This window comes from Poecile atricapillus, chromosome 37 (assembly GCF_030490865.1).
Source record: "Poecile atricapillus isolate bPoeAtr1 chromosome 37, bPoeAtr1.hap1, whole genome shotgun sequence".
NCBI classification, from domain to species: domain Eukaryota; kingdom Metazoa; phylum Chordata; class Aves; order Passeriformes; family Paridae; genus Poecile; species Poecile atricapillus.
The window spans coordinates 750,193-822,281 of record NC_081285.1 but is presented as its reverse complement, the minus strand read 5'-3'; positions in this window follow the sequence as shown (position 1 = coordinate 822,281).

Here is a 72,089-nt window from a genome sequence, read left to right as displayed (position 1 = left end):
TAGCTGCTCCCAGGGATCGCTGTCCTCTGGAGACTTTGTATCCCAGGTACACCACTTGTGTCTGTACCAGCTGTGCTTTCTGTCGAGAGACTCGATATCCACTTAAACCCAGGAAATTCAGCAAGGAAATAGTCCATTCAATGCATTCTTCCTCTGTCGCTGTTGCTATTAGGAGGTCGTCTACGTACTGCAGAAGGGTGCCATCTCCCAGCGGCCTTTCCCACTGTTCTAGTTCCTTGGCTAACTGATTCCCAAAAACCGTAGGGGAATTGCACCACCCTTGGGGCAACACTGTCCAGGTGAGTTGGGTCTTTCTTCCACTATCTACAGATTCCCACTCAAAGGCAAAAATCTTTTGACTCTCGAGAGCTAAGGGGAGGCAAAAGAACGCGTCTTTTAAATCTAATACGGTGAACCAGGCCAAATTCTCCTTCAGTCTGGTCAAAAGCGTGTATGGGTTAGCAACTACCGGATGCAATGCCTTAGTTATTTCATTTACTGCTCTCAAATCCTGGACTAACCTATAGGTTCCATTAGGTTTCTTGACTGGCAGGATTGGTGTATTAAAATCTGATTCGCATTCTACCAATAACCCCAGTTCCATAAACCTTCTGATTGTGGGCTCAATCCCTTTCCTATCTTCTATCCTCAAAGGGTATTGTTTCTTTCTCACCGGTTTTGTCCCAGCTTTAAGTTCAACGACAATCGGTGCTGCTTGTTTTGATTTTCCAGGTATATCAGTAGCCCACACCAATGGGTACGTCTTGCTCAGGATTTGCTCGAAATTGTGGCTTTCAGGTTTAGGCTCTACACAACTGATCGTTAGGCTTAAAGCTGTAATCAGTTGTTCTTCATTTACTTGAAACTCCAATTGATCTTTGTTAAACTTTATTACAGCCTCAAGTTCTCCAATAAGTCTCTCCCTAGTAGGGGTTTTGGTGAATTTGGTAAATACAGGAACTGATGAATTCCCATTTGCTTCCTAATTTTGTATTTAATGGGTTTCAAAAAGTAAGCCTTTTCTGGTTGGCCTGTTGCTCCCACAACTTGTACAAATTCATCACTTTTAGGTACAAATTCTTGATTTAAAACCGAAAAGGTTGCTCCCGTATCAATCAAAAAGTCTAATTCCTTTTTACCCTCCCCTAGCTCTATCTTAACCAGTGGGTCTGCTAGGGTACGGCCCACCGGTCCCCTTCATTCACTATCCTGAGGCGTGGTAGTAGTGGTGGCCATTAGCCTTTCCCTTAGCTGGGGGCATTCTCGCTTCCAGTGTCCCGTCTGCAGGCAGTACGCACATTGATTCGGCCCTACCCCGTTTGAATGGGGCTGGAGCCTCCTTCCCCTTCCTGCTGGGTTGTCTCTACCTCTTCCCCTGGTTCCAGGTTCCGAGTAGCCTGTCTTCTGAGCTGCCACTGCTACAGCCACTACTCAAGCTATCCTCCTGTCCTCCTTTTTCTTCTCCTCAACTTCTCTATTATTGTATACTTTCCACGCCTCATTCAGCAGTGTCTCTAGGTTTTTATTTGCCGGGTGCTCGAGCTTTTGTAATTTCTTCCTGATGTCTGGGTTACTCTGTCCCATCATTAACCCTAACAAATGCTGTTTCCCTTCCTCTGTTGCTGGGTCCAGGGGTGTGTATTGTCTCATTGCTGCCCTAAGCCTATCCAGAAATTCTGACGGGGTCTCATCCTTTCCCTGCCTGACATCATACAGCATCGACCAATTGACAGCCTTAGGGATCGCATTACGCAAGCCCATCGCTATCAATTTTCTATACTGCACTAGCCGTTGATAGTGTTCCGCGTTGCCCGGGTCCCACTCTGGTTTACTGCTGGGAAAATTATCTTCTAGTCTCCCCGATAATAGTTGGGCATGTCGCCTCCCCGTTTCCAATACGAGTTCCCTTTCCGTATCTGTCAACTCTGACAACATCACTTCTATATCCTCCCAATCAATATCTAAGTTCTTTGCCATTAGTTCAAACCTCTTTGCTACTCCCTCTGGATTCCTCCTGAAGTTCCTTGCCTCATCCCTCCAATTGTTCAAATCACTCGTCGAGAATGGCACCTTTACTCTAGTCTTTTCCCCTACCATTGGCATAACTTGTCGGAGAGGAGCTATCGTGCGATTCCCTTTCTCCCCTTGCTTTGCTTCCCCCCGTGCCACAGATCTGGTGTAATACGAGTGACTGGTCCCCTCCCCGGGATCTTCTTCCTGTGCCTCAATGCCTTCCCTATTCTTTCTCTTCTCTTTCTTCTTTCCCCCTTCCTGCTCTTCATTTTCCTCTCCTATCTCTATCACACAATCCATCCGATTCTCATCCTGCGTCTGTCGCCTCTTTTGTATCTGCCAGCTCTTATCCTGTCCCGGGCTGCGGTTCCTCTCATCCTCTGCTCCCCCTCCACTTCTCTTATCCTCTATCTGAATTACTATGTTCAGTTTCTGTGAGTTACTCTCTGCCTCCCTTTCGCATGTCTCATTATCATTCTTCTCGCTGTATCTCAATTTAGGGACTTCGCCTCCCGGTGAATTGCTTTTATCCCCAGTCCTTGGTGTACTGGTTTCCATTCTACAGACGCCTCCTTTTCTGGAGGTGTTGCTATCTCCATATGGACTGAGCTCGGGTATGCTACGTGTCTCCCTTCGGCTCTCTGCTTCTGACCCACTGCCTTCCTCCCCCTCAACTTCCAGTCTGGGTGGGCTGTCAGCATCCATGTAGCTCCCTGACCCCTGTGGACTATCTAGTCCCTGAGGGCTGTTTTTCCTCTCGTCAATCCCTGATTTTAATGGGCTGCCCTCCTTCCAACTGTTGTCTAGCCTCTGGGGGCTGTGCCCAAACTTAGATTTCCACCATCGTTCTAGTTCCTTTAATGGGGTAGGATCCCCTTGTTCCTCTTTTGGCCTGGGGAGGGGCCCTTCTCGTCCTGGGGCAAATGGATGGTATTCCCACAGGCTTATTTCGCTCTCCTTTCCACTGTCCCTTCTTGTTAACTTAAGACATTGTTGCCCAATGCTACATGCATCGCAGCAACGTTCTTTGGGCTTTGAACCTTTCTTATCTTTTTCCAGGGCTAGTACTAGAGGATCCTGAGGGGCTACATTAATTCCGCACTCTTTTTGCCACTCAGGTTTATTCCTCAAGGTGAAAAACATGTCTGCGTACATCACCTCATCCCACTTATTGAGCCGGCGGAGGAAGAGCATTAGTTGTAAAATGGTATTATAATTAATTGTTCCCTCGGGCGGCCATTTCTCATTATCATCTAACTTATACAATGGCCACCACTGCGTACAATATTTGAGAAGTGTCTTTTTACTTATGTTTCCCCCCGGAATCCCTCCCAGGTCCTTCCAATGCTTTAGGATGCACCCTAAGGGGGTTTTCATATTTACGTCCTTACTCTGTTGACCTCCCATGACTATCCCCTGTATCTGCGTTTTCTGTTAACCGAAACAGTCCCTCTCTCGCAACCACGATATGCTGATATATTTTAACACTTCATGCACACAATCTCAATCGCTTCGTCTGTTTCCGACCTGGCTTCTCGCGAAGAACAGGAAATGCGGAGCAGGACTCCCTCTCGCTTCGCAGCTACGCTGCGTCTCACTCACCCTCACATACAACACACACTTATAAAATAAAATTGTTTTACCAGGTTTGGTCACAAAAAAAGTCGCCCACAAACTGTGAGGTACCGGCTTCCCAAATTCAAGGCACGTAGACAGCACAATGCGCGTTTCAATCTATTACATAAAGAGTAACAAGATGTCTCCTATAAAACTTTGCAACAAACACATAAAACGAACACACAAAACACATACAAACACCAATGGTACCAAAACCTATGATGTCCGAGATATCGAACACAAATGGTACCAATTAGGGACAAACACCAATGGTACCAAAACCTATGATGTCCGAGATATCGAACACAAATGGTACCAATTAGGGATTTTTACCAGGGCGTCCCCTGGTTTACCCTTCGGTGGTCACGTCTGACCCCCGTGTCCCAATAAAGCGCTTTAAACCAAAACCAATAAACAATTAAAAATACCTCTTAATTGGAGCAGGAGATGCAGGGAATCCTTCCTCTGCCGAAGAGCGCTGGTCCGGGAGGGGAGTCTCTTCTGACAAAAATCCGTCAGGGGCCCCAGAGGGTCCCGGCCCCGGACCGGCTCTTCGGAGGGAACCCCTCAAAGTCTGGGTCTCCTGTTTGGTCCCATCTGGGTCGCCAGAACTGATGCCAAATTTTGCCCCAAAAGGCGATAAAATAACTGTCTAAGAGACTCAGTTTAAGTCAGATAGACAGGAGGTATTTTATTAGCAACGTGCACGTTGGGGAAATCTCTAAAGGGAGTTTTCCAAAGTCTTACAGCAAAAGCGTGCCTTTTATACAGTTTTAGGTTTGGGATTACATCATATCCATGCATATTCATATGGGGCGTGCCGTAGGCGGAGCGTGGGCGGAAACTTCTGTTTTGAGGATCTTTTCGGGGGTCGTTCCGGTCGGCCTTCATCGTGGGCGAGGGTCTCCGAGGAGTCTTCCTCCTTAAACTTTTGAACTTCTTTCCAAATTTGGTCCTTTCCCGGTGTAGTTGGCCGAGTTCCTAAGCTCCTAGGGCCAACTTGTCATATTGACATTAGGCATGCTTTAGCTTCGGCTTGAATTACGCTTTGTCCGGTGATTTTTCATCCTTATCTTCCCCTCCTGTCGTTGTGTTTATTGCTTCCAGGTGTTCCCTTCATATTCTATGTTTTAACCCATTATTTCTCGAAGGCTATCTATTTTATGGCTTCAACCCTACAAAATTTCCGAAAAATCCCACAAAACCTCCTTAAATTTCCACACAATCTAAGAAAAATATCTCAAATTTTTTCAAGTCTTGTCAAAATCACTCAAAATTCCAGAAACATCCCACAAAATATCCACAAATTTCCACACAACCTACAAAAAATCCCTCACCAAATTCTTTAAGTCTCCTCAACATCCCATAACATTGCAAAAAAATCCTAGAAAATTACAGAAAAATCCCACAGAATGCCTTAAATCTTCTCTAAACCCCACTAAATTCCAGAACCTTCCCACAAAATCTCCAAATTTGCACAAAATCTCTGAAAAATCCCTCAACCTTCTTCAAGTCTCCTTAAAATCTCTGCAAATACCAGAAAATTCCACAACATTCCACAAAAAATCCCACAAAATTCCAGAAACACCTCATAAAATTCTTTATAAATTTTCTCAAAATTCCACAAAATTCAAGCAAAGCATCATGAAATTGTGAAAAAACCCCTCAAAATTCCCAACCTTCTCAAAACGCCACCAAATTTCGGAAACATCCCACAAAATCTCATCTGATTTCCACACAATCTAAGAAAAATCCCTCAAAATTCTTCAAGTCTCCTCAATATTCCACAAAATTCCACAAAAATCAAAAAAATTCCAGGAAAAATCCCGCAAAATTCCCTAAATCTTCTCAAAACACTGGCAAATTCTAGAAACATCCCACAAAATCCCACAAATTTCCACACAACCAAAAAAAAATCCCTCAAAATTCTTCACGTCTCCTCAACATTTTACAATATTGTAAAAAAATCCCTCAAAATTCCAGAAAAATCCCACAAAATTATTAACATTTTCTCAAAATGCCACAAAATTCCAGAAAAATCCCACAGAATGATTGAGAGACCACCAGCTATTCACTACTCTTCACAGAAGTAAAGGTGAACACCATTTATTTCTATCTTTAGCACACCTTTTATAGGGTTCTACAGGGTCCGTGGGCTAAGCAAGTTACCATTGGCTAATACACACAGTTTACATTTTTTCTCCTGTACACAAGGATATTGTTTTGCTTTACTCTCTCTTCTGCAGGAAGGTTTCAAGGACTTTAGCCTTTAATATCACGACTTACTTCAAAGACTGGTTTGTGCAGACAGGCCTTTACTAATATATAAAATGTATCAACAATTCCTCTTTCTCCTTTTGCACAAACCAGGCTTTAGATGTGACTCATTCTATACTCTTATGAAGACAAGATAACATACAACTTAGACTGTCATCCCAATTAACATTACAAGTAAAGTCTGTCCCCCTTCTAGCACAAGAGACCTCAACCATCCAGCGATGCCCCAGCTGGCGAACCAACTTCCAATGGGATCACTATCTTCTTTCAGGGCATGTGACCCATCCTGTAGCTGTTGTAGCTGCTTACAGATGGAAACTGAATGATCAGTAAGATTCAGACAGCACATGCCTTCAAACTCCTCTCAACCATGTCATTGTGCTAAGAGCACAAAGTCAATTGCAGCTCAATTTTGTAATACTGCATGACGTACACTACTCACATTGTCTGAAAGTTCACTTAACATTGTGGATGTTAAGTTCAATTCTTTCTTGGTCTAACAAGAGAGCCTTTTGAGAGTTGCTAAGCTTTAATTCATTCAGGCTTCACTTTGACTGTTTGCTGGTTTTTATTTTATCAGCTACATTCAGTAATTGATGTAAGCTTGAATGGAACAACATAAGTTTCCCAAGATAACAGGGTCCTCTATGTAGATTAGCAGGAATCCCATTCCATGCTCTGTCTCCACAGATTAGGAATATGGAACTAGGTAATCGCTTTGGTAATTGTCCTGTGAGATTGCACCACGAATAAAGGCTTTACAAATGGTAGTAACGAGATCAACTGTAGGGCTGACTGCATCCCAGTGCTGCATTACTTTGTTGGAATGACTTTTTCTTGGGTGTTCAAACATTATCCATCCACCTGAGCTATTGGTGGAACCTAACAAATCTAATTCTTCTGGGGGCTCTATGGTAACATTGAGAACTTTGATAATTTTTGCTTGCCAACAGGCTTCAGGTTGTCTTAATGTGAAGCCAACAGTGCAATTGCACTCTTGCATCAAATTGTCAATTGATTCAGTCAAGTCTCATTACTAACTAAACCTTTAAATGCTTGAGGATCCCTTCAGGGACTCCTGCGAGACAGGTGCGAAAAGGATCTCTAGGTGTGACTAGGCTTAAACACATTGACCTTTGGCCAGTTCAATGTGCCAGAGTGACCCATATGTTCTGACGCTTTTGGATGTTGGTTAGCAGACAGTTGGTCAGGACTATACACAGCACAATTACTATAAGCAGTTGGTTCCATGTCAATGACACCATACTTGCAAACTCACAGCTAAAACTTTAACGTTAGATGAACTTTCAAAGATGTTTACACTAGCTTTTGAAGGGGGAAATGTTTATACTTTATACTAATATAACAATTACTACACAGGCTAAACTCTTTATCTTAAACTACTATCTAACTACTTTTAACCCAGGTGCTCTGGTATATATGTAGTCGAAGCGTAAAAGCAATTTGCTGAAAGGGTAAACACACAACTACAATTTGCTTTATATACAGTTAGATGGAGTCTCTACACTTTTCTTGGATCTTCTACAGAATTTCTCTCACAAACAGACTATGATTTAACACGATTCAGTCTTGGAACGTTCACTGGTCTCATGATGTCAGCTGGAAGCTGATCGGTGACTGAGGGCTTCGAAGTTCAGGTTTTTCTTCAGATCCTTCTAAATCTTAAAACAAAGGATAACTGAAAAATTTGTAAAGACACAACATCATAATAACAACATAAAATTTCTGTTGGCAACTGTCTGTGTAGTGTTCAGACACAACTGTGTCCTGACAGGTCCACTTCTGATCCCTGTCTGGAGTACCAAGGCTGTGTGATGACATCTCTGTTCACTGGATCTCATGTGTTCAGAAACACACAGTCTGGTCAGATGAACAGGTGACTTTTTGAATCTGCCAACAAAACACAGACACTTCTTCCCTTGAAGGTAATGAATTACACTAATCAAATGCTTTTAGGGCATCAATTTCCCCCTTTTTTTTTTTTTTTTTAAATGGAAATGAGATGTACTTCTGTTATAAACATCAACATCAACACAAAACCATATACACAATGAATAGGAACCTATAACAGTTAAAAATCAATCAAATTATAAACATTACTGATAACATATGTAATATAAAAATACCACTAACTACTAAAACACTGCACCAGCATCCCATAGTTAGCAAACAAACAGAAACAAAAAATCATCAGTGAAGGATTGGCTAACCACCTCCGGAAATGATTCTCCAAGCCCACTTCAAAATTGATCCAGCTGTCATATTAATAGGGTCAAATTGCTGAGTCAAAAAGTGACTCAAATAGTGATTTGGTACAGAAAACATCTGGATCTGTTGGCAAACATTCCGTCCAGGTAAAGTCAAGGCTTGGCAAGGGCCTTAGGCTTTAAATGGGAAAGATGCCTCTTAACTCATTTCTAAAACAAGGTTCTCAATAGTAGCAGCTATGAGATGCTTACAGCATAGCAAACTGTTAAAATGCATTTGTACAAAGTAAATGATCAGAAGCCTTAGGTACCAGACCAATTAAACCATGCAGCAGTTGGTTTAATCTGAAGCCTCTCCCATGGCAGCTGATCCTCAGCAATGGTACATCTTCTTAAAATTCTGGAAACACTGAAAAATAAGAAACCTATAAAAAACAAAATTGCAGAGATTGCAACAAACAATAGAACTCCCAATGAAGTCAAGGGTGTCACAGACTGCATTCACTTCTATCCACAAGCAGGTGTTCATCAGTGTTCTATCACAGCTGTTTCAGTTGCGGCTATCTTCTTCTCTCTAGGAAAATAACTATACTTTGCAGTTTAGACAAGTGTCTCCAATAAAACATAGAACAATTTAAATTAAACAATATTTAAACCTAATAAAATTAATTATGACAAAAGGAAATAACAAAACTTAACCTTAAAAGAATATCTAAGTTATAAAACTTAAAAACATTCAAGCTTAAACATAATAAAACTTAACTATCCTTAATTCTATTAACACATAATCTATATTAAATAAAAACATGCCTTAATCCTATTCTGTTACTACAAAAAGCAGCTAAAATTTTAATAGATACCTTTTAAACACCATATAACAATAACATGTATTCACTATAAAGATTATAAAAATGTAACAAATTCATCACAATTCTATGTCATCTAGCTTTGAGAATAACTCACAATAACTGCAAATGTTACTAAAAATACTTATTCATCATAGGAATTTACCTAGTATATGCCTAAATTGGTTAGGATTTTAAAGTGCAGTTTTTCTAGAGAAAAACCACCACAACACAGGATTTGGCAAGTTGCCATTCAGCTTTTGTAGCACTTTCCAGGAACATCAAGTCCAATTTTTAAACTAAAATCCAAAATCCAAATTGGTATATATGCACTTAATTGTGTTTTATATAACAAAAGGACTCACATTGAAATTACCTTATTAAAATGATGGAAAAAACAAGTAAATAGATAATATATGCTCTAACTTAACTTTGTCTTGTACAGTAAAGTTCTCTTAACTAATTATTTTTTAAACCACAAATCTCTTCTGTAGATAACATTAATTGGAAGGTTTTCCTAGTAGCTGTAAACCATACCAGATTTTAACCTTAGGTTTTAAAGCTAATTATTGCAGGGTGACTTCTGTTAATATTCAACTGCATTAACTCATAATTACTTAAAACACAAAATTAACTCTAAAAGGGTATATAAAAACATTTAAAAAAAACAATGAATCCTGACTTTTCAACAAACTGGGTACTATCCCGGTGCCTTTTCTTAGAGAGGGAGTGGGGGGGTGGACTGCCCGCCCTGCTGCTGCTCTCTGCTGCTGTTATCTTTCTTCACATTCTCCACATACTCTCACAGAGAGGAAAAACGGAGAGAAAGGAAAAAAAGAAAACCTCACAAAGTTAACTTTAACAAATGCAGTTATTTCTCTCAATTTCTCTCTTGTTGTTTGCAGATAGGGAAAAAAGGGCATGATTTTACAAAAGCAGGCAATGTTACACAAAAAGTCTCTTAGGGCCAGGTGGTAACAACGGTGACCATTGCAACTTATCAACTTTTAATTACAGTGATGAATTTTGAACTAGATACTATATAGTTTGCGATTTTTTGGCTATTTTGTCTCTCTTTGAAGCTGTCTGAGCCACCTGTTTCTACTCAGCTGTTTCTGTAATTGTTCAGAGTGGCCTTGGAACTTTTCTTGCGCTGCTTCTACCCCTAGGGTGCCTTTGTTCCCTGCACACACCTCAGTGCTCAACCATGTCCCCCTGGTTCGGGTGGAAACCAATCTAAATTTGGCTTCTTTTCTTCCAGGGTAGTAAAGCTGGAACTTAAGTAAGATTGTGGTGTTAAAAGTGACTCCAAAAGTGAAGCAAATAGTTCTGGATGTATCACATCCTGCCATGGCTGAACAGATTCTGTTCATTGTTTCAGCGTTTGCTGTGAAATTTCTTTCTCATTATTTTCTTCTCTCTGACTCTCCCTCCCTCTCTCCAAGGGCAGCATAGATAGGAGCACTTGCCCAGCAGTGGGAGGTAAAGGCATCTGCTGCTGTGACGCAGGTAGAATTACGGGGCTCACAGCCTCAGCATATCTCGCTTTTCTGTTTTTTTAGGTATTAATTGCAATCTGCCAAGTTTGACCGAGAGACACAGTGTCCTTGCTCTTTTCTGTGATTGCTGTTTCCCATATCAGAGCTGTTATATCAGTCCATTCCTTCACTGCAAAGAGCAGAGGGGACACTGCCAAATGCCCGTGACAATATAATGAGCATATCCAGGTCTTTTTCCTGGGCTGCTTCACCTCGTTTAGCGAGAATACAAAGAAGCAGTTTTTTCACCGCCACAAATTCCACTTCCATGGTAGCAGCAAATGGTGGGGGGGAAGGTCGCAACCCCTCTACAGCACCCCCGCCCCTCGGACTCCCCCAGAAACTCGCCCCCCTTTATCCGCAGGTCGCCTATCCGGTACCGATCCAAGGCAGCGTCTGTCTCCGCTCAGATTCGCTCCACCAACCTCGGTCCAAGGCTCCGTCCCACCGTGTGTGGATCCACCGAAGCTGCCTGCCCGCAGGGTATCCCTGTTCAGGCACCAAATATTGAGAGACCGCCAGCTATTCACCACCCTTCACAGAAGTAAACGTGAATGCCGTTTATTTCTGTCTTTAGCACACCTTTTATAGGGTTCTACAGGGTCCGTGGGCTAAGCAAGTTACCATTGGCTAATACACACAGGTTTACATTTTTTCTCCTGTACACAAGGATATTGTTTTGCTTTACTCTCTCTTCTGCAGGAAGGTTTCAAGGACTTCAGCCTTTAATATCACAACTTATTTCAAAGACTGGTTTGTGCAAACAGGCCCTTACTAATATATAAAATAGATCAACACACAAGGAGCTGAAATAGAGAATTTAATAAGACTTCTCTTAAAATGTTGGTAGGGTCCCTTAACTTTGATGACATTAATTTTCTTTTTGGCCACCATTCCATATTGCATGCCAAATATTTTATTGCTAGAAACTATATTCCAAGGCTGTAGGGGTGTGTTCATAACACAGATACCATATGATATCTTCAGTCATATCATCTGATAGTGCCCCTAAAATACAGCTACTCACACAAGCCTGTGGGGCACTGCATTTGTAAATTTGTATTTCTAATGGAAGTGTCCTTACATTCATTTAGTACGAATGCGTGCAGACCCTCAGTGCTATAAAGTCATTTGGATCCACTAACCCAAGAACACTAGGTAGAGATATTTTCCAGCACAGAATCCTGCTAGGATGCACAAATGTAGACCCTTCTCAGCCTTCCCCAATGACTTTGAGCTAATGGAAATAAGATTATAGGACAGGATGTAAAATTTGGTGGCAGACAGCAAACACGGCTGTTTCTTTTTCTCTGGCAGACTGTTCAGGAGGAAGTTTACTTGTAGTAATACTTTTTGGACACAAAAAATAAAAGTAAAATTTAGAAAGGAAGTTCCTCTGAGAACAGATGAACTCAGAATGTGGTTTAAAATGGCAGACAAACACAAGATGCAGAGCAGGTATTTTTCTTTCACCTTTCTCACATTAATTGCAACAGGGGAAAAAGCTCCTACATCCTTGTTCTGTATGAGACTCTTTTTCTCTTTTACAAACTGTGGAGGAGCGCACCTAGGAATGAGTTGGGGAGGAAAAAGGACTGAACTGTTCTTTACTTTTGCCTCTGGAGAATCAAAGTTGTGGCCTGAAACCTACCTGAGCCAAGGGTATTTTCAGTTTGTAGAAGCTTAGTCTACTATGAATTTCTGTCTCTTGGCTGGATACTCAGCATCTCTAAGTGCAGAATCCTCCCTGGCACCGTATATCCTTGCCTTGTCCCTGCCACCACCACTAAACTATTTTCCTTTCATTGTAAAGTGAGTGAGATTTTACTCGGCTGCAATTCTGCAGTGTTAGGGAATGAAGGATTTTTCCTTCTTCATTTTTTTATGATGAATTTCTTATTTATTCTATTCACACCTTCTGAGTGAGCCTTTTGTAAGGGCTTCTGTATTTCACAGAGGCTACACCTATGTGGGTCTGAAGACTTTGATACAATTCGAATCACTTGAAAATTGAACCTGTATGATTTGTGTGGTAGGCAGCCATTCTCCCTGTTCCAACCTTCATAAAATAGTTTATCCACGTTGAAAAAAAACCAAAAAACCTCTTGGAGATAGTTGAGACAGTGCATCATGGTGATTACAGGGATGGATAAGAAGACCATCAACTTCCTCATACCATCCAACTTGAGACTAATACTCAGGTCTGCAGCTATAATTTTAATCCACAGTAATCTACAGACAATCCTTTATTATCTGAAAAAGCTAACACCGTAAAGTTGGAAGCAAGCTGAATTTGGAAGAGTTAGGTTTCTTCAAAGCTCTTGTTTCCAGCAGGATTGGAGAGCCTTTACCTTTTGTAACAGTAAGGTTTTAAATTTGTAATCCTGACCTTGCAACTAGAAATTGGTGGCTCCGTTGTTGCACTTGCAGCAGCCACATGACATCAAAGGAAAAGTGCATTGTTCTAACTTGTGTGGAAGCAGTGGCTGCAAATACCATCAGGAAGTGCTGGAATGGCAGGACATTGGATGGATGCTCTTAGCCCACAGAGCTGGAAATATCTGTTCTAGCCACATGGTAAGTCCATTTATGTAATTCCAAATCTGTTCCTCACTATCTGTGCTCCTCTATTCTGTAATCAGCTTGGTGAGGAGGTAGATGAAACTGTTGGGGGAAAAAAACCACTTAAATTTAAAGCAGAGTAACTGTTCCATTCTAAATGGTGAAGATAAACCTGTGAGGCTACCAAAGAAATCTTTTTTTGGCTTCCAGTAAGAACTTCAAATGGATAACAAATCGATGCTGTATAATCTGCTTTTAATGGATTTCTTTTGGAATGTGTACTTCTTCCTGAATGACAGAACTGCAATATTTTCACACTTGCAATTTCAGCCTCAAATGGCCACAGGAAATGCAGCAGCTTCTGTTTTCTGTTGCTTCTGTTTGTTAATGCTTCAAGGTGTTGCTCTGGATTTGTCCACAGCTGTCATGACCTTAGAAAGAGAATGTTCTAAAAATAGGAGTAAAAAAGCCAGAGAGCTCCTCCTTGCAGCAGACACGGGCAACATTGGATCCTAATTGTTTTTGCAAAGCATCCTAATGGGGAGAGGCAGATCTCAAGAATGGAAACTTGAGAAGGTGTGTGGCTGCTTTGTACCTTAGGCTGGATTCAGGAAGGGCGGTGTTCCAGAGAGCAAAGTCAAGAGTTTGAATCAAGGAAGTGTGAGCTGCCCAGAAAGTCAGGGCCCACACTGCTCATGTGTATCAGGGGAAGGTGAGAATCAGGCCCATCTGCTGATAGAAATGCAAGTTCCAGCTTTAGCAGCCAAAGGATGTGCAAATAAATGGCTTCTATGTATTGGAGAGCATGAAGCATTAAGTTAGTGTTTCATCCAGTTGTTTGAAGGCAATGTGGGATTCCAGAGCTTAGTGTTTGAATTGCAACTTGAATTTCCTTCTTTGCTGTTATTTAGACTGCTGTGAAGTAGTAATGAGAAGAAAAAGTGAAAGAAAATGTTGTTTGATGGCGACTGTGGTAGGGCTTTCTTGACAGATTTGAAATGGCTTGAATTGATGAAAATCTCCAGGTGAGGGGAAGGTTGTATCCATTCCTCTCTTTTTAAAGCCAATTTTCCAAGAGGGATCTAAAATTGCATTTGAGGGTTGGGGTGTGGTTTTTTTCCCTCCTTTCATGTGCAACCTAACAACTCCAATTTCACAGGCCTATTTAACATTTGATCCATCAAAATCAGTCCTTTGCTTTGTATTTTGGGAACTTGTTCATCTTGGGGAATTTGTCATCTTCTCAGGGCATTGAAGGTCAATCAAATGCTGCAGGTGTCATTCTTCCTTTACTATGGTCTATGTCCTGGGGTTTGACTCTTAAGCAGAGCTATTTTTTGATTTTGCAGCCTAGCAGTTCTACTGTGGGGCTGTGTGCAGGTGAATTCACTTGAGAACGATGGGTAAATCAGCTCCTGGGAAGATGTGCACTGCCTGGCCCCGATGCTTCAGCATGCTTGAGGTCAGGTTGGCTGTCTCTGACTGTCTAATAATAATGCATCATAATAGAATTAAGTATTCATTTTAATTGCTGATCAATAAGACTTTCTTTAAGCTAAATCTACGTGCTAGTTTCTAAACCACTCCAGTCTGTTTCATCAATGACCTTCCTGATTTTAGCTTAAGCTTTCTAGTTTCTGCTGTTGTTATTTTCTCCCCTGTCCCTGTGAGAGGAAGGGATGGTGGCTGGAGGTTTGGCAGTCAGCGAGGGCCTGGCCACCACTCCAGTTCTGTACACTCAGCCTTGGAGGTGTGATCAGGAATCTGCTGTTAGTTCCCAGGTTTGTATTGCAAAGACTGACCATGCTGCCAGCAGTGTGTTTTAGGAGTGAATTTTCATTTGTTTGGTCAAACTGAAAAGCAGCCTTAATTTTAAAGTGGAATACTTTGTGGATGAGGCTGTGAAGAATATGGTGTTTATACTCACATCCTACTGGCAGTACTCACAACTCCTAACTGATTTGGTAATAAAGACCTAGTTTTTCTTCACTAAACCTGCCCTAGCAAAATTCATAAGCTGGTGATAGCTATCTCTGGAATGGAAAATCTTTATTGAGTTTCTTGACAATTGAATAGACTTTGGCAAGCTTTGTTGTTTTGTTTCTGTTGATCCAGAGACACTTGGGGCTTCTTTTGCTTCCTAAGGGATTAAACTAGCAAGCACTTAGAATCAGATATTGGGAAGATGGGTGCAGGAGACTTTGTCATTTACTATGGAAAAACATAATAATGATGAATATTTCAGATGGAAATGATAGTATTTCACATACTATGTGAAATGCTTTTATGTGATTTTTTACATTTCTCTTTTCTTTTTTAATCCTGGATAAATTAAATGAGGCTTTTGGGGAACGCATGAGCTGGAATTTCTATTGAGTTTGATAACCTCTGATTCTGCTCTCGTTTCTCTACCTGCTGGAACTTGTAGCAAACTAGCTATGTCCAAGTTTAATTCTGTAATAATTATCTTTCAAATCGAGCCTTTCTCACTTGGTGTTGATGCATTTGGGAGAGGGAGCGGGGAATGGAGAAAAAAGAGCTCCTTTCATGAATACAATTGAAATTTCATATTGCTGATTTCACCCTTTCCAAGATTCAAGTGAGCATTGGATCAGGGTGGAACTGAAGGGATGATTCATGATTCAGGCATAAAAGCTACATTTCATTCCACATATTAGGAGTTTTCTGTTGCCCACAAGAAAGTTCAGGAAAAAAAGAAAAAAAGAGAAATGGGTTTCAAATTTCCTGTGCTATTTTCAGTTGACTCCTTGTCCTGGGGTGACTTTATGATACTGGTATCCCCAATCGTCTGGTTTATGTTATATATTAAGTTCTGTACCTTTAAGACTGGCTCTGAGAGCAAGAGAGGGAGAAAAAGAAGCCGCAGTTTGTGTTAAAAAAAACATCACTCCCACACATCTCGCTCCTGGACTGTGTTGTCTGCAGCACAGACAGACAGCGGGACAGAGCTTCTCCCTGGCTTTTAGTTAGTTTTAGCTAGCTGAGGCAGAAGAATTCCCCGGACCTTTGTTTTTTTTCCTTTTTCTTAGATCTGTGCAAGCCTGCTCTGGACTGAACACCCAGCCAAACCCCGGGAGCTCACGCCTGTGGCCCACCGGGGCCTGGGCCTCGGCACTTTCCAGCGCTGGAGAGACTGATAAGAAACTGAGCGAGCCGAGCTACACCACATAAAAAAAACTTTTCTTCCTAAATTTGCCATCCCATCGAACAGCAAGAGGTTTTATTATTTAATATTATTCAATTTTCTGTTAAATAAACAGCTTTTTCCACTTCTCTCCAAAGAAATTTTTTTCCCTTTCCTGGACCGGTTGGTGGGGAGGGGCATTTCCCTGGGGAAATCCCCATTCAGAGTTTTCCTCCCTAATTTACCCTAAACTAAGACATATACAGCTTTTGGCGCCCAGTGCGGGGCGAGAGAAAGTGGAAAAACCTGTACTAATTGTTAGTTGTATTTTTGGTTGTATTTATTCTGTGTTAAGATAAAGCAGTCAGTAGCCATGTTGTTTGGATACATAATATCTCTCGGGGTGGAAGCCTTCATGTCGATCTGGTCCCTAGAATTTTTTGAAGTTTTAATACTTGTCTTTTCCCTCTTTCACAATAGAGGGGCATGGATTAGAATGGTTATTGTGCTGGGCTTGGTGATAATTATTTGTAGGAAGTTTATAGAACTACTGAAGTTTCTGTCAGGTATGTTTGGCTTATGGTTTCTTCGCCCGACCCTGCCTCCCAGTCCCAGTAGCACATTTTGGGAGTTTATTGGTAATTGTACCCAGTTTGTTAGAGGAAAAGCAGGGGATGAGGCTTTTCAGCCTTTTCTTTCCTTTTTCTCCTTTGAATCTGTTATGTCCCTCTTTGAAAATATCCAGTTTCCCCTGAGTGTTAAGGATACCACTTTCCTGGTAGTTCAGCTGTTAAGCTTCCTCTGTACGGCCTGTAACTTCTCTAGAGTGAGGGCTGAGATATCCAGAGGAGCCAATGAAACCCCTGTCTCAGAAGTAAGCTCAGGTGTGAAAAATCCTGAGTGGAGTAGAGAATGGGAGAGAATTGGCCGAACTCTGGAGGAATTTTCTGATTCCCCAGCCTGGGAATTTTCACGTGAACCAATTCAGAACCCAGATGAAGTAAAGAAATATCTGGAAGAGAATTGCTGTGATGATTCTAAGAAGAAAAATTTCATTGCAATAAGCTGGGCCCTAGTGTATGCTTATCGCACGGTGCTAGATACTGTAGGGCAGGCAGATAAATCAGCAGCTACCCCAGTCACTCAGGCTGCAGCCAAGTCAGCAGCCAAACCAGACAGTGAGCCTAAGCCAGCAGCCAAACCAGACAGTGAGCCTAAGCCAGCAGCCAAACCAGACAGGTCGCAGAGGCCACTGAAGGAGAAGGTGGATCAAGCCAACTTGCTGAACTCAAAGCTGTTCAACTGGCCCTGTACATTGCTGAAAGAGAGATGTGGCCAAAACTCTATCTCTACACTGATTCATGGATAGTAGCCAATGCTCTGTGAGGATGGCTGGAAAGGTGGAAAAGAGCCAACTGGCAACGCAGAGGAAAGCCAATCTGGGCTGCTGATGAGTGGAAAGACATCGCCACCAGAGTAGAAAAACTGTCTGTGAGGGTCCGTCATGTAGATGCCCATGTCCCCAAGAGTCGGGCTAATGAAGAGCACCGAAACAATGAGCAGGTGGATCAGGCTGCAAAGATAGAGGTGTCAAAGACAGACTTAGATTGGCAACACAAGAGAGAGTTGTTCCTAGCTCGATGAGCCCATGATGCCTCAAGCCATCAGGGTAGAGATGCCACCTATAAGTGGGCACGAGACCGAGGGGTAGATTTAACCATGAACAGTATTTCTCAGGTTATCCATGACTGTGAGACATGTGCCATGATCAAGCAGGCCAAGCGGTTGAAGCCCCTCTGGTACGGTGGGCGGTGGTCCAGATACAAGTATGGGGAGGCCTGGCAGATTGACTACATCACACTGCCCCAAACCCGCCAAGGAAAGCGCTATGTGCTCACGATGGTAGAAGCCACCACAGGATGGTTGGAAACCTACCCTGTGCCTCATGCTACAGCCCGGAACACCATCCTGGGACTTGAGAAGCAGGTCCTTTGGAGGCATGGCACCCCTGAGAGAATTGAGTCAGACAATAAGACTCATTTCAAGAATAACCTTATAAACAGCTGGGCTAGGGAACATGGCATTGAGTGGGTGTACCATATCCCCTACCATGCACCTCCTGCAGGGAAAGTGGAGAGGTACAATGGACTGTTAAAGACTACCTTGAAAGCGTTGAGTGAGGGATCTTTCAAAAATTGAGAGCAGCATCTAGCAAAGGCCACCTGGATAGTTAACACCCGAGGTTCCACCAACCGAGCAGGCCCAGCCCAATCCGAAGCCCTGTATATAGTAGACGGAAACAAAGTCCCAGCGGTACATCTCAGAAGTTTGTTAAGAAAGACAGTTTAGATCAATTCTACTTCGAGTGCAAAAAAACCCATTCATGAGGTTGTTTTTGCTCAGAGACCGGGTTGCACATGGTGGATAATGCGGAAAGATGGAACAACACAATGTGTACCTCAAGGAAATCTGATAGTTAAGTGAAGATCGTGAATTAATTCCCTTGTCTGTATAATGTATGTGTTGTAGAGTTAAAATATATATATATATAAATTTTGATAATAAGTTGACGATATGGGGATAAGGGGTGGAATGTCCTGGGGTGACTTTATGATACTGGTATCCCCAATCGTCTGGTTTATGTTATATATTAAGTTCTGTACCTTTAAGACTGGCTCTGAGAGCAAGAGAGGGAGAAAAAGAAGCCGCAGTTTGTGTTAAAAAAAATATAACTCCCACACATCTCGCTCCTGGACTGTGTTGTCTGCAGCACGGACAGACAGCGGGACAGAGCTTCTCCCTGGCTTTTAGTTAGTTTTAGCTAGCTGAGGCAGAAGAATTCCCCGGACCTTTGTTTTTTTTCCTTTTTCTTAGATCTGTGCAAGCCTGCTCTGGACTGAACACCCAGCCAAACCCCGGGAGCTCACGCCTGTGGCCCACCGGGGCCTGGGCCTCGGCACTTTCCAGCGCTGGAGAGACTGATAAGAAACTGAGCGAGCCGAGCTACACCACATAAAAAAAACTTTTCTTCCTAAATTTGCCATCCCATCAAACAGCAAGAGGTTTTATTATTTAATATTATTCAATTTTCTGTTAAATAAACAGCTTTTTCCACTTCTCTCCAAAGAAATTTTTTTCCCTTTCCCGGACCGGTTGGTGGGGAGGGGCATTTCCCTGGGGAAATCCCCATTCAGAGTTTTCCTCCCTAATTTACCCTAAACTAAGACACTCCTTTTTCTGGAGATGCCTTAGCAACTGTAGGACATCTGAAAAACTTGGAACTGCAACTTTATTGTTGAGGCTCTGATGAACATTGCTTCTGTCATCAAGTTCTTGTGTTATGAACTGAGTAAAGTTGGTATCAGCAGACTATGATAAAGCCATGCCTTCCTAATTAATAATGCATTCTTCATAAAAAAAAAATCTATTTCTTCATGTATTTAATTACCTAGTGAGTATAAGAGTGAATGAAGTTAATACCACACAGATTTCAAGCAAAACACTGCTTTTTAATGTGCTTCAGTATAGGCTATGCACAAGTAAATGGACATGATTTTTAAGCTTCAGTTACCTTTCATTACCCCATGCATATTCAAATTCAGATTGATGAATGCTGAACCAGAAGCAGACATCATCTAGTTAATTTAAGTTCTTTGAATTCAGAGGCAAACTATTTTCATAGCTTTGTTTTGAGGGTGGGTTGTTTTTGATGTTTTTTTTTTTTTGCTAAGGCAATGGCAAGCATTTATTTATCCAGCTCCCTCCACATTTTCCACCATGGTTATTGCCATTGATCCCTGCAGTGATGAGTGCTCAATGACCCTCACCCAGGGTGAGCTGCAGGAGCCTTACAGACGTGCCTGTTCTTTCTCACAGTGGCAGAACAAGTGCAACAGCACAGTGGCATTTTGCTAAAAGCTAATATTTTTCCCAACAGGTTATTCTACAGGCAGAATCCAATGCTTTCCTCAAGAGCAACCCCATCTTTTCTCTGCCTGAAAGGTTGTGTTTGTTTGGGTTTTTTTCTCTTCCCTTAGGTGAGAGATGAAAAAATGAAGAGGAAACCCAGAGGAAATGCCAAAAGTACCAACGTAGTAATTTGGTGTGAGTGTCTCCATTTACACTTCAAACTTGCTCTTTGAGAACTTGGAGCTGCATTTAAAATGTATTTTGCTAGGTGGTCTGCTGCTGACTATCTGCATTTCTTCTTCCATTTCTTTTCTGTGCTTGTTTGGTATTGCTGCTGAATGTCCCCAAAAAGTAAAGTGGTGTGGAAGAGTTGAGGAACCAGCTTTTGAAATTCTAAAGCTGATCTGTAGGTTTTGTTCCAATTGGATTTTTAAAAGCAGGTATGTCATCCAAGTTAACTTTCTTCAGAAAGCAACAAGATTGTCGTCCTTCCACTGATGCTCTGTATTTTAACAGAGGTATTTGATGGTGCTGTAAAGGAGCAAGATGCAGAATAAGGTAGAGAGAAGTCATTGAAACTGGGGGCACAGATGGTTGATTCCTGAAAATCAAAAAACGGATGTTTTGTTTTGTAGGAAAATGAAAGCTAATCCTATTTGGAGGGTCAACAGGATAAATACAAAGAACTAAATACAGATATATATATATATATATAAACCCCCCAGAAATCTATGAAGCAGGACTGATAGCTGCCATAGCCCAGGCAGCCTCTGGATCTAATTGCCTGCCTGAATTCAGCCCTTGCCTGGATCCCAGGGGAGACGTCTCTGGATTTCTCTCCCAGCTTTCCAGGGATGATCCTGCTCCTTTCCTGGTGCCCCAGAGTCCTGCAAGCCCCCCTCCTGGGGCCATCCTGATGCCTGCCGGGGCCTTTAGGGTCCCCCCTAAAGTGCAGACAGGGTTTGACTCCAAGCTTCCTTGGAAGGTGGAGGCAGGTGAACATTGGCCACCTTCTTCTTTCCCGCTGCCCTCCGTACTCTTGCAAACCCTGCTGGGGCACTCGGGCTCTCCATTGCAGGCAGTCTGGAGCTGCCATGCAAACCCATCTCTCAAGGAGTCCCCTCTCAGGTGCAACATCAAGAAAATGACACAGCAACATGTAGAAAACGTGAACTTTATTCACTTGACTACTTGTAAAACCTACAATCCAACCTTACTAGAAGACTATGGGGTAAGAATCTTAAGCCTAAAAAACTTCAATACTTGAACTGTTTAGAACTGAACACTAAGGGAAAGGTCAACTTCTTGGGGGAAACGTGGTGGGGAATCCTACAACTAACAACAGGGGTGTGGCTAACTTCTAAGATGGGGAACGTCGCAGTGCCTGGGCTGGGCACTGGTCACCCGTTCCCCGTAACGTTGTGTAGATGGAGTGCGACGCTGGAGGTCAGAGCTGCGGGGAGGTGCGGAGTCTTCTCCCAGTGCCCTCTTTTGCCGCCGTCTTGGTTGTTGGCCTCCTCGGCTGAGAGCTGTAGTGAAGGTGCAGCCGCATCAGGTCACGGTTTTGCCTCAGCAGCTGCACCAACTCTTCTGCACAGCCGAGTCTTGGATGGCGGCGGGGCCCTGCAGGGCCCGAAGGGCTCTGGAGATTCCGCTGCAAGGCAAAGCACAGGGATCCCCATGGAAGAGGCAGAGGGGCAGAGTGGGGCCGGCACCTCTGGGGCTGCCTTTGGCCTGGGAGACAGAGACTCGGGCTCAGTTGGGCTGGGCTGCCCCGGGGAAGAGGCTGCAGCAGGCAGAGCTCTGGCCGCCTCTGCTTGGTGCTGTCCATGGGGCTCAGCCCCTGGGCCGGATTGCCCAGCCAGGAGCTCAGGCCCCTTCTGCTGCAGGGCATTGGCCAAAGGGTGCCCAAGAGGCCCTCAAGGTCTGCCCCATCCTGCCTGCCTGACCCCCCACCCCCGCCTCACCTCTCCCCAGCGTCTCTGAATTCTTCTTCCCAGCGACCATCCCATGGACATTCCTATGATGAGCAGGTCAATCAGCAGGAATGTCCTGGCCGCCCACCGGATGCGCTCGGGGTCCGTCTCCTCCAGGTCGCAATCCTCCAGAAACACAGGAGAGGTATCCGTGCTCCGCTCCGGTTTGCTGGACGGGTCGAGGGGATGGGCCAAGAGCAGCAGCACGTAAAGCTGCAGCAGCGAGGAAGAGCCGTGAGCAGCCATAGTGCTCTGGCAGCAGCACAAAGGCTCTGGGTGTCTCTCTGCAAGCAGCTCTGCCTGGGCTCTGGGGCGCAGCAACAGCTGGGGACAGTTGCCAGCCACCGTGCCGTCCCCAGAGGCTGTGATGTCACAGAAGCACAGAAGGCACTGGCTGCAGAGAGCCCTGAGAAGAGAATGTTGAGCCCAAGCTGTGAGCCATGGCGGCAAGCATGGCCAGCAGAGCGGGGCCCGAGCGCTGCGGCCTGGCTTGCCTTGCACACCTGCCACAAGGATGACTCCAGCAGCAGCCCCCTGTCAGGCCATTGCAGTATCTGATGGCCCTTTCTGGGCACAAGTTCTTCCCAATGGCCAGCATAAACCTCCCTTGGCACAGCTTCCAAGCCTTGTTGGCATCTGCTCTCTCTTGTCCTTGCCCATCTGGCTGGCGCTGCCGTGTTGCTCCCTGGCCTGTCTGTGGGAGAAGAGGCTGTGCCAATGAGTGCTGCTCAACTTTGAGGCCATTCAAAGGAGTATTGGATTGTGCCTGCTGTGGGAAGGAAGATGCGTGCACATGGCCATTTCCCATAGGTTTTCCCCCAGATTTTCATGAACAGCTGTCCTAGTGAAAGCCAAGTCTGTTTTAGTGAGTATTTGAGGGGTTCCAGAACACAATGCCATCTCAGGGAAATTCTGCTGGTTTAGTTCTACTGAGGTTTGGAGATGAGTTGCAAATCCTGAAAATGTTCTCCTTGCCGAGGTAGTAATTTCACCGTTTAGACTGTGGGGATATTGATTGCTCAGTGTTGAGGACCTCATGTAACTTTCAGCAGCAGAAATTTTCAACATCCAGTGATTGTCCTTGAGACAAAACCATTTGAAATTTTTTTTTTCCTGTGGACAGGAATTGCTTCTGTGTTACTTCCCATCATCCATTAAAAATTTGATGCCTGGAAAAAGTCCCGAGTGCTGTGTGATTTCCTTGGTAGTGTTCTTTGGAATGGCTTCCCCCCCATTTTCTGAAGCTGGCCAGAGAAAGGTAATAGATGGGTGAGAAGTTGTGAAAGGCCAACTGGTGTAGATCTTTGCCTCCTGTTTCGAGGTCTGTGGTGAGCTGTGAGTCCAAGAGCTGATCTAACGTGATGGTGAAAACACAATTGAACCTTTTTGCAGCAGGATGGATGGATAGAACCAAAGCACAGCACGGCTGGCACCAGCAAATTAATTAAAATGCATCCCTGGAATATGTTGATTGGATTGTTCTTCTAATATTGTGGTAGTAATTCTGATGTCTGAGTACTGAACAAGCAACAAGTACTGAACACCAGATTTGGAGTCAATTTTCTATCTCTAATGGAGCAAAGAGATTTTTAAGAATTGTGTTTTTCTCTCATGGTTGAGGAATGTGTTCTTCACTGGCTGAATCTTCATATCACTTTGTTTTTGTAGAAGAGCAGTTTCAGCAGCAGATGATTTTCCTTGCCCTCCTTTTCATTTTTCTTTTCTGTATTATTGCCTGGCAGGTTAACCTTTTCAAATTGGGTGCTGCAAAATGTTGCTACTAAGGATAGTTGGTGTCAAAACAGGTTCTTTTCTTGCTTTGATTTCAAAGATTGAAAGATGAAAGGTTTCTAATGAAGTTACAGAATTGCATATCACTGGGACCTTGACTTCTTCCCTGCTTGGATCCAGAAAAACAGATTAGTGCCAGTTGAACTGCTGCCATATTATGTAGAGATCAGGAGTGGCCACCACAAGTGCTATGCAATTCTTGGAAATGGGATTTTTGTTAGAAATTATTTTTGCTTTGACAATGCAAGCTTCTCATACCCATCTGCATTTGTGTTCTATTAATCATGGGGTTTTGTATTAACCATAGGCTTCAGTTTCCTGTCTTTTTATCACTTCTTCAAATAGCAGTTTTATACACTTGCTGGCTTGTTCCTTCTGACTTCAAATGGTATCTCTTGGGCACATAACTTCATATTACTGTGAACAGCGAAAAGAACATTTTTTGGTCTGTCTTGATTTGATGGAGTGATTGCTGTGGAAGGACTGGGAGGTTTTGTGGTTGAAGATGAAAGAAGTTGAGCAGCCTTGGCAAGTAAGTGTGCCAGTTTACAAGGTGAATCTACAGAAACCCGCGTGCTTCAGCTGGAATATACAATATTTGAGGCTGCTGCTGTCGGGGTGCCTTTTTTCTGTTGCTTTGGGAACCTATATTCTACACAGCATCATTTGTCAGAACTCCATTTCACTTTTACTGTCCCTCTGTTTTCCCACTTGTGAATGATGGTTTTCTCCGTGCCTTTAACATGGGGAATTCTCGGTGATCAAAATAAGACATATTCCATAATGTTTTATGTTTCCTCTTGGAGTTTTTTCTAGTTTTCAAATAACTACCTTTTGTTTCTATCCGGGGGCCAAATGCATTTGCAGTTTCAGTGGGTTTTTTTTCCCAATTTCTAATCTTACTCGGGCAATAGATAAGACAGAAAAATCCCCTAGTTTCATGGCAAAGATTCTGTGTTATTCCCTACCTTTAAATGAATTAAAATATGGTTCTATTGCTCTCTGTTTCATTTCTTAACTTCATTTGGTAGAGTTTAGAAATCTCTTACCATGAACTAGGTAGTGCAGAGTGCCTGCCTTGCTGTGTTGAACTCCTGGGTGAGCATGCCAGGCTTAGTTTAGAGATTTGCTTTTAAACATCCCTTATTCCTTGTGCAATCTGTCATTTGGTTTGTTTGTAGTTGTGTTGGAAGATAAAGAGGAGGGGGATCACCCTGGAAAATTTTTCATCTGAACTGAATTTGTACCCTTTAGCCCAACAGTGAGTGCTCCTTCATTTTCTCAAGGCATGAAGGACACCGGGAGTTCCTCCCAGACTCTTCTTTTGGGACAGCAGTCCTTTCTGTTTGGCTCCATCAAATGCTCTGCACAGTAGTGCTGGAGCTCTGCAGGGCAGGGGCATTCCATGAGCATGAATAATAAATAACTCATGTACCTTGAACTGCTTCCAGCTTAACCCAGCAGAAGGAATTGTTTCCCCAATTCTGAGTCTAATGGTGCTGCTGACAAATTTTGCAGTTTCAGAGCAGCAGTGCAAGATGTGTAAGGGGCGTGTGTGGAGGGAGAGCAGAAGCTTGTAACACTGGACCTTTGTCCCATGGGCAGCTGTGTGGTTTTAAGCGGGAATGTTCCGGAGGGATCTGGAATTTAAGAACTATTTGGAAGATTTGTAGGTTTGTTGCTGTAGGTGTGAAGGGTGGGGACAAGTCTTCTACAGTCCCGGAGCAATGATTAGGTAAGGGAGTGGGAGAGCCTCTGAAGATGGTGTTGCTGTTGCATATGATTTTTCTGGAGCCCAGCTGATGCCCACAAAATTTGTTATGACTACCAGGATTGCAACTAAACAGAATGCAGTCATTTTTCTTGTCATTTAGTGAAGATCTTTTGATCCATGATGAGCTGAAGGCTCAGTGCAAAAGGCTGAAAGGAAATGGCATGCTCTCAAGAGATTTTGGTCTTTGCGACTTCATGAAGGTGGATAGGACATAATTCCTTAGCTCCTTGGAGCTGCAGAGTTTAGTTTTATCTCTTCTGTTTCAAAGCAGTGCTAAAAGGTGTTACTTCCCTCAATTTTGATGGCAGCAGAGAGTCAGCTAATGAATATGGATCTAGGTAAGGTTTGTGGAACAAAATCAAACCCAATTGTCTGAAAAGCTGTTAGACAACCCTACAGTCAGTGCCAACAGAGAAGAAATAAATATGAAGAACTAAATACAGATATATATATATAAATATAAACCCCCCAGAAATCTATGAAGCAGAACTGATAGCTGCCATAGCCCAGGCAGCCTCTGGATCTAATTGCCTGCCTGAATTCAGCCCTTGCCTGGATCCCAGGGGAGCCGTCTCTGGATTTCTCTCCCAGCTTTCCAGGGATGATTCTGCTCCTTTCCTGGTGCCCCAGAGTCCTGCAAGCCCCCCTCCTGGGGCCATCCTGATGCCTGCCGGGGCCTTTAGGGTCCCCCCTAAAGTGCAGACAGGGTTTGACTCCAAGCTTCCTTGGAAGGTGGAGGCAGGTGAACATTGCCCACCTTCTTCTTTCCCGCTGCCCTCCGTACTCTTGCAAACCCTGCTGGGGCACTCGGGCTCTCCATTGCAGGCAGTCTGGAGCTGCCATGCAAACCCATCTCTCAAGGAGTCCCCTCTCAGGTGCAACATCAAGAAAATGACACAGCAACATGTAGAAAACGTGAACTTTATTCACTTGACTACTTGTAAAATCTACAATCCAACCTTACTAGAAGACTATGGGGTAAGAATCTTAAGCCTAAAAAACTTCAATACTTCAACTGTTTAGAACTGAACACTAAGGGAAAGGTCAACTTCTTGGGGGAAACGTGGTGGGGAATCCTACAACTAACAACAGGGGTGTGGCTAACTTCTAAGATGGGGAACGTCGCAGTGCCTGGGCTGGGCACTGGTCACCCGTTCCCCGTAACGTTGTGTAGATGGAGTGCGACGCTGGAGGTCAGAACTGCGGGGAGGTGCGGAGTCTTCTCCCAATGCCTTCTTTTGCTGCCGTCTTGGTTGTTGGCCTCCTCAGCTGAGAGCTGTAGCGAAGGTGCAGCCGCATCAGGTCATGGTTTTGCCTCAGCAGCTGCACCAACTCTTCTGCACAGCCGAGTCTTGGATGGCGGCGGGGCCCTGCAGGGCCCGAAGGGCTCTGGAGATTCTGCTGCAAGGCAAAGCACAGGGATCCCCATGGAAGAGGCAGAGGGGCAGAGCGGGGCCGGCACCTCTGGGGCTGCCTTTGGCCTGGGAGACAGAGACTCGGGCTCAGTTGGGCTGGGCTGCCCCGGGGAAGAGGCTGCAGCAGGCAGAGCTCTGGCCGCCTCTGCTTGGTGCTGTCCATGGGGCTCAGCCCCTGGGCCGGATTGCCCAGCCAGGAGCTCAGGCCCCTTCTGCTGCAGGGCATTGGCCAAAGGGTGCCCAAGAGGCCCTCAAGGTCTGCCCCATCCTGCCTGCCTGACCCCCCACCCCCGCCTCACCTCTCCCCAGCGTCTCTGAATTCTTCTTCCCAGCGACCATCCCATGGACATTCCTATGATGAGCAGGTCAATCAGCAGGAATGTCCTGGCCGCCCACCGGATGCGCTCGGGGTCCGTCTCCTCCAGGTCGCAATCCTCCAGAAACACAGGAGAGGTATCCGTGCTCCGCTCCGGTTTGCTGGACGGGTCGAGGGGATGGGCCAAGAGCAGCAGCACGTAAAGCTGCAGCAGCGAGGAAGAGCCGTGAGCAGCCATAGTGCTCTGGCAGCAGCACAAAGGCTCTGGGTGTCTCTCTGCAAGCAGCTCTGCCTGGGCTCTGGGGCGCAGCAACAGCTGGGGACAGTTGCCAGCCACCGTGCCGTCCCCAGAGGCTGTGATGTCACAGAAGCACAGAAGACACTGGCTGCAGAGAGCCCTGAGAAGAGAATGTTGAGTCCAAACTGTGAGCCATGGCGGCAAGCATGGCCAGCAGAGCGGGGCCCGAGCGCTGCGGCCTGGCTTGCCTTGCACACCTGCCACAAGGATGACTCCAGCAGCAGCCCCCTGTCAGGCCATTGCAGTATCTGATGGCCCTTTCTGGGCACAAGTTCTTCCCAATGCCCAGCGTAAACCTCCCTTGGCACAGCTTCCAAGCCTTGTTGGCATCTGCTCTCTCTTGTCCTTGCCCATCTGGCTGGCGCTGCCGTGTTGCTCCCTGGCCTGTCTGTGGGAGAAGAGGCTGTGCCAATGAGTGCTGCTCAACTTTGAGGCCATTCAAAGGAGTATTGGATTGTGCCTGCTGTGGGAAGGAAGATGCGTGCACATGGCCATTTCCCATAGGTTTTCCCCCAGATTTTCATGAACAGCTGTCCTAGTGAAAGCCAAGTCTGTTTTAGTGAGTATTTGAGGGGTTCCAGAACACAATGCCATCTCAGGGAAATTCTGCTGGTTTAGTTCTACTGAGGTTTGGAGATGAGTTGCAAATCCTGAAAATGTTCTCCTTGCCGAGGTAGTAATTTCACCGTTTAGACTGTGGGGATATTGATTGCTCAGTGTTGAGGACCTCATGTAACTTTCAGCAGCAGAAATTTTCAACATCCAGTGATTGTCCTTGAGACAAAACCATTTGAAATTTTTTTTTTCCTGTGGACAGGAATTGCTTCTGTGTTACTTCCCATCATCCATTAAAAATTTGATGCCTGGAAAAAGTCCCGAGTGCTGTGTGATTTCCTTGGTAGTGTTCTTTGGAATGGCTTCCCCCCCATTTTCTGAAGCTGGCCAGAGAAAGGTAATAGATGGGTGAGAAGTTGTGAAAGGCCAACTGGTGTAGATCTTTGCCTCCTGTTTCGAGGTCTGTGGTGAGCTGTGAGTCCAAGAGCTGATCTAACGTGATGGTGAAAACAGAATTGTAGTGGTTTTAAAGCAGTAACTAAAAAATTACTAGAAAACTTACTTATTTCTTGCTGTGAGATATGGATTAGAGCAAGAGCAAAACAGGCTTAAAACTTAAAAGGAATAAAGAAAGTTTATTAACAAATGTACCAGAATAAGAACACCAGAATAAACTTCCAGAAAACCCTTTTATCCCCCACTACCCACCATTCCCTTGTTCACATGACAACATAGAGACAAAAAACTTTGCAAGTTTGGTGTTTAAAACAGTCCTAATTCTTGCTAGAGTCTCTTTATCAGTCTTTGTAGAGAAACAGAAGTCTTCTACTGCTAATCTATGGAGTTTCTCACAAGAAAAGTATTTCTGTTATAGTTTTCTATTTCTTTGATGCCAGCTGCCCGGAAATCTATCATCAGTTCACTCCTCCCATTTCACATCACTCTGAGGTGTGTATGGGTCATGAGTCTAGGGATATCATTTGTTAAGGATGAGTTATTCAAAGGCAAAAGTCCTCTTCATCTGTCTCAGTGAGCTTCGCTGGAAAACACTTTTCTCATTGCCCTCAAGGCCTCAGATCTTCGCTCCACTCTGTTCCAGATACACCTCACTGTATCACAATTACTCTACTTTTTGCTCAAAATCCACACTTTGAACACTCCATTCCTCCCAATATACTCTGTCATGAATTAAAGGAGGTTTTTTCCGAACATTATTGTCCATCTCCATAGCTTTAACAGAAAAATATTTCAGCTTATAAAGCATCTCCTTATTCTCTCTTCCCCATCTAAAACTTAACTCTTTTCTTCACTGTCTTTGATGGTTTTTATGATGTCTTCTTCATGTTGATTGTCTCTTACTCTGTCTCTCTGGGAAACAGGAGCAATCTGTCCGGTTTATCTAGGTAGTAAAAGAATTAAGGTCTTGGAAAAGCTGCAAGTGTTCATGGTGTCAGGTTTCAGTCCAGCAGCAGAAACTACAAACTAAACCAGGCTGGCCGGTTCCGTTTCTCCCCCCTCACCCTCTGCAGCCTTATCCGACCTGGAGGGGGGGGAAAGAGGCTGAGACAGAGCCTCGTTACCTTGTCAGAGGCCAGAAACCCAAAGAGAACAAGAGAGCTCTGGCTTTACATCTTAAGGCGGTGTTCACAAGTTGATCTCGCTTTTCAATGGTCAAAACTGCTGTCAATTCTTAGAAATGACCAATAATTGGTCAGGAGAAAAGACTCCCATCAGTCACCAGCAGCTTCAACTTCCTTAGCTCTCAAAACTATCTTAAAGGTGAAGTCACCCCATGACATGGAGTCTGGACAAAAGACCAGTAATGATGTTTTTGAAATTAATAGTCATAGAAATAATGAAAGTTGGAGTTGCTTTTTAATTCTCAAGACATTTTAGTGGAATTGAAGGGATTTTAAAGGACCAACTCCCATAGGAACGTTCTGAAGTCACAGCTTTAATCAGTGCCTGTTTTTTGTTGTCAGCTTAGTTGTGGAGAGGAATACCTTGGTGTCTGCAAATGCTCAATGGCTTCAGAATTAAAAACAAGACCTGCCGGGTCTTATCCGATTTTGCTTTGTTTCTGTACAGGATCCTGTGTTTATATTTGTGTTTCTGGCTCTGAGAGGTAACTGCTGTAATGCAGCTCCACACCTCAAAGCAGGGGCTGTGACAGAGTTGGTTTTTTGCTTTTGTTTACCCATTAAAAAAAAAAAAAATTAAAAAAAAGATTAAAAATGAATGATTCCAGAGGCAGATTTTTATAGCCTTTCCTTTTACATTTTTCATGTTAATTGACCAATTCCAATCTGAATGGAAAGTTACTCCTAAAGAAACACAAGTCAAGTTTTCCGCAAGGAAAGAATTCCTTATGTAATCTTTCCTACCTCTGTGGGGAGAATATAGGTCAAGTTTTCTACTTACTTATTCTGCCCAGCCATTGTCAGGGGACATAGCCTCCTCCTCTCTATTGCTTTTTCTGGTTTTCTGCTAGGGATCAGAGTTATTCACATTTTCCTCCTTGCTCTCTGAAATTTGTCTCCTCGTGGTATCATGCATCAGAAAGGGTCTTGTCCGCTCTTCCTGGGTACTTGTGTTGCTTAGCTTTACTTCAATTGTCATTAAAAAGTTGATACCAAACCTGTGATACCACACTTCATCATCCATTTCATTGCTGCAAAAAAAAATGCTGTTTTCACCATTAGCTTTCTAAATCTTTGCAAACTGATTTAATCACCGGCCTTTAAATCTTTTCCTGTAACTCCTCATTGGTGTTATGTCCAAAAGAAGCCACCCCATTGCTCAGTTGGCATATATTTGACAAGAAGTTTTAATGCATTTTTATCCTTTTGGTATCCAAAAGGTCAGCTTAATACTCAAGTTTAACACAGAATAACGTGATGGAAAAGTGATAACATTTGGATAGAATAGGTTTAAATTGTAGCATTGCATTGATTTCTTCTCCCATTACTTCTTCCCTTCAGCTTGGTAATTGCAAGAGAATTTTGACTTATCATTTCTGTCTCAGGCTAAATGCAGTGAGACAACCAAACTTTCTGGTTTTCTCAAATGTCTGAGCTTTTCTGTATCTCTGTGTTTGCAGACCGTTGTTGCCTGCAGAGACAGGTTTCTTAAAGCACTCAACAAGGCAACATAAACTCCTCCCTGTGTATGGCAGAATGGTGAATGCTTCTAATTGAAAGGGATGACCGAATGGACAGTGAGGCAGGAACCTGCACAGCAATGTGTTCAGACTGGTTTAATATCTCTGCTGCCCCAAAAGTGTTGATAATGCAGCATGAAGCTGAGTTATGTGTCAGACCACAAAGCGTGGGGATGCAGTGTCAGATGGAAAAATCATCAAGGGACTCAGCCATTATCCTGTGATCTTCAAATAACCTCTTAGAGTAAAAACATTTGGAACATGTTGATAACTATTTTGTCTTTTAAGCAGTATTCTGGTTATTTACTGTCAACTAATGATGACTTTGAAGTTGCTCAGAGCGTGGCAGAGCTAATCATTGCATTGGCCTATGAAAGTGCAACCCAGGAAATGGCTGTTGAAATGTAATTTGTATTTTTTTCCATCCATTTCTAGATATGCCTTAGAGTAGTAAGCTGTAATGCAAGGGGGCTCCTCCATGTGCTTCTAAGAGCCACTGCTTCCAAAATTTTCTGTTGCTGCTGAATGCAGGGCTTGCTCTATATCAATTTTGTAACTCTGTGTCTTGTACTGAATAAAAATGTTGTCAATGCAGTGTAGTGCAAGAAAGTTACAAAAGTACCGTTCAAGAATTTAAATGCATGTCGTCCGTGGTTGTATGATATTATCTGTAAATAAGGTCTGATAGACTTTAAACACAGTTGAAAAAACCTGATTCCACGAGCCATGCTAATTTAAGCAGCAGATTTTACCCTGCAAAATATCCTTTTTAACATTAAAGAAACTCAGTTTTTAACTATGACTAGTTGGAAAGAAATAATTTCTGTATAACGTAGAGAAGGACATGAGTTCAAGGATTTTTGCCATAGAATTTGTGGAAGCTAATTTTAGAGTTCCTTTTTGTGAGCTATTTGTAAGCAGTCCACAGTCTAGAATGTGTCTCTGGGTTCATGTATCTGTCATAAAATCTCAAACTCTGTTTAGCTACTGCCAGCTTTCTATCTACTTGTGTGATAAATCAATACCTGAGGATCACACAGATAGTCAAGGAGATTCCCACATCCCATCCCTCAGCTTGGATTCTCTATGGCCATGTGTTATTCAGCTCATCAGGATGTCTCTTGACCACCAGGGATGGTCAATATTCATTTCACTATATATCATAAAATGGGTTTTTATACCTTTTCCCAGAGCCTTCCTTTCTTTGGTGTCTTGTTCTACCTTCTGTTGTCTCTTTTCTGGGATATTCTTTCTCTCATGACTCTGCAAGCTTAGTCCAGTGTCAGGAAAACTCACCAGAGGACAAAACATTGGCTATTCAAGGAGATTTTATTACCTCTTGTTTTTCAGTTCAGGTATTTATGTAAACAAATACAATTTAGATCCTTCTCCAAACCAGGGATTTGAGAGACACACAGATAAGGGTACGAATTTGGACCTGGAGGAAATCTTCTTTGGTCTTATTTCATACTGTCTTGGACAAAGACATGAGTCGTAGACAATGGACAGTGATTTTTTACTCAGCTAAGTCCTGGGGAAGTCAAACGAATTGTCAAGAAGTTGAACAGTCTGTCTGGTGGTCAGTTCTAATATGTTCTCTGAAGTGCCACCTGATAGGCCATGAAGCACAAGCAATGTCAGAGACACTGCTGAAGTAGCTGTGGGGAGAGGATTTTGTCCTCAGCCGCGTTAGGCTGCCCTAGGAAAACATCCTCACATCCCAGCCTGTCCTGGGAAACCAGCAAACGCGGCTGCTTCCCTGGCACACCTTTGGAGCTGACCTGGAAATGACATCGGGACGTGTTGAGATGATGGATGGATTTGGGGGTGTCTGTTTTGCTCAGAATTGTACCCAGACATGATTCAAACCTCAGGAGTAATCATGGAAAAGAAGAGCTGTTGTTAGCAATTATGGCTCCTGGAGCAATGTGCAGATGATGGTGATGGGTGAGATTTGATTTGCACAACTCACGGCAATAGAAGGGTTAATTGTCTGTGGAACTGCAGCAAGAGGCTTCATTTGAGCAGATTAGATTCCCATGATTAGCTGTGCCTGGGGAGCAGCACAAAGGGATTCACCATTTCCAACTGGTTGGCTGCTGCTAGAATGAAAATAACCTGTGCAGAGAAAAAAATCAAATTACCATCGCTGAGAATATGATATGAGAGCCATAGTCACCCCTCAAAATCTATATGTCTAATTCAACCCAGGTAAAACAGTTTACAAATTTCTTCTGAACTCAGAAAATATACATGGAAGTGAGCCCTGAGGAGCTACATATAGCTGGATTATTTGGAATATCACATTTTAAAATGCGGGTTTTGAAATATGTGAATTGGTTTGTTTGTTTCAAGAATTCATCCAAATTAAATGGAGGTAATTTACAAAAAATAATTATTAATTATAATGATAATAGCAACAATGACTTTGAGCCACAAAACCAGAAATGCAACAGAAGCCTTGTTTTTGTCCTGTATTTTTCTAAAACTAAAAAAAAAAAAAATTCTGTGTTTTTCTAAAACTGAAAAATATCAAGTAAAAAGTAGAAACAGAGCAATATTTCTGAGAGGCAGGACATTTTCTAGTCTGTGTTGTCAGACAGAACAATAGTCACTTGAAAAAATTCCAGATAGCAAAACATGTCACATTTGTCAATTTTAACCTGAAATTTATTAAAAGTAATGTCTGTACTATGAACATGTGTTAACTATAGGAATATATTGCATGTTTTCCTACTTGTCAGAAGTAAATTTCTATCTTTACAAGCTGACACCATTCATTTCAGCTCTTAGTTATTCCCATTGCATATTTTCTTAAACAAAGACTTAATCAGACTAATCTTGTGTTATTTAGGAAGTAATGCTTGGATAGTACTACAAATTCTTGGAGTCATAACACTTAAAATTGCAGTACATAATTATTATTCTTACTATGATTATGTGAGTTAGCTGCTAGTCATTTAACTGTATATAAGGTCTTCCTATTTATTAGTGCAATTACTTAAAATAAGTGTCCTAGAAATTGTTTTTCATTTTAGATTTAAAATTGTTCTTACTAAAGTTGATTTATTAAAGATTGGGCAATGTATATTAAATAACTAATGTTCCCCAGTGATATTTATTATCAATCAGGATGCACTTTACAGTCAATAAATAACCTGAAAAATCTGAATTTTGTAGCCAGTTTTGTCTAGTACTTAGAGCAAGGCTTTGGGAAATTGCAGATATATATATGAATATACATATATATATCTGATATATACCTTTTTTATGAAGGTTTTGTCTTACTACTTCAAATGTTTCATTTTCTTTCTTAAACATATATAAAGCTACCAGCTTGTTATTCTAATGAAACCCTGTGAGAATAAATTATTTTTATTAATATTGTACATGTCAAAACCTTGCAGTCAGTCAAATAACAGAAGGAGTGTTCATTGTCTCTCTCCCCCACTGATGCTGTTATAGGAGCTGGAGTTAGAAGATTCAGACATAAAGTGAAACAGTGAAAGATTATAAGAAAACACTTCATTCTCACAAGGTATTTCCTACTAAAAGAGATTGTTTTGCAGTTTTGTTTGCTCTTGACACTATTTTGAGTAAATCTGAACTTCTAAGACATGCTCAAGGCAATTAAATGTTTATGCTCCCCAAACTGAATTTTTAAGCAACATTTTCTGTTTACAAGAATCAGGTTTGCTTTGGTTTTGTGGCTTTTCTTTCAGGTTACAAGACACATTTTTTTTTATTATTATTATTTTCATTGGGGGAAAAAGATATGTATTTATAATGTTTGTGAAGACTTTGCTCAGCTGGAAAAAGTAATAGGTAACATGAGTATAACATTGTGTTCTTCCATATTTCTATTTTTAAGTCCTATTACATGTGATATTTTCCATTTTGCCTTCTATTAGGCCTGAAATTGGAGACTATTTAAAACCTAACAAACCCCGGAGTTTCTCCCTGTTCTTTGAATAGCAACAGAAGTATGGCTCTTATGGTTTGACACATCAATGAAGAACGGCCTCTGCTCTCCGGCAGCTCCTCAAGTGGAACTTTTGCAAGTGGGCTCTCATCAGGAGTGAAACACTGGCTGCTGTCTCTGCTGCTTTTGGTCACAGACTGCTGCCTTTATGAACCAGGTTTGTCCTTCTGCCTTTTTTGTGTTTTATATAGACTTGATTACAAATGAAGCACTTGTCCTCTTACCTGGGAGTTGCAGCAGGTCAGCAGCAGCAGGAGTTACTGGCTGGTTCCCATCAGCTGACTCCTTTTAGCCAACCCTTCCCATTTCCTGAGCAAATCCTATTTTTCCAAGCAATTAGGAAGAAAACTAAATCATAACTTTTACAAAATCACTTGGGAGAAGATGTTGCTTAATTGTTGGCTTCATTCAAATGAACACTAGTAACATTCACTTCTTTGAGTAAGAATGCCTTTTATGAGCAGCTGCTAAAAATAGGAATTTGAAAACAGGGATGTTACAAGTAGGGCCAGAGAGGAGCAAATTTGTGGCTGGGCAAGTTCTGTTTGCACTGAGGGAGTACTATCAATTTTGTCTCTGTCCTGTCTTTCACTGGTCCTGAAACAACAGTGCTTGCTTTAACAAACCTGCTCCTCAGGAGTGATTGGATCTGGTGCTCTGGGTGTTACCAGCTGCAGTGCTGAACCACAGGCAGACATGAGATCTGACTGGATCACCCTTGCTAACATTTTCATGTAGAACCCATAACTCACTTTATCAGCAACTCTTGCTTGAATTTTGCCTTTTGCCTTGGCTCTTTCCACTAAATAGCTCTTGAGCTGGGAAGTGGTCCTGATCTAAGAATCTGCAGTAATCTTGAATTTTGCCTTTATAACTCATGAAACCACAGGAACCTCACCTTCATTTTAGAATGTGAACAATTTTTGGACAAACACTGAATTGTAGTTTCATTGACATGTGTCGTTCTAATTGGGAACGGCAGGAAGAACGACATTACCACCCCCTGACTTTCTCCTGCAAGGAAAACACGGGGACAGACAAACAGCACCTGCAGGCTGTTTTCTGTCTTTGAGGATTGTTTGGAATCCTCCCATGAATTTCCCAGGCTAGCTTCTCAGGCAGGCCTGGCAGGCCATGGGGCCTGCAGCTTGCTCCAAAGCTAGCCTCCATAATTCACCCTTTCGGTTTAGGGAAAAATAAAAAATGTACAGTGTTTGTAACATCCTGCTGGGCCCTTGCAGGAGAGAGAACAAACACGGCACAAGTGGTTTCTTTTACTAGATATTGGAATGGATATTAATTTGGAATTTTGGTTTATGATGATGTTTAAAGATTGTTTTCCTTGCAAGGATTTGACGGTTGAGTCAAATATCTTTAACTCAGTGAATTAATACAAAACATTGTTAGTCTGTTCAAACTGACAGTCTAACTTGTCAATATAGTAGTTTAAAAGAACACTAAAGAACACAAAGTGAGCAAATTTGGGTCTTGCAGGGATCGCAGGACTTTGGTGCGGTTCACCCCCTGCAAGGCGGGGGGGAGCGCGTGCTGGCCGGGGCACTGCTCGAGCCCCGGCACTGTCTCGCGGGGCGGCTCGGGTTCGCAGAAGAACAGAACCCGGCCCAACGCCTGTAGCACGGTCCGCGCGCGCGGGCCGCACTGACGGGCGCGAGGGGGAGCGAAGTTCGCTCCCCGTCCTCCCCGCCGCTTCCCCGCTGGAGCGCGGGCGAGCGCGGGGCAGTGGGGGTGTTGTGCAGGTCCCGCGGCTCCGCGCCGACCCTCGCGGCTCGCTCCACACGGGGCGCACACGCGTGGGGGGAGCAGGGGCGTCCGCGCGGGCTCCGCGGTTTCGCGCCGCTTCCCGCGGCACAGAAGAAAGGAGCTCAGAGGGCGCGCGCGCGCGAGCGAAAGGGGGGTTTGGGCTCCCCCCCCCTCCCCCACCGCTTCTTGGATGGTTGGGGGGGGGGGGGGAATGCTCGCCACGGCCCCGGCCCCGGCTCCAGATCCGGGCTTCGGCTCGGAGCCGGCCGGAGCCAGAGGGCTTAGATGGCCGCCCGGCCCGCGGCCGGTGGCAGCGGGCAGCGTCCTGAGTTAGCTTTTTCTTTCTTCTTTTCCACCTTTTCTCTCGTTTTTTTCTCTCCACTGCTGCTGCCGCTGTGGGGACTCAGGGCACCGGTGGAGGCTCCACGGCGGCCGCTGGCAGCAGTGCTCGCAGCGCTGGTCCTGGAGGGGCCGGCGGAGGCTCCACGGCAGCTGCTGGCAGCAGTGCTCGCAGCGCTGGCGATGGCGGCGCCTGGGGGTGCGGTGAAGGCAGAGCCGAGCGATTTTCGTTCTTCTGTTGTTTTTCTGCTGGTAGAACCTGCGCGCCGAGCTCCGCGGATGGCGGGCACTCAAATATTTCTGGAGAGGGAGATCTCTGCTCCACGGATTGCTCTTGCCCGCTGCTGAAGTTCTCTAAGGGTCCGGGCAGAGCTGAAGGACCGCTACACAGTTCGGTTTCACTGTTTTTAGGCTGGCACTGTTCCAGTGCCTTAAAAATCACTCCCCAAGTTGCTGCTAAGCTGCACGCACTGGTATCTCCCACAGCTAGCTTAGTCCACAGGTGGTCTCCCAATGACCACCAAATCTCAAGGTTAAACACATCATTCACAGTCATAGCAAACTCCTGCGCTTTCACCCAGTGGAACAAAGCGCGTATATCTTCTTCAGGAATACAGAGTCCCATGCTCAGCAAGGCGTCTTGCCATGCAAAGCTGACAAGTTGCTTATTAGCTAAATCACAGTTCTCCATTATGAAAACTTTTTTTATCTTGGCGGCTCCGCGAATGCAATTATGCAAACGCTATCGGCTTGGACCCGGGATTTCAAGCTCTGCTTCACCAAGATAGGCCGTTCCAAGCCCGCTCTCTGGCAGGCTCACTATCCCGTTGGTTAGAAACCAGCTTCCTCTTGGAAAGCCCGGGAGAATTCCACTTTCCCCTCTAGGGGGAAGGGCTGGTGTTTTCCCCGCTCGCTGCTTACCCTCAGGGGATTAGCAGATGTCATCACGTCGGTTGCTTTCTGACCTCGGGGGTCGGCTGCACATCACGTCGGATTATCAGACCTCGGAGGGTCGGTCTCTCATCACGCGGGGTCACCAGATGTCGTTCTAATTGGGAACGGCAGGAAGAACAACACGGACTCTCAAGGGAGTCAGAACAGGAGAGAATCTCTAGTTTATTGCTTCAGTCATGTTATATAGACTGGTTTGTGGAAAGTACAGAAAGGAAACTCTTATTGGTTAGTAAAGTGCTACATTACCATCATTGGTCAGTGGGGTTTACCACCCCCTGACTTTCTCCTGCAAGGAAAACACGGGGACAGACAAACAGCACCTGCAGGCTGTTTTGTGTCTTTGAGGATTGTTTTGAATCCTCCCATGAATTTCCCAGGCTAGCTTCTCAGGCAGGCCTGGCAGGCCATGGGGCCTGCAGCTTGCTCCAAAGCTAGCCTCCATAGACACGAGCTAAAGTAAACTGTTTCAGTGGCCCTAGAGTGGTAGCTCTAAAAGGCAATCAGAGTGAAGATCCTGAATAATTTGCTTTTCCAACCAGGTTTTAATGGATTTTCCCTGCAGATCAATTCATGTATCATAGAGCTCAATTACCTGCCCATAAAATGAGAACTGTTGCTCAGAACAGTGGAATTATGGTAACAAGAACTCTAATGATACAGTAGATAAACACTGTTGCAATACTCTCTCAGCCCTGTTAGGGTGTTTTAAATTTGCAGCAGATCTCAGTAAGGATGAGAAAGTGCTGAGCTGCATAAAAATAATGGAGGCCGGAGGAGAATTTAGCCTTGCAGTGTTCTACAGTCCCAACATTTCCAACCACCACACCTGGTAGTGAAAATGTTGGATTATATTTGAAAAAAAGGAACTGCAATCAATTAGATGCACTGCCAAGTATAAAGTAATTTCTGTAAGTCAAGTCCCTTAGGAACTATTCCTTAATATAAGACCTGTTTCAAATCTACTAAGTCTTCTAAAAAAAACCCCAACAAAACATAGAAAACATAGTGTCTTTATTTGACCTGTCCTAGACTTCATTTATTTATTTACAGTCTGAAGGATGAGTCAAGTACCTGTAGTGGGGCCTTTAGCAATGCAAAACAAAATATTTTGAATATTCTTATTTTGCGTTCCAATTTTAATGGGCTTGGAGCATAGTGAAGGAGATGAGATGTTTGCAGGTTCTGGATGAAGGTAGAAATAATTAGAAAGCATCTTAAAAGTAACATCATATTTTTGTCAACTATCTCTTCAGGGACTACTTTAAATCCCAAAATGTTCAAGAGCCATCACTGTAGAAACAGAAGCTCCAACTGAATGAAACCAGAAGTGGATATGGCAAATTCCCTGGTCAAACTGGTGATATTAATCTGGTGAGGCTCTGGATTCCCATTTCAGAAATACTCTCACGGTTTAAATATAGGAAAAATTTGGGATTTTACTTTGCTGTGGTTGTTTTTGTTTTGCAAAATATGTGATAGTTAATGTATGAGTAAAATCTTGTATGAAAACAATTTTTTTGGGTTTTGGGGGTTTTTTTTGAGAAATATCCAAATGCATATTACCTGCCTTGCTGGAAAATAATTGAGGTCTTCCTGTAAGAAATTTTTTCTCAGAGTGATAGTAAAAGGTCTTAAAATCTTAGAAAATTTGGGGACTTAGGTTTGGAAAGCCCTGGGAAAAGCAGGCCCTGGGAAATGTTAGGCCTTGTGCTTGCTAAAGACCAGGTCAAGCTGCACCTGTGTAGTCAGTATATGATAAATAATACAATTGTTAGATGTGGTTAGGTATAATTATTGTTTAGAGAACATGAGGAACAATGTTAGGGGGCTAAGGGGGGGATCACAAGAAATCCATGCTTGGGTAAAAACAATGCTTACAATAGAACAATGTAAGTTTAATAATTAATATGTAAGTTGTATAACAATAGAGTATAAAACATGTTTAACTCAAAACCAAGATGGGTCAGACTTGGGTCTGTGCACCTCTGACACCCAGAGCTCTTCAATAAAGCACCTTCATATAATCATTCGTGGTTATTTGTGTTCCTGAACGCTGACATTTTGGTGACCCCAGATGGGACCTTGTGAGTGCTGCTGAGCAAACTCGCAACCCGATCACGCTCCAGCCGGCACCGAGGGATTCTCGGGGAGCCCATCCGGCTGCGACCGTCTCCGCTGCTCACAACGTCCCCGGGAGAGAAAGGTAAGGTGCTTTACTTTGGTTTTGGTGCCTGCCAGTTAGACGTGGCGAAAGCTGCGCGTGGTTGGGCTAAAGGAATTCCTCTTGGTAAAGCCTAGGCGCCGTCCATAAGACGACTGCGAAAGCGTCGCAGGTTCGGCATTTGTGGTATATTATAGTTATAGTTATAGTTATAATATGGAGAAGCTTAAAGGGATTTTGGGCAGCAGTGCTCCCATACCGGGTACTTCTCCTTTGGTGTGCTTATTAGCACATTGGAAACAAGGTAACTTTGGGGAAGAATTTCATAAGACTAAGTTAATTTTGGTGAGATCTCCCCACAGAAAAAGACCCCAGCAACCCCATCTCATCTGTTGGTAGCTATAACCTCTTTTGTCTTTCTTTACTTTGTTTTCCTTATATCTCTCTCTCTCCTCTATTGCATAACCCTTATTGTTGGCACTAAAATAAAAGTATATTATTGTTATGATTTAAACTGAAATCCCTTTGTGTCCTTTTACACTCAGAGATCAAACTAACCTCTCACGAGTCCCACTCGCGTTAGCGAATCGTGACATTTAAATTGGAATCACGGACAGGATTTCTGACAGACAGAAGGAGCTGCAGGTTCGTTGTGCAGTCTGTATTAGGGGAAGGACGTCTCGCTCCAGCCACACCCAGCCCAACACTCACAAAAGAGTGAGCGGTGTCTAGAAAGCAAGGGGGGGCGACTCGAATTTCCCGCAAACTGCACACGCCGAGGTGAAAAGCACCCCACACTCACTTGAGGGCTCTGTCTGCAGAATTTCAGAAAAGATCTCTTAGTGCAAAAGGGCGGGACTGTTTTTTGTTGTTGTGTGTATGAATTTTGACTGCTTGGGGTAGCAAAAAGACAATCAGAATTTTAAACTGAAGGAGTGCCTTCCAAGCAGATTTAATCTTTTTACCCATACAGGAAAGCAAAAAGTTGTGTGTGTGTGTGTGTATAATTTGAGTTTATACCTCCCTGTAATGGTTTTTCCTTTGTAAAAAATGACTGAAAACAGCAGTGCAAAAGTTAAAACTGCATTTTATGCATGTTATGCTCTGTTAGCAAAACACAATGCTAGACCTTCTCCAGGAGAGAAAAGTTGGTGCTCACTAATTGGTTTGATTTGGAAAATGTGATTGATAGAGTATGTTCTTTACAACATGAAAAAAAATTTAAACTGGGCAAAAATAAAACTATACTCTGTTCAGTTTTGGGAGCTTGTCTTACAGCAGCTATAAAACTTGCTGTAAGTAAAGAAGTGAAGAAAAAACTACAATAGACTCCTGTTGGGAAGGTAGAATTAGAAAGAAATTATAAATATGACTCTGTAGCCAGAAAGGCTAAGGAAGAAATACAAATGATAGCACGGTTTGAATAATTCAAAGAAACCGGGCTGGTATGCCAGAACACATTCTTTCCTGCAATAAAACCAAGCTGAGACCCCTCTCCCCAGCCTTATAAGGAAAGGACTGAAGGACCCTGAGACAACTAAAAATATGCAAAAATAGCGATTTCTATAGGTTGCACACAAATGTTACTGTATTAGTATACTTAGAAAGATTGGTTAGTGAAAGAATAGAATATTCAAAGGTATAGGTTATATAAGTAATTGTAAGAGAGAGTTCGCTCTCTTAACTCTTGGTTCTCTTGTTTTCTCTTGTCTCTCTTACTATGTTCTCTTGCTGCTCTTTCCTGCTCTTCTTTATCTCTTTTTTCCCGGCTCTCTCACTTCTGTTCTGTTACTCTCTTTCTTAGCAATCTTAAGTCTTGAACTCATGTATTCGTATTTTACCCTCTTTTGTATTGTTCCCTCCGAGCCTGCTTTGAGCTCTATCTGCTGGCTCATAGCAGGATCCCTCTTTCTCTCTATCCCACGCCCTGAAATAAACTTCTAACACCTAACTCGATTATAGAGGTCTTTGCCGTGTCTCAGACCGTCCCCAGAAAGGGTCGCCTACAGACTCCCTCCAAAACCTAGTTAAAATTTTGCAAAAACAATTGGATGAAGAAAGAAGTACGATCAATCTGTTGCGAGCAGCCCTCCATAATAAAATTCAAAAAATGCTGACTTGCTAAAAGAAACGAGAGGGAAACCCCTCTCATTAATCAAACTTACCCTCCAAAAGAGCTAACTTGGATAAAATTGTGGAGAACACTGCTGTCCTAGTTTGATACCTCTAATTAAAACAGAATATAACTATATCAATGATAAGGATCTCGATCCGTACATAACCACTAAAAATAGAAAAAGAGGGAAAAAAAAATAGAAAAAAAGAGAAAAGAAAAAAGGGAGTACGGGCGTCTCCCTCACGAGTCAGAGACAGAATACGTATTCCGAGTGTCTCATTGGAAGTGATCAAATTCGATTGAGAGAACAGAAATCCAGTGGGTACTGGGGACATGAAGTATTTTTAACAACAAGAGACATACATAACCCATGGTCCCTAACTCAGCATGCAGCTTATTGGGCAGAGGGGCTTAACCCCTTGGAAAGGGGGGACTTTATTGCTATAGTTTGTACCCCCAACCAACTATTGAAAAATATTCAAAAAGCTGCCTGCTTACAAATGATACACAAAAGAAAATTAATTGTTGGTTATGAATCACCAATGTTGTTACCTGTGAAAACTGAAATTATGGACCTGTAAAAAATCCCAGAAGGAAAAATCAAAGAAAGTAAAGGGTGTTAGAGACATTGGTTCTCTTAATGAAAACCCAAAAAAAAAAAAAACCAAAAACAAACCAAGACAAAACAAAAAAGAGAGAAAACAAATCTCTAATTGCCAGTAGTAGTGGTCACTAGAAATAAAGAAAGGGGTCTCCAAAACATAATGGGTGGCTTATCACTTAAAAGTTTCAGAAAGTAGTCTCTAATTGGCACTGTCCCAGGTTCATTGTATCGAATGCCCCATTGTATAACCCAGCACACCTCCACAGGCTCTGGGCTGTGAGCCAAAGCAGTCTCCTTCTCAGCCTCTGGGAGTGGAGCCCAAACAGCCTCAGAATCAGGGAAACTTGTAACTCTGCCTCTTATGGGTGAGCAGAGAGGGGGAAGTTAGTTGTATTTAAAATGTTCACTAGAAATCACAAAACTGGAGACATACTGATTACAGCAATAATAAGTCCTAAATGTGCACCTATTGCTTCTGTAGTTAACAGTAGAGCCCAAATTTCTGTGTTGACCAATAAAGACTAGTACAAGATTTGAGAGCAATAATAGAAAAACTAAAGATATTTACCCAGTGGTAGCTAATCCTTGCACATTGTTAACATCCGTAAAAGAGAAATAGAAATGGTTTACTGTAATTGATTTAAAAGATGCCTTTTTCTGCATACCCCTTGACAATGAAAGTAGGAAACTGTTTGCCTTTGACTGGGAAAATCCAGGAAATAGAAGGAAAACTCAGTTCACCTGAACACAACTCCCACAAAGATACAAGAACAGTCCAACACTATTTGGAAGCCAGCTGGCAAAGGAGCTGGAGATTTGGACCAAGAATGGGCAAGTACCGAGAGAACAATACCTGCTGTTAGAGTATGCTGATGATACACTGACAACTACAGAAGAGAAAACAACCTGCATAAAGGTAACAATTGAAAATTTTAAATCAGCTGGGAATGGGAGGATATAAGGTGTCTAAAGAAAAGGTACAAATTGCCCAACAGACTGTGATTTACCTGGGGTGTGAAATCTCACAAGGGCAATAAAAGCTGGGAACTAATTGTATTCAAGCTATTTGTGCCATTCCAGAACCCCAGAACCTACATGAGATACAAGTTTTCCTTGGGATGACAGAGTGGTGCCGTGGATCATGGACTATGGACTAATTGCAAAACTCCTGTATGAAGCCCACAAGACGCAGCCATTTACCGGGGGCAAACCACAGAAGGAGGCCTTCCTCAAACTGAAGGAAGCATTGGCAACTGCTCTGGTGTTAAGACTGCCTGATTCATCCAAGGATTTTCACCTGTTTGTGCATGAAAGACTGCACCTAGCACTGGGAGTGCTGACCCAATGTTTGGGAAGCTGGAAAAGGCCGGTAGGCTGCTTCTCCAAACAACTTGACCACGTGAGTGCCAGATGGCCTTCATGCCTGCGGGCGGCTGCAGCCACTGTGATGCTGATCCAAGAAGCTAGAAAACTCATGATGAGTAGACACATAAATGTCTACATGCCACATATGGTAATCACTGTTTTAGAACAAAAGGGGGGCCATTGGCTATCTCCAAGCAGGATGATAAAATTCCAGGTAATCCTGACTGAGCAGGATAATGTCACACTAAAGACAACTAACCTTTTGAATCCAGCTTTGTTCCTAGGTACCACAGCTGAAGAAGGCCCATTAGAGCATGACTGTGTAGAAGTACTAAAGTACAGCTATTCGGCAAGAGAAGACCTGAAAGACATCCCACTAGAGCAACCAGAATGGAAGCTATTCACAGATGGAAGCAGCTTCGTGGAGAACAGGACCAGATAAGCTGGATATGCTGTAACAACAGTCAATACAATAGTGGAGGCAAAAGCATTATCAGCAAATACATCTGCCCAGAGGGCAGAACTGGTTGCTTTAACCAGAACACTAGAATTGAGTAAAAGGAAATCGAAAAGCAGACTGGACAGCCCGACAGGTTGTTCAAGAAGTGGAAACAACAATGGCATTGATACCTTTAAAGACTAATGTATCTCAATTTAATTTGCCTCCAAAACCAAAATATTCAATAGAGGATGAGAAATTGGGACATTTGCTAAATGCACAAAAGATTTCAGAAGAGTGGTATGTAACTGCACAAAGACAACTAGTATTAACCTCCTTGGTAATGAGAGAAGTTCTACAAATTAAACATAACAAATGTCATTGGGGTGCAGAGGCATTAGTAAAATTGCTAAAGCAAAAATTAATCTCGGTACGGATGCTAACAATGGCAAAATCAACTCAGTGGCTAGACACAGGCATAGCTAGGAAGGATTAGGATAGGAATAGAATCAAGATGCCACTTAGCAAGAGCCCTCTAGTAGAGTGAAATTTGGGTGGGCCCTAGAGAAGATAGCAAACTATCAGAATAGAGAAACAGGTCAGGTAGACAAAGTAGCAAGAGTCACCCAGGAAAGATTTCAAGAACTAAACATACAATTACAAGCCACCACAAAAATGACTTTACAAAATCGATTGGCCTTAGATTTGCTACTCCTGAAAGAGCATGGAGTGTGTGGTTTTTTAAAGGGACAGATTGATCATTGTTGCGTCCACATCCCAAATGTAACAGAAGATGTAGAACATGACATCAATCAGTTGCAACAAATAGAGCACGAAGCACGGGAAGAGCAAAAGGATTTGACTACAAGTTGGTTAGACAAAATCTTCAAAGGGATAGGGTGGAATGTGAGTTCATGGATTAAATCTATCATTGAGAATGTGATAATTTTACTAATTGTATTTTTAGCAATTTGGTTAGTTTACAGCATCTTAAAAAGAGAAATACAGAAGAAAACGTCCTGGAACCAGAAGATAATAAAGGCACTGACGCGAGACCCACACCCATCATCTTCTGGTTCTCCATTTCGTGACAGCATCCAGGACAACGTTTACATCAATTGAGGATTTGAAGAACACCAAGTATAAACTCAGGAACAAAGGACTATATCAAGTGAAAACATTTGCACTTATGGTGAAGTGAAAATGCTTTCAAAGGGGGGAAATGATAGTAAAAGGTCTTAAAATCTTAGAAAATTTGGGGACTTAGGTTTGGAAAGCCCTGGGAAAAGCAGGCCCTGGGAAATGTTAGGCCTTGTGCTTGCTAAAGACCAGGTCAAGCTGCACCTGTGTAGTCAGTATATGATAAATGATACAATTGTTAGATGTGGTTAGGTATAATTATTGTTTAGAGAACATGGGGAACCATGTTAGGGGGCTAAGGGGGGGATCACGAGAAATCCATGCTTGGGTAAAAACAATGCTTAAAACAATATAAGTTTAATAATTAATATGTAAGTTGTATAACGATAGAGTATAAAACAGGTTTAACTCAAAACCAAGATGGGTCAGATTTGGGTATGTGTACCCCTGACACCCAGAGCTCTTTAAATAAAGCACCTTCATATAATCATTCGTGATTATGTGTGTTCCTGAACGCTAACACCCTGACAGGCTCTGTGTTCCCAGGGATAGCCGGGCGGCTCCTGAGGGAGAAGAAGGAAGACCTGCAGCTAATTTACAAATGTGAGTGAGGGCAGCGGGCTGTCTGCGGAGCTGTCGGGGGGAGCTGCAAGCCCTGGCCTGGCTGTGGAGGGCTCTGCTCCTTGTGTGGATGAGGGGCAGCGTGAGCAGAGCCCACTGAGATTTCAGGGGCACATGGGGCATTCGTGGCCAGCAGCTTCGGGCTGATCCCCTTGGTCCCTACTCCCTTCTGGCCATGGCAAGAGCCGGCTGGGATGGCCCTGGCAGGGGGGTCTCCGTGGGCCCCCGCAGGTCTGGGATCTGACCGTGGCTCTGTACATCTCTCTTCCAGCCCTTGAAAGCCTGACAGAGGACAGAAGCTGTTCCATGTCAGACCTGGCACTCTTGAAACATTTTATGTTCTTTGGGCAATACAGAGTGGCTGATATTCCATCCTCCAGAACATGCAAGATCAATTCCTCAGGGCATGAAGTACCTGGCCTCGTCTGTTGGGCATCAGCTGGCTGCGCTGCTGGAGCTCTGCAGAGAGCTGATCTGGCAGGCTCTGTCTGCTGGGGCCACCTGAGCCAGCAGGGATTTTTTTTGTTTCTTAATGATTGTCCTTTTCTTCTTTTCGTTTTCTTTTAGTATGTAAATATAGGATATGTTAAAATACACAGTCCCAAGACCTTTCTTTTGCTGCCCAGTGTGAGGCATAGGGGAAGAGAGGGAAAAAGGGCTTATGCTCAGTAAGCTGCCCAGGCATGCAGTGGTGCAGGGAAAATGGCCAGAAACCCTTGGCCTTTGGTGGTTCTGCTGAAGGCACAAACCCTGTCCCAGCCAGGAAGCGCCGCCATCTGTGTCCTCGTGCCCGTGTGGTGCTGGCTGGGTTGCTGAGGGCTCCCAGGTGCCTCTTGATCCGGCTCCTCTGGAGCTCCTGTGGGGCTGTGGCGCTGCTGCCGGGCCGCACTGGGGGAGACACTGAGGGAACAGGGCATTGGGAGGCTGTAAATGGATGAGGGGCTGTGGAGGCCCAGACAGGACAAAAGCGTGGGAAGGCGTGAGGGGGATGTGTGGAGGCTGGAGGCTCCAAAGGGGACAGGAGGCCCCTGAAAGGCCGGACCGGTGGGAAGACCTGAGGAATTGGGTGTCAGAGGCCATAAGCAGCCTCTGGGCAGCCGCCTTTTTCCTGACACCTGGCTGATCTGGCACTTCCCCAAAATGTCTCCCAGGCCTGCAGCAGAAGCTCTCGAGGCTGAGACGCCACCCCTCCAGGAGGGTGGGGACAGCCCAAGGTGCCCAGGCTGGGCTGGCTGGGGACATGGAGGGCAGGGGGGTGCTGCCAGGCCACGGCCTCTGGGTGCCTCCGATAAGGGGCAGTGGGCAGAGGCAGGGCTGGCCGCCAGCCCGGGCCCTCACGGCTGCCCAGGCCACGCTGCTGTGACTGAGGCTCCCCTGACACAGAGCTCGGGGCCCACAGAGCTGCTGCCACCATGGGGAGAGTGGCGATGTCTCCTCGAGCAGGGCTGCCGAGTCACTGCTGCCCAAGCGGCTCTGGAGCCCACAGAAACAGCAGCAGAGTGTGCACAGGAACAGCAGCAGCCTGAACGTCGACACCTGCTCAGTGAGGCGTCCGCAGCAGCCGGGTGCCAAACAGGGGGAGGCTGTGGGCACAGTTGCCTTTGGTTTGGCAGTAGGCTTCAGCAGAATTGGCCACAATGGCTTTCTCCTCACTTGCAGCCTCACAGCTACGCTTGGCAGCTTCAGCTGCAGCCTGTGCCCCTGACTGACTTGGATGGCCGTGCTTGAGGGCGGGCTCGCCTTCCACACTCAGGTGTCCCAAGGCAGCGGCATCGGCGCCATCGTGAGAGAGAGAGTAAGAGACTCTGATGGGACATGAGCCCTGTGCTGCAGCTGCCCTCCCTCTCTTCTGTCCAGGCACCTTAAAGACACTTGAAACAAAATGCTGGACTTGCTTGGAACCAAGGAAGAAGCAGCATGTGCTGAATAAAAGCAGGGACTTACATGTCTCAGTTTTCCACTCCACCTAGAGAATCACAGAATCTCAGAACATTTTGTGTTGCAAAGTATCATAAACATCATCCAGTTCCAACCATCCTGCCATGGGCACAGCTGGTGTGCACACACAACTGTCACTAGAATTGGAATAACACTTCTCCATGTTGACCTTTTCCTCTCCTGGATTTCAAGCAAAGATGAAAAAATCATCTGGTGAATCACAAATGAATATTGTAGCTCACAGAACTAGGAGTAGGAGTCTCCTGTGGCCCATGGTGTGTCCATTCAACCATTGTTAGATCGTCCAGCTGGAGCTCAGGCCGGTGCAGCCCAGGCACAGGCACCAGGCTGGTCCATTTCAGCATCCCAAAGTCTTTGTGGCTCCCTGTGCACCCATTGCTTCGTGAATCCATTACTGAATTGCCAGTTACTGCTGTGCAGGACATGAGAACACAGGAATAGCTTGTTTGGCTCATTCTTGTGTTTGCTGCTCCTGCCTAAAGTAATCATCAGGACTATATGCTGATGTCACGGTACAGCCCAACAGCAAAGACTTTTTCTGTAGTGTCTAAAACTAAAACCTTGTCTGGACTGTTCAGACACTCTAAAATCCAGGGTGAAGATGACAGCTTTGGTATGGAAGAATCCTAGACATTTTGACATGTGATTTTTCTAGTCAAGGATTTGAATGCCAATGTGGAAACTACAAAAATATTAAAACTGGTTTTCGTTGGCAACCCCTTTGAAATGGCATCAGCACACCTACAGGGGACAGGGTATGACATCGGGGACAATACTTGGCAGTTCATGGCTTCAAGTGTGGGAGATAAATATTTTGCCCGGGTTCAACCTGAAGTTCAAGTTTCCCCAGGGTTTTGATTGACTGGTCATTGCAGGTAAATTTAATAAATGCAAAAGGATGTAAGAGCACAATTTCTGGAGAATGTGCACTAGGGAGAAAATAGGGAGAAAACCTTGAAAACAGTCAGCAGGCTTTGGAGAAATTTTAAAAAGTTAAAATTAAAAATAGATGTAGCTCTGTGACTGTTCAGGCAGGACCCTTTGTGTCTGCAGGAAATGTTTGCCTTGCATCAGCTGCACACAGACAGACACGCAGCAACTGGAGCCTTGAACACCAGAGACGGGGCTAATGTTTCTCCCAGAAAAACAGACCGAAGATCACACTGAAACATGACAGTGCCTCCGTACAATCTAAGCATCCTAGGAAACTCAGCAGCTGATGGTGTTTTGGTTAGGTTAACCCTAACCCTAACCCTAACCCCTTTCCTATCCATGGAAAACATCATTCCAGGAAGGAGCAACATCATCTGACAGATAGCAAGAGTGGCCAGCAGTAGCTCCAGGAGCTCCTGCCAACAGCCCCTGTAGGAAGGAGCACTGTCCCCAATGCACGTGGGCTTTGGCTGCTCTCTGGCACAGAAGCCCCCCAGGGGTACAGGTCTCTGGGGCAGGAGATGGGCACCAGCACTGTCAGGTCTGCCTTGGCGGGGACTCTGCTACACCTGCTGATTTCAGTGCTGGCCGGGCCCCAGGGCTCAGAGCAGCATTCGTGCCCTGGCCCACACGTTCCTTGTCTGTGTCACACCTGCGGGTTTAGAATGGCCACCAGCTGGGACGTGTCCCAAGGAGGCTGTGCCAGCTTCTGTGCAAGGCCCCGTGCCCTTCCTGCTGCGGCTGCGTCGGCAGCCCTGGGGGCTCCTTCTGCTGCCCTGAGCCTGCAGAGCAGGGCAGCGTTTGCTGATGGTTTGAGGCGTTCCTAAAGATCCTGTCGGGCTGTCTTAGACGCTTTGGGCAAGGGATTCCTTCCAACCTGGGCCACTTTGGGGGGGATGGGGGTGGGGGGAACCAGGGTAAGTGGCAATGTATGCAAGGGCCCTTTGTGACATATGGTCACCATGGGATGGAAAGGGACAGGGTGTCAGAGGGCCCTTTGTGACACGTGGTGACACAGGAGCTGGCGGTGACAGGACCACGCCACAGCGCTCGGTGCACGCGACGGGACAGGACACGGCAGAGCGGTGCTGTGAGGAGCCCCCGCACAGCGCACTCGTTTGTGTCGGACCCGGAGCTTTTCCGAAGCGTTATTCCTACAGGTGACCTCGAGGCCAGACCACAGGGCTTGCTGACCTGTGGCCTTGCCGAGGCTTCCTTCTTAAGGTTCTCTCCAGGGCAGACCGTGGGATTTGGTGACCCGGAGCTTTTCCGAGGTGTCGCCCATCCCTGCAGTCACTGCCCTTGAGACCAGACCTCAAACCTTGACGAGGAGCCTCCTGTCCTTGTGGCAGGAGCCCTCAAGACCCAAGTGCAGGACTTGGTGTCCTGCAGTCTTGCCAGGACTTCAGTCTTGCAGGTGCCTTCCAGGCACGACTGCAGGACTTGCTGACTCAGAGCTTTTCCGAGCCATCTCTCCTGCAAGTAGCCGTAAATCCAGTCAGTGCCATGGAGCAGCGACCCCCAAGAGTGCCCAAGTTGGCCTGGGTTGAGGAGGAGGAAGGAGAAGGCCCTGGAGCTGTCCCAGCACAGGAGACTGAAGAGGTGCAGGAGTTCCAGGCACCACAGGAGGGTGAGTTGCAGAGCTCGGCCTTAGGGCTAGTGCCTGTTGCCAGCTTGGCCCCATCCCATTGCATGCCATGCCATCCCCTGGTGCTGTTCCTATGGAAAGGATGGGAGAGTCTTGAAGAAGATATGGAGCAGCGACCCCCAAGAGTGCCCAAGCTGGCCTGGGCGGAGGAGGAAGAGGAGGAGGAAGAGGAAGAAGGCCCTGGAGCTGCCCCAGCACCAGAGACCGAAGAGGTGCAGCAGTTCCAGCCGCTGGAGGAGGGTGAGTGGCAGAGCTGGGCAACAGGGCTGGTGCCTGCGGCCATCTTAGCCCCATCCCATCCCATTGCATCCCGTCTCATCCCATCCCACACTATCCTGTGGAGACACACCCATGGACAGGATAAAAGAGGGGCTGGGGCTGCCCCCACAGCAGTGGCCGTGCTCCATCCCCTGGGGCATCCGCGGGGCTGTCCCTGCCTGGGGATCGCAGGGCTGGGCTGCGTTCTCCGGCCTCTCCCGCAGCCCCTCAGCTCTGGCTGCTCTTTGCCAGATGCAGCCATGGCCCAGACACAAGAGCAGGACCTTGCCGGTGGCCTCTTCCGCAGAACAGCGCAGGTACCTGCAGCCATCCCCAACTGGGCTGGGCCTGCTGGCACTGCTCAGCCCAGCACCACGCCTGGAACACTCCATGGAACATCCCCGATGTTTCCGTCTCCTGCCCTTCTCCTACAGCTGGTCTGCAACTTCATCAAGAGAATTCGGGAGGAAGCGACCAGCGCCATGGCCACTGGGGTCAGACCATATTCGTACATCTTCAACACCAAGGCCACTGCTGCCCTGCTGGATATGCTTGTAGAAGAGGGTTTTTACAGTCAAAAGCAAGTAAGCAGCCTGTGGCCAGGGTTTGATCCTCCAGCGATCGCTTGGCCTCCCAAGCCACGCTTGCTGATCACTCTAAGCCTTTGAGGCCATTGCAGCGTGGTGAGAAGGGAAGCACTTCTCTGGGGAAGCTGGGGACATTCCTGACTCCCTCTGGCAGCTTTCCAAGTCTCCCCTTGTGCTTTCTCCAGGTGCCTGCCATGGTGAGGTACATCCACCAGTGGCTCATGGCCAACCAGTTCTCTGAGCACAGGCTGAACAGGACCCTGCTGGATCTGAGCGAGGCACAGCCCGCTGACGTGGTCATTGCTCTCCTGCGTGTGGCCCCAACGTGTGACAGGTACAGGGCCCACGTGCCCAGAGGGCTCAGGGCTCCCCAGCCCATCAGCCTGCACAGCCTGGCCCAGGTGCCTGACCAACTGAGACTTCCAGGGTCCTGTGTACCTGGGACCTTTCCCAGCCCTGCTACATCGGTCCCCGAGTCTGCTGCCATGCCATGGCCCTCAGGGCCCTGTCCCTGCAGGGCTGGGCTGCCTGGCTGCTGCTGCTGGCGAGGGGCAGCAGGCAGAGGCAGAGCTGGCAGCAAGCTCAGCTCCCCCCCACTGCTGCCCAGGCCATGGGGATGTGTCTGAGACCCCCCGTGAGACAGAGCTGTCGCCCCGCAGAGCTGCTATGACCATGTGGAAGACGATCTTGTGCTCACCCAGGACAGCGGAGCGGGCATACCTGATAGTCCTCGATGTGCTGGGAAACTGGCCAGAGCACAGCACGTGCACCTCTGATGGAGACAACACGGCTGTCTTTGCCCTGGCTGTGAGTTTCTGCAACTGGCCTTTGCTCACCCCATGGCCAGCCACCTCTTCAGCAGCTCTGTTTCCTCCTTCCCCCACTGTATCTCCCTGCCTCAGGCACTGGGCTGAAACCTGGCCTAGGGGCAGCTTCAGGGGCACCAGGCGTGGAGCTCTGCAAGGGTTTCCCCTGACCGCTCCCTGCCACACTCAGGCCCTGCCACCCGGACACCTCGGCACTGAGCGCTGTCTCTGGCTTCTCTGTCCTCTGCAGGCAACTGTGCTGATGTGGAAGATCCTTCAGATGCCCTGCGTCCCACATGTAGTGACAGTGCATTTCCCCCGCCTCTTTGTGCATCTGCTCTTCCAAGTGTACTTCAGCACATTGGAGATGCCAGAGGATCTCAATGCCTTCTGGAAGGGATGCCAGGAGCAACACGGCCTTGCCATCAGCCCCAACAGGTGCTCCATCCCACTCCTCCTGTCCCTGCCATGTCCCCAGGGCAGGAGCCAGTGCTCCCAGCGTGACCTGGGCTTTGCTGTGCACACAGCTTTGCAGTGCAGGCCCTGAAGTCCTTGCTGTGCCAAATGCATCATGAGGAAGTGGTGGTGGAAATGGAACACAAGCGTGGCTGGGACAAGCTGCTCTGTGCTGACACCCACCACTATGCCGTGGGTCTGCTGGCCAGGTGAGACCCCCTTCTCCCCGCTGCCTCTGACATTTGTGCCCTGTGCTGAGGTTGCCCAACACAGTCCCCACTGTTGTGGGCCAGAGGGCCTCGTCACCGAGGGACGGCTAAGGAGACTGGAAAAGGCTGGGAGAGGAGGGTGCCCACAAGGAGTCACCTCCCCAAGGGCCCAGGTCCCCTTGCAGGATGGTGCTCAAAGATCAGAACTCTGTGAATCACTCCTGGGAGACGTTTGTCCTCCTGGCTCACAGTCTTGGCTACTTTTTCACCCTGGCAGGGAGATGTCGTCTGCCTCTATCCCCTTGTGTTCCTGCATCGTTCCCTACCTGCTCCAGCTGCTCAGCACACAGGAGGCACGCTGGGATCTGCCTGCCCTGGCATTCCTTGTGGAGGTGAGCCTGATGGCCAAAAGTGCCTCCCTGCAGAGCTGCCTGCCACCTCTCTGCCCTCTCATAGCTGCAGCTGCCTGGGACGGTGCCCATGCCCTGCGCTGCTGCCCGGGCCCTGTTTCCTGTGTTGGTTCTGGGCTCCTGCCGGCTGGCTCCCCTGTCACTGCCCTGTGCCTTTCAGATCCTGGACTACCTGGACTTGAGCGAAGGCAGCGCTAACAGAGTCCTGGAAATCTTCTCAAGGCACCTGCAGAGCGAGAGCAGGGACAAGCGTCACCTGGCGCTCAGGGCCCTTTTCAAGTTGATTGACGATCCCTCGATGGTGAGAAGTGGGCAGTGGCTGAAGCTGCGCTGGGGAACGCAGTCACTTGGGCTCGGCTGGGCTTCGGGCACCGAGGCAGCTGCTGCCAGCTCTCCTGCCTCCTGCTTCTTCCTGAGTGCTTTGGGACAGGCCTTTGGCCTCTTGGCCCTGTGACAGCAGGGTGGCGTTTCACAGACTTGTCTTCCACACAGGCTGAAAAAATGCGGAGCCTGACTGAAAGGCTTGTAGATTTCCTGTGGGATGCAGATGGAGAGATAGTCAGGATGACAATCATGGTACTCAGCTTTATAGTCTTGGACAAGGACATGCTGATACCCAGCCCCATTGCCCTGCAGCTGGCTGAGGCGCTCCTGCCACTCTTTGACCACGTAAGGCTCTGTGCCCCCAGCCGAGGCCACTGGGTGCTGCCCGGACACTTGGTGCCCTGGGGATTCTCAGGCCTGCGCCCTGCTGAGCCCCATGCAGACAGGGCTGAGGTCTTTTTTCCTTCCTTTCATATAGCATAATAGCCAGGTGCAGCTGGTGTCCATATTATTCTTCCGATCATTGATGACTCTTCTAACAGAAAAGGAAAAAAAGGCTCTGAAGTCACACGTGCACCAGAGCCTGCTGCCACTCTTCTTCCACTGCCATGATGAGAACCAGCAGGTGGCAGAGGTGAGGATTCCCGGGCTGCTGCTGTCACCTGGGGAAGGGGCTCGGCCGCCTCCTGCCCTGGCACCTTGCCGGCTGCAGCCTCCTCCAGGCCATGGCACACGAATGCGGGCGGGTCCTGTGTCCTGACTTGTGGGGCCATCTGTGGGTCTCTGCTGCTCTCCAGGCTTCTTGGGCAACGCTGCTTTGTGCGGCCAAGTTCCTGAAGAGGAGAGATCTTGAAAGACCTGTGAAGAGCAAGAAGCTGTGGATGATCACCGAGTGCCTGGTAAGGATGGCTTGGAAGGCCCAGCCTCAGCCTGGAGAAGCCCCCTGTCCCCAGCGCTCGGTGTGTGTGGCTGGCAGCTGCGCCCCTGCCCAGTGCCGCACCCGGGGGCCGCACGGCTTCTTCTCCAGGCTCCTGTGGCCCCGAGCTGGGTATCAATGGAGCCCCGATCCACTGGGACTGCAGGGCAGGGCGGCACGGCGGCTCCCCGGGCAGCAGCCGGCCCTCTGCCCCCTCCAGAACCCGGCGCCAGCGGCTGCTGGCCGGGCCTCAGGGCTGGGCGGGCACGGCAGGCTGGGGCTGGCTGCAGGCAGCGCCCGGCCGAGGGGCAGAGCCCGCACCAACCCTTCCCTCCTGCCGCTCTCTCCAGCTGGCACAGGACAGGAACCGAGCGGCCGAGGACCTGCGCCGGGCCCTGCCGTACCTGCAGAGCCCACAGGAGCCCCTGCAAGAGGCGGCCATCAGGTTCATCGGTGAGCCACGAACCCGGGCTCCCTCCCCGCTCCGCCGCAGCTCGGCCCCGGCCCCGGCTGCTGCCCCGGCAGCGGCACCCGGGCCCGGCGCCCTGGAGCCCCGGCTGCCCTCGGGGCTGCTGCCGGCCTCTGGCAGCCAGGCCCTTGGGCTGAGTCAGGATGCGGCAAGGGCCCGGACTGAGCCCTGCCGGGGCGGGAGGGCGTGTGGCCCCAGGGCTGGCAGCGCCGCTGGCAGGGAGCTGTGCCGCTGGGGCCCTGACAGGCTCTGTGTTCCCAGGGATAGCCGGGCGGCTCCTGAGGGGGCAGAAAGAAGAGCTGCAGCTGATTTACAAATGTGAGTGAGGGCAGCGGGCCGTCAGCGGGGCTGCTGGGTGGAGCTGCAAGTTCTGGACTGTCTGTGAAGGGCTCTGCTCAATGTGCGGATGAGGGGCGGCGTGGGCGGATCACACCGAGATTTCACGTGGGGAATGCGTGGCCAGCAGCTTCGGGCTGATCCCCTTGGTCCCTGCTCCCTTCTGGCCATGGCAAGAGCCGGCTGGGATGGCCCTGGCAGGGGGGTCTCCGTGGGCCCCCGCAGGTCTGGGATCTGACCGTGGCTCTGTTCATCTCTCTTCCAGCCCTTAAGAACATGGTTCGTGACACCAGCCCTGCCATCGGAAACCTGGCAATTCAAACGTTTTACATCATCCAGGCGGTAGAGACGGCTCGATATTCCATCTTTGAGAACCTGCAAGTTCAGCTGCGCAGGGCATGGAGGACACGGCCTCGTCTGTTGGGCCTCAGTTGGCTGCGCTGCTGCAGCTCCGCTGGCAACTGATCTGGCAGGCTCTGTCTGCTGGGAACACCTGAACCAGCAGGGATTTTTGTTTCTTAAATCTTGTTCTTTTCTTCTTTTCATTTTCCTTTAGTATATAAATATAGTATATGTTATAATAGGCAGTCACTTCCCAAGACCTTTCTTTTGCCGCCCATGCTGTACAGGGCATAGGAGAAGCGGGGGAAAAGGGATTCCACTTGGGGAATCCCAGCTCAGCAAGCTGCCCAGGCATGCAGTGGTGCAGGGAAAATGGCCAGAACCTCTTGGCCTTTGGTGGTTCTCCTGAAGGCACAAACCCTGTCCCAGCCAGGAAGCGCCGCCATCTGTGTCCTCGTGCCCGTGTGGTGCTGGCTGGGTTGCTGAGGGCTCCCAGGTGCCTCTTGATCCGGCTCCTCTGGAGCTCCTGTGGGGCTGTGGCGCTGCTGCCGGGCCGCGCTGGGGGAGACACTGAGGGAACAGGGCATTGGGAGGCTGTAAATGCATGAGGGGATGTGGAGGCCCAGACAGGACAAAAGCGTGGGAAGGCGTGAGGGGGATGTGTGGAGGCTGGAGGCTCCAAAGGGGACAGGAGGCCCCTGAAAGGCCGGACCGGTGGGAAGACCTGAGGAATTGGGTGTCAGAGGCCATAAGCAGCCTCTGGGCAGCCGCCTTTTTCCTGACACCTGGCTGATCTGGCACTTCCCCAAAATGTCTCCCAGGCCTGCAGCAGAAGCCCTCGAGGCTGAGACACCACCCCTCCAGGAGGGTGGGGACAGCCCAAGGTGCCCAGGCTGGGCTGGCTGGGGACATGGAGGGCAGGGGGGTGCTGCCAGGCCACGGCCTCTGGGTGCCTCCGATAAGGGGCAGTGGGCAGAGGCAGGGCTGGCCGCCAGCCCAGGCCCTCACGGCTGCCCAGGCCACGCTGCTGTGACCGAGGCTCCCCTGACACAGAGCTCGGGGCCCACAGAGCTGCTGCTACCATGGGGAGAGTGGCGATGTCTCCTCGAGCACGGCTGCCGAGTCGCTGCTGCCCAAGCGGCTCTGGAGCCCACAGAAACAGCAGCAGAGTGTGCACAGGAACAGCAGCAGCCTGAACGTCGACACCTGCTCAGTGAGGCGTCCGCAGCAGCCGGGTGCCAAACAGGGGGAGGCTGTGGGCACAGTTGCCTTTGGTTTGGCAGTAGGCTTCAGCAGAATTGGCCACAATGGCTTTCTCCTCACTTGCAGCCTCACAGCTACGCTTGGCAGCTTCAGCTGCAGCCTGTGCCCCTGGCTGACTTGGATGGCCGTGCTTGAGGGCGGGCTCGCCTTCCACTAGTCAGGTATTGTTGTAGTGCATCTAAAAATCTTGGTATCTCCCAAGGGTAAAACTCACCTCTGTTTTGTGTAATGCTAGTTCCTAGCTGAGAACCTTCTCCCTTCCCCCTTCACATTGGCTGTGACCTCCCTGTATCCCCCAATCACCCCCACCCCCTAGTATGAGCGATAAGACCCAGGGCATTTCACTCTCACTCTTTTCCCGGATGGACGACAGACAATAAACCAGTGATTTTTCCAGCAAGTTTGGGCCTCCTGTGTCTAGATACTTTGAGTCCATGTTGTATCCACTCCAGGACCCCCTCTGCCACCTGTGTCTCCAGACGAGCAGGGCTCTCACCATGGGGGGTGGGACAGAGGGGTCCCACCGAGAGAAGGATTACAACAGAGCTGCGCCCAGTGTCCGGCTGAACAAGCCCACATTCAAAGGCTTATTTGAGCCAAGGCCACCTGTTCTTTGGAGACTTTTGGACACCATTTGAAATACTGCAAAAAAAAGTTTCCAAAAGGGAGTTGAAAATCCTCCAGCACCAGGGGACCGACTCCAGGGACGGGTATATTTCCACCACCAGAAACGACTGAACAAGGTAAGATTTAGCTCCGACACCAGGCTGGAGGGGGTTGAGAGTGAAACAGACCTTGGAGGACTGTGTTCCGTGTAACCCCTTCCGAGCGGCAGCCGTCCCGGGCTCGGCCATGCAAGCGGCGGGGTTCCCCCAGCCGTGAGCAGAGATGGGGGAAGGGGGAATTCTCCTGGGCTCGGCCACGTGTAAAGCGGTGGGGTTCCCCTCAGCTGTGGGCAGAAACAGGAGGAGAGGAAATTCTCCCTGCTGTCTGTACCAGTGTGAGTTTAATTGTAACCCTTGCGGTGCCAGTTTGTTTTCTGTGGTAAGGAAAATAGACAGATTGTGTGCAGAGCTGCCGTGACCTCCAGAATGGGATCCCAACTCTCCACACAAGAAAGGAGTCATACACAAAAAATACAGGATTTTTTAAAAACCACAAATGTAAAAATTACAAAAAATAAGTTAAAACAGTTTGTATCATATTTAACTCAGCAATGTGAACAGATCAAATTGTTGCAATTAGACTCACTAACTGCCTGGGATGAAACTGGAAATTTATTAACCTTAAAAATAGAAGGAGGAGACAAATCGGCTCTGAAATTCCTCCCAGTTTTTCTTTTAATTCGAAAAGGATTGGTTAACAGAGAAATAAAAACGAAAGACAAACGGGCACTGCAGTCTCCACCTAAGTACCCTAACTTTTCTCCCAAAACTTCTGCTCCTACACTGGAAGAGATACCCGGGACAAACAATACAAGTTCTAGCCCCGTGTGTCTCTCTCAGCCACCCAGTCCTGCTTCACAAGCCATCAAGGCTCCCTCTCTATACCCTTCTTTTCCCAGTGTTAAAGAAAATGTACCTTCCTATCCCCACATGGCTGAGAGCCAAGATGGCACTGGCCACGTGTTTCCTGGCCACATGGTGAATTCCCCTGCGTATCCCCTTTCTCCTACCCATAATCCCTTCCACCCACCGGTTCCTGCCCCTAACCCTTATCAAAATCCCTTTGTTCCCCCCGACATTCCCTGCACTATCCCCCAGCCCTGCTTGGCCCCACCCTATGACCCTGCCCCCCGAGGCTGTAACCCTATCCCCTATCCCTCCATCCCCTGTCCCCCAGGGAGGAGGGGCGGGGAGAGAGAGAGTTACACCCCTTGCTTGTGCAGAGGGGCAAGGGGAGGGGTGTCCCGGCCCTGCCCGCTGTGGGGGGGGGGGGTAGGAGCCTTCAGGGCCTGGAGTTGGGGGGGGGCGGACACCCGTGGCCTGGCTTGGGGGGATGGTGCGGGCCCTCGCCCGGCTCCTGCAGGGGAGGAGCTGGGCCTCTCCCCAGGTCTGGGGAGGGAATAGGGCCCCTAGAACCTGGCGTGGGGGGGTGCGGGCAGAGAAACCCAGGGAATACCAGCCCTGGAGAAGATGAAGTTATGCTAACAGTGGCTCCTGTAATATACAATAGCAGCAGAGGAGCAATGCGATTGCAAAATCAACCTTTCAATTACCAAGTAATCAAGGATATTTGTAAAATTAAGAATGATTTTGGTCGTGATAGTGAGGTCTTGAGGGGAATACTAAGAACTACATTGCAATCACAGGATTTAATTCCTGCAGAGTTTAAAGATTTATTTTGGTGTCTGCTAACTCCCTCTGAATATGATCTTTGGGAAAGCTTATGGAAGAAGTTTTTAACAAAACTTCTAGCTGAACTCAAACAAAGTAATCAAAATGCATATGATACAGAGAACAATGAAATCACTTTAGAACATTTATGTGGGGAAGGAAATTGGATCAATCCTGCTGATCAACTGAGAGTATTAACAAAGTTTGTTGCAGATGAAGTTTTTGATGTGGCTGAAAACATTTTTAACCAATTACCAACAATTGATATTCCAGTCAGTTATGTTAATATTAACCAGCTCCCATCTGAGAGTTTCTTACAGTTTGTAGATCGACTGAGACTACAGATACAAAGACAAGTTAAAGAACCAGTGGCCCAGACAGAACTGCTTAAAGAAATGGCCCAAAGAAACGCCAACGAGGCTTGTCGTAGAGTAATTCTGAGTCTACCTATTAACCCTCCACCCACCATAGCAGATGTGATTGAAGCGTGTGCCCAGAAAGCAGACTTGTACAGTGTACACTACAAGAAACCAGGCAACCCAAGGACAGTGGCAGCAGTGACACCAGGAATGAACAAGCCACAGATGTCACCAGAACAGCTGCAGCACATTGTCTGTTTCCAGTGCAAGAGGCCAGGACATTTTGCAAGGAACTGTCCTCAAACCCAGCAACAAGGGAAACACTAGAAAGAAGCTATAGTCAATCAACCAAGAAACTAAAGTCTCAGCGCTTTTCTGTCAAGCGCAGAGACATAAAAATGACAGACCTGAGGCAGAAAAAAGACTCTGTTTTAATGGCAAAAGGGGAGGAAAGGGAGCGGGGTGAGAGGCTGCAGAAATATAATTGTGAAAAACGTTTGCCTAATAAGGTCTGGCAACCACAAAAGCGATTCAGACTTGTAACGTCTAAAGCTTTTTGTTTCAGATCTGATCATTGGACTGTCGTTGGATTAGACTTGCAGGATAATTCACAAGACCTGTCTGAACTGGATAGTAGGCATTTTGCTATTGGAGACACAGCACACACACCAATAGAGATTGAGGTGGCTCCCATGACAATTAAGGGAGATCTAACACACCTCACTGTCTTGGCAAGAAGTCCTCAACCACCCTTCTGGGTAGCCAAAGGGCAGGTAATAGCCCAGGTGATCCCTGTTCCAACAGAAATCCCAGTAGATGACAAAGCACCAGGAGTCTACTGGGCAGAAATAGTGGGTGAAGACAAACCCATTATGGGATGTAACTTAACACACAAATCAGAACATCTCCATGTAGAAGGGTTAATTGACACTGGGGCAGATGTGACTATCATACCTGAAAAGGTGTGGCCCTCACATTGGGAACTGCAACCTGTGGCAGGTGTTGGAGGAATGAAACTGGCTAAAATTGCTAAAGATATCGTCCAGATTGAAGGTCCGGAGGGTAGGTTAGCTAGTGTCCGACCTTTTGTTATTGACTACAAGTGCCCGCTGTGGGGAAGAGACACCATGTCCCAGTGGGGAGTGAAATTAACAATTCCTGAGACACCTCAGGATTTTTGATGGAGGCCAGTGTAGAGTGTCCAGTCCAAAAGCTATCTTGGTTAGATAATAATCCAATTTGGGTGACCCAGTGGCCTCTCAGCAGACAAAAACTCGGGGCGCTAGAAAAATTAGTAGAAGAAGAATTGGCCAAAGGACACATAGTAGAAACAACCAGCCCTTGGAATTCCCCGGTGTTTGCGATAAAAAAGCCAGGGAAGGATAAATGGCGCCTCCTTCAGGATTTGAGAGAAATAAACAAAAAAATAGAGGACGTGGGATCTCTTCAACCAGGTATGCCATCCCCAAGTATGTTACCACAAAATTGGCTACTAACAGTACTGGATATTAAAGACTGTTTTTTTCAAATTCCCCTGCACCCAGCTGATGCACCAAGGTTTGCCTTTTCCATTCCCACAATTAACCAAGAAGCCCCAATGAAACTGTACCACTGGACAGTATTACCTCAGGGGATGAAAGAAAGCCCCTTCATCTGCCAGTGGTATGTGGGGTCTTTGCTGTCCTCAGTGCATGCTGAAAAGAGAGATGCCATCATTTTGCATTACATGGACGACATTCTAGTATGCTGTCCCAATAACAACATGCTGAAAGACACCCTTGACCTAGTGGTTAAAGTTTTAACCTCTGCTGGATTCCAATTGCAGGAAGACAAAGTTCAAAGGATGCCACCTTGGAAATACCTGGGCCTGGAAATTATTGCACGGACTGTTGTTCGACAAAAATTGGAAATTATTGGTAATCCTAAAACTCTAGCAGATCTCCATTCCCTATGCGGGTCACTAAACTGGGTCAGATCCTGGCTAGGTCTCACAAATGAAGACCTGAGACCCCTGCTCAATTTCTTGAAAGGGGAGAGAGAGCTGCTGTCTCCCAGGGAGCTGACTCCAGAAGCAAAAACTGTGATTGAAAAGGCACAAAAAAGCCTTGGCAGAAAGACAGGCACACCGCTTCAAACCTGAGCTGCCTTTCAAATTTATTGTCCTGGGGAAATATCCAGATCTACATGGGTTAATATTGCAGTGGGCCGAGGGGCAGAGAGATCCACTCTTAATAATAGAATGGGTCTTCCTCTCCCATCAACGTCCCAAAACTATTACCAAGCCACAAGAGCTGATGGCTCAGCTGATTGAAAAGGCCAGGGTAAGGCTGAGGGAACTGGCAGGTTGTGACTTTATGTGTATTCACCTCCCAGTCAGGCTCTCTGGAGAAGGCAAAAATTCCCCTGAGAGACTGACCAAAGAGATGCTTGAGCACCTGCTGCAGAGCAATGCTACCCTCCAGTTTGCTCTGAACAGCTCTAGTGGGCAAATTTCAGTACATGCGCCAGCACACAAATTGTTTCATGAGGAATTCCACCTTATTCCTCGTGAGAAAAGGAGCCAAAGGCCACTCAAAGCTCTCACAGTGTTCACTGATGCATCTAGGACATCCCACAAGTCGGTGATGACTTGGAGAAATCCACAGACTCAGCTTTGGGAAGCTGATGTTGAGTTTGTAGAAGGGTCACCCCAAATGGCTGAACTGGCTCGTCCGTGAGAGCCTTTGAGAAGTTTTCAGAACCGATTAATTTGGTTACTGACTCAGCCTACGTAGCAGGAGTGGTGTCCAGAGTGGAGCAGGCAGTTCTCAAGGACATTGAGAATGAACATCTCTTTAGATTGCTTTCAAAACTGATTTATTTGGTTTCAAATCGAGAACAACCTTTCTATGTGATGCATATAAGGTCACATACCCCATTGCCAGGTGAAATTGCTGAAGGAAACCGGGAGGCTGATTCCCTTGTGGCCCCAGCTGAAAAGGAACATCTCCCAGATGTGTTCCAACAGGCAAAGATAAGTCACCAGCAATACCATCAAAATGTGCCAGGACTGATTCATCAGTTCCAGCTGACATGGGGTCAGGCTAAAGCCATTGTGGCTACCTGTCCCAGTTGTCAGCTCCAGGCAGTGCCATCATTAGGCCTCAGGGTTAATCCCCGAGGAATTGAAAGCTGTGAAGTGTGGCAAACAGATATCACTCACATCCCCAGTTTTGGTCACTTTAAGTATGTACACGTGAGCATTGATACATACTCAGGAGCAGTGTATGCCTCTGCTCATGCAGGAGAAAAATCTGTACATGCCAAACAACATTTAGTACAGGCCTTTTCCGTATTGGGAATCCCTAAAGAAATTAAAACAGATAATGGCCCAGCATATCAATCCAAGGAGTTCCTGGAATTTGTCCAGCAGTGGGGAGTGGAACATAAAACTGGCATCCCCCACTCCCCCACAGGTCAAGCTGTGATTGAGTGTACACACCAGACGCTCAAACAAGTCCTAGCCAGGTAAGGTAGCGAGGCAGTGTGCATGTCTCCTCAACAGAAGATCTGTAAAGCTCTGTTTACCATTAACATTCTAAACTGCTCATTTGAAAACATGAATTCTCCTGTGACTTGGCATTTTAACAGTGGTGATCAGTTTTAAGTGTCACAGCGTCCACCGGTTTTAATCAGGGACCCTGAAACTTGGCAAACCAAGGGCCCCTATGAACTTGTCACCTGGGGTGTGGTTACGCGTGTGTCTCCACCCCTGCAGGCCCCCGATGGATTCCTCAGAAATGGGTAAAACCTTTTGTTCCAAGGAATCCAGCCCCAAAAATAAGAGACGAGAAGAAAGTGGCTGTTGCTTCCAAGAGAAGACGCCACCGAAGAGAGCAAGAAGAAACCTTTCTATCCTCTGACCTGCATGCTTTGACAGTAAATACGTTTTAAAAAATGTCTGTTTCCTTTTTTTTAGGAACAACCTACCTCTCACTCAAATTCATGATGAGCCTTAACCCTGCTGTCATCCTGCTGACACTGAGCAGCCTGACAGCGGCCTGGATCGTCCCACAGGCACGCCAGAACATCTGGGTGACCCTGGCACGAACACTGCAGCAAGAAAACATATGTCTATCTACTTCAGCAGCGAAAAATCCTACGTCTACCTGCCTGGTAGGAATTCCATTGCAGCATGATGAATCTACACATAGCTTTAATACACTGACTACTGAACCAGGTAATAAATTACACAGCACTCAAATAGAGGGAGAGTTAAAAAACCCCATTGAAGAGTGGCTGCCACATTTTCCTAAGGCAACCCAGGAACCCCAGGAGTCAGAGCTACTGGGTTCCTCTCCAGCATTACACTGTGTACACTTTAGGGTCAGTCTCCCAATTAATAAAGAAACCTTCCACAATATAGTACAATATCGAGAAGAATTCACAGCAAAAAGGTGGTGCCATGTCCTAAGCTACATCAAAGTGCACTCCTCAGGTCATGCACATCCCAAAAGCCTCCCCAAAGGACCGTTCCTCATTTATGGGGATCACGCATGGGCAGGAATTCCATCCCATCTCCTTGGAGGGCTGTGTACCAGAGGGCATCTATCACTGTTAGCACCCAATCAAACATTAATTGGCGAATGGACCAATAAAAATAATTTGACTAGGAAAATTCAGAAGAGAAGTGTTACGAATCTAGACGAGAATTGTGATTCGGAGATATTTCATTGGTCCAAATCCAAAAGAATTGCTGCATCCATTTTCCTTCCTTGGGTGGCTGCAGCCAAGGCCCCAGGTGAATTGGGACACCTAGAATGCTGGGTGGTAAAACAAGCAAATTTAACATCTAGCGCCATAAGTGCCCTCCTAGAAGATGAGGAAGTTACCAGGCAGGCAACACTCCAAAATGGTGCAGCGATAGACTTTCTCCTATTGCTCCACGGGCACGAGTGCCAGGAGTTCGAGGGTCTCTGCTGCATGAATCTGACATCGAAAGCTCCTAACATCCATGCCACACTCCGAGAGATGAAAAGCGCGATCAGACAAGTCAAGCAAGAAGCAGATGAGTGGTTCAATGGACTGTTTAAAAACTGGGGACTCCCGGGGTGGTGGGCTTCAGTAGTGAAAACTATTCTGTTGCTGCTAGTCATTATTTTGCTAACGGTGTTAGTGTTCGGAGTTTTAAGCAGGATACTGTACAAGAGCATAATAAAGCTGATGTCAACTACCTCAGATGTCAACCATATAGAGTTGGCAGACCAGAGTAACCCTCACCGGCCTGCAAATGGGAATTGGTGGTCCACTTCAGGTCAGTAAGTCATATAAACTCATTACCTTTCATTACATATATATAACAAAATAGGGGGAGATGTGGTAGAGCACATTCCTGGGCGTGCCTTAGTTTCTGTGTAAACCCTCCCTGTAAAATTCCCGAAACATTCCAAAAAAACCCAACAAAACTCCAGAAACATCCCACAAAATCTCCACAAGTTTCCACACAATCTAGGAAAAAAAACCCAAAATTCTTCATGTCTCCCCAAAATCCCTCAAATTTCCACAAAACTACAACAAAATTCAAGGAATACCCCACAAAATTCCCAAAATCTTCTCAAAACCCAATCAAATTCCAGAAACATCCAAAAATATAGCAACAAATTTCCACAAAATCAAGGAAAAATCCATCAAAATTCTACAAGTGTCCTCAAAATCCCAGAAAAGGTCACAAAACTCCCAAAATCTTCTCAAAACCTTACAAAATTCAAGAAACAACCCTCAAAATATGGACCAATTTCCACACCATCTAGGGAAAATAACTCAAAATTCTTCAAGTCTCCTCACTATCCCGCAAAATTCCAAGCACAATCCAAAAAATTCCAAAAATCTTCTCAAAACCCTACCAAATTTTAGAAACATTGCACAAAATCTCCACAAGTTTCCACACAGTCTAGGAAAAATAACTCAAAATTCTTCATGTCTCCTCAAAATCCTTCAAAATTCCACAAAATTCCCACAAAATTCAAGGAACATCGCACAAAATTCCCGAAATCTTCTCAAAACCCTACCAAATTCCAGAAACATGCCACTAAATCTCCACAAGTTTCCACAGGATCTAGGGAAAATAACTCCAAATTCTTCAAGTCTCCTCAATATCTCACAAAGTTCCAGGCACATCCCACAAAATTCCTGAAATCTTCCCAAAACCCTACCAAATTCCAGAAACATCCCACAAAATCTCCACAAGTTTCCACACAGTCTAGGAAAAATCCATCAAAATTCTTCATGTCTCCCCAAAATCCCTCAAATTTCCACAAAACTACAACAAAATTCAAGGAACATCCCACAAAATTCCCAAAATCTTCTCAAAACCCAACCCAATTTCAGAAACATCCAAAAAAATCTCCACAAATTTCCACACTATCTAGGAAATATTCATCAAAATTCTTCACGTCTCCTCACTATCCCACAAAACTCCAGAAATATCCAACAAAATTCCAAAAATCGTCTCAAAACCTTACAGAATTCTGGAAACATCCCACAAAATCTTGACAAATTTCCATACCATCTAGGGAAAATAACTCAAAATTCTTCAAGTCTCCTTAATATCCCAAAAAATTCCTGAAACATTCCACAAAATTTCTGAAATCTTCTCAAAACCCTACCAAATTCCAGAAACATCCCAAAAAATCTCCACAAATTTCCACACAGTCTAGGAAATAATTATCAAAATACTTCACGTCTTTTCACTATGCCACAAAACTCCAGAAATATCCCACAAAATTCCAAAAATCTTCTCAGAACCTTACCGAATTCCGGAAACATCCCACAAAATCTTGACAAATTTCCATACCATCTAGGGAAAATAACTCAAAATTCTTCAAGTCTCCTTAATATCCCACAAAATTCCAGGCGCATCCCATAAAATTCCGGAAATCTTCTCAAAACCCAACCAAATTCCAGAAACATCCCAAAAATCTCCACAAGTTTCCACACCATCTAGGAAAAAACCTCAAAATTCTTCATGTCTCCCCAAAATCCCACAAAATTCCACAAAACTACAACAAAATTCAAGGAACATCCCACAAAATTCCCGAAATCTTCTCAAAACACAATCAAATTCCAGGCACATCCCAAAATATATCAACAAATTTCCACAAAATCAAGGAAAAATCCATCAAAATTCTTCATGTCTCCCCAAAATCCCTCAAAATTCCACAAAGATACAACAAAATTCAAGGAACATCCCACAAGATTCCCAAAATCTTCTCAAAACCGACCCAAATTTCAGAAACATCCCTCACAATCTCCACAAATTTCCACACTATCTAGGAAATATTTATCAAAATTCTTCAAGTCTCCTCACTATGCCACAAAACTCCAGAAATATTACACAAAATTCCAAAAATCTTCTCAGAACCTTACCAAATTCCGGAAACATCCCACAAAATCTTGACAAATTTCCATACCATCTAGGGAAAATAACTCAAAATTCTTCACGTCTCCTAAATATCCCACAAAATTCCAGGCGCATCCCATAAAATTCCCGAAATCTTCTCAAAACCCTACCAAATTTCAGAAACATCCCACAAAATCTCCACAGGCTTCCATACGATCTAGGAAAAATCCATCAAAATTCTTCATGTCTCCTCAAAATCCCAGAAAAGATCACAAAATTCCCTCAACATTCCAAAAAAACACAACCCAATTCCAGAAACATCGCACAAAATTCCCAAAATCTTCTCAAAACCCAACCAAATTCCAGAAACATCCCAAAAAATCTCATCAACTTTCCACACAGTCTAGGAAAAATCCATCAAAATTTTTCATATCTCCCCAGAATCCCTCAAAATTCCACAAAGATACAACAAAATTCAAGGAACATCCCAAAAAATTCCAAAAATCTTCTCAAAACCCAACCAAATTTCAGAAACATCCAAAAAAATCTCCACAAATTTCCACACAATCTAGGAAAAATACATCAAAATTCTTCATGTCTCCCCAAAACCCCACAAAATACCACAAAACTACATCAAAATTCAAGGAACATCCCACAAAATTCCCAAAATCTTCTCAAAACCCTACCAAACTCCAGAAACATCCCACTAAATCTCCACAAGTTTCCACACCATCTAGGGAAAATAACTCAAAATTCTTCAAGTCTCCTTAATATCTCACAAAGTTCCAGGCACATCCCACAAAATTCCTGAAATCTTCTCAAAACCCACCCAAATTTCAGAAACATCCAAAAAAATCTCCACAAATTTCCACACAATCTAGGAAAAATCCATCAAAATTCTTCATGTCTCCCCAAAATCCCACAAAATTCCACAAAACTACAACAAAATTCAAGGAACATCCCACAAAATTCCCAAAATTTTCTCAAAACCCAACCAAATTCCAGAAACATCCCACTAAATCTCCACAAGTTTCCACACAATCTAGGAAAAAACCTCAAAATTCTTCATGTCTCCCCAAAATCCCTCAAATTTCTACAAAACTACAACAAAATTCAAGGAACATCCCACAAAATTCCCAAAATCTTCTCAAAACCCAATCAAATTCCAGGCACATCCCAAAATATATCAACAACTTTCCACAAAATCAAGGAAAAATCCATCAAAATTCTACAAGTGTCCTCAAAATCCCAGAAAAGGTCACAAAACTCCCAAAATCTTCCCAAAACCTTACAAAACTCAAGAAACATCCCACAAAATCTTGACAAGTTTCCACACCATCTAGGGAAAATAACTCAAAATTCTTCAAGTCTCCTCAATATCTCACTTAGTTCCAGGCATATCCCAAAAAATTCCTGAAATCTTCTCAAAACCCTATCAAATTTCAGAAACATCCCTCAAAATCTCCACAGGTTTCCACACAATTTAGGAAATATTTATCAAAATTCTTCAAGTCTCCTCACTATCCCACAAAACTCCAGAAATATCCCACAAAATTCCAAAAATCTTCTCAGAACCTTAACAAATACAGAAACATCCCACAAAATCTTGACAAATTTCCATACCATCTAGGGAAAATAACTCAAAATTCTTCAAGTCTCCTTAATATCCCACAAAATTTCAGGCGCATCCCATAAAACTCCGGAAATCTTCTCAAAACCCTACCAAATTTCAGAAAAATCCCACAAAATCTCCACAGGTTTCCACACAATCTAGGAAAAATCCATCAAAATTCTTCATGTCTCCTCAAAATCCCAGAAAAGCTGACAAAATTCCCTCAACATTCCAAAAAAACCCAACTCAATTCCAGAAACATCACACAAAATTCCCAAAATCTTCTCAAAACCCAACCAAATTCCAGAAACATCCCAAAAATCTCCACAAGTTTCCACACAGTCTAGGAAAAAGACCTCAAAATTCTTCATGTCTCCCCAAAATCCCACAAAATTCCACAAAACTACAACAAAATTCAAGGAACATCCCACAAAATTCCAAAATCTTTTCAAAACTCAACCAAATTCCAGAAACATCCCAAAATATATCAACAAATTTCCACAAAATCAAGGAAAAATCCATCAAAATTCTACAAGTGTCCTCAAAATCCCAGAAAAGGTCACAAAACTCCCAAAATCTTCCCAAACCTTACAAAATTCAAGAAACATCCCACAAAATCTTGACCAACTTCCACACCATCTAGGGAAAATAACTCAAAATTCTTCAAGTCTCCTCACTATCCCGCAAAATTCCAAGCACATCCCAAAAAATTCCAAAAATCTTCTCAAAACCCTACCAAATTCCAGAAACATTGCACAAAATCTCCACAAGTTTCCACACAGTCTAGGATAAATAACTCCAAATTCTTCATGTCTCCTCAAAATCCTTCAAAATTCCACAAAATTCCCACAAAATTCAAGGAACATCCCACAAAATTCCCGAAATCTTCTCAAAACCCTACCAAACTCCAGAAACATCCCACTAAATCTCCACAAGTTTCCACAGGATCTAGGGAAAATAACTCAAAATTCTTCAAGTCTCTTTAATATCCCACAAAATTCCTGAAATATTCCACGAAATTCCCTAAATCTTCTCAAAGTTGTACCAAATTCCAGAAACATCTCATATAATTCCACAAAAAATCCATAGAATTCCAGAGGAAATTCCAAAAAAATTCCTGGATCTTTGAATTCTCTACCAAATTCCAGAAACATCCCATAATATCTTCGCAAATTTTCAAACAATGTGAGAAAAAATCCATCAAAAATCTTCATGTCTCTTCTAAATCCCTCAAAATTCCATAAAAATCCCACAAAATTTCTTCGATCTTCTCAAAACCCTAACAAATTCCAGAAACATCCCACAAAATCTTCACAAATTTCCACAGAACCGAAGAAAAATCTCTCAAAATTCTTCAAGTCTCCTCAATATCCCACAAAACTCTAGAAAATTCCTCAAAATTCCACAAAAATCTAGAAAATTTCAGGAACATCCCACAAAATTCTTTACATTTTCTCAAAATCCTGCAAAATGCTAGAAAAGCAACATGAAATTGGAAAAAAACCCTCAAAATTCCCTAAATCTTCTCAAAACCCTACAAAATTTCCGAAAAATCCCACAAAACCTCCTTAAATTTCCACACAATCTAAGAAAAATATCTCAAATTTTTTCAAGTCTTGTCAAAATCACTCAAAATTCCAGAAACATCCCACAAAATATCCACAAATTTCCACACAACCTACAAAAAATCCCTCACCAAATTCTTTAAGTCTCCTCAACATCCCATAACATTGCAAAAAAATCCTAGAAAATTACAGAAAAATCCCACAGAATGCCTTAAATCTTCTCTAAACCCCACTAAATTCCAGAACCTTCCTACAAAATCTCCAAATTTGCACAAAATCTCTGAAAAATCCCTCAACCTTCTTCAAGTCTCCTTAAAATCTCTGCAAATACCAGAAAATTCCACATTCCACAAAAAATCCCACAAAATTCCAGAAACACCTCATAAAATTCTTTATAAATTTTCTCAAAATTCCACAAAATTCAAGCAAAGCATCATGAAATTGTGAAAAAACCCCTCAAAATTCCCAACCTTCTCAAAACGACACCAAATTTCGGAAACATCCCACAAAATCTCATCTGATTTCCACACAATCTAAGAAAAATCCCTCAAAATTCTTCAAGTCTCCTCAATATTCCACAAAATTCCACCATAATCAAAAAAATTCCAGGAGAAATCCCGCAAAATTCCCTAAATCTTCTCAAAACACTGGCAAATTCTAGAAACATCCCACAAAATCCCACAAATTTCCACACAACCAAATAAAATTCCCTCAAAATTCTTCATGTCTCCTCAACATTTTACAATATTGCAAAAAAATCCCTCAAAATCCCACAAAATTATTAACATTTTCTCAAAATGCCACAAAATTCCAGAAAAATCCCACAGAATGATTGAGAGACCACCAGCTATTCACTACTCTTCACAGAAGTAAAGGTGAACACCATTTATTTCTATCTTTAGCACACCTTTTATAGGGTTCTACAGGGTCCGTGGGCTAAGCAAGTTACCATTGGCTAATACACACAGTTTACATTTTTTCTCCTGTACACAAGGATATTGTTTTGCTTTACTCTCTCTTCT